Raw genomic sequence first — 72089 nt, forward strand, 5'->3', positions numbered from 1 at the left:
TGGGACATGGCCACCACGGTTCAGGGACAATGGTGTATGGATAATGCAATATAACTCTATGGCTCTGCTTCCTGTTTCTCAGAACCTGAGGAGCTCTTATGCTTCTGAAGGCAAGGAACAGCTTCTAAAGAAACGCATGGCCCAGCCAGCACCTAGTAGAAGAGCCCCCAGGATGCCAGGACAAAGGGCCAAGAGGAGGAACTCAGCAGTAAACCAGTGCCCCACAGCTCTGAGAAGCCACACAGAGCCATGCCTGCTCAGGAGTGTCCCAGTCCTGACATACCTGAGCAGACATGGCAGGCACATCACTCACGGCATGGAGACTCCATCCAGGGGTACTCTGAAAGATGATATGTATCCCGGGGGTGAATTGTCTCAAGAAATTGTCCTTTAAAAAAAATAGCAATCCAGGTATGACACCCAGTTGAAGGGACTGAATACTTAAATGGGAAAAAGAGTGTCTAGACTAGGAAAAATTAGAATATTGTTTCTTGGCAAATCTCAATTTTCCTGCCTCAGGGGAAGAAATTTATGCGAGCTCAGAGCTGTTTGAAGAAAACAGAAGCTACATTTTCCTCACACATCTTAGCTGTGGTGAGAGAATCTTGTGACTCACGGTATTTATGTTTCCAGAATATCCCTTTGACTCAACTCCCAGTCACTCCTTGAAGGATATTTCAGGAGGCAGCCCTATTATTTTTTTCAATTTTTATTTTTGGGGATCCTATAGCAGCCATTTTAGAGAGAGACAATGTGCTTTAGATCTTGGTTTTTAGTCATTCTGTGGTTTGGGTCCCCCTATTCACTACTTCCATCCTTTCTGGGATGGGTGGCCCAGAGGGGCTTCCCGCTCTGCATGGTCTTGCTCCAGCCTTCAGCTCTGGATTCCCATGCATGGAGCACCGTGCTTAGTTCGCATGGATGTACTCCTTTGTTGTGAGCTGTCAGACTGGCTCCTGATGGGAAAAAACATTAATATGTATATATGTATACCGTGTTAGTCAGCTTCCCATCATTAAAATAAAACAGCAAGATAATCAACTTACAAAAAGAAAAGGGCTATTTTTGCCTCATGGTTTGGAGCCCATGCTCGGCTGGATGCGCTCTGGTGGGGGCATCCAGCAGCAGGGTGGGGAGTGGGTAATGGAGCAAACCCAGGGCCAGGAAGGAAAAGAGAGAAGAAGGAGAAGAAAGAGGAGGAAGTGGCAGTGGCCATGGTCTCACAGAATCCTTCAAGGATACACATCCTAACACCCAAAGACCCCCAGCTAGGCCCCAAAGAAGACCTTGCCTCTAATGTAGGGCTCAGTGGGAGACAGCCAAGATGGAAATTTTGTGTGTGTGTGTGTGTGTGTGTGTGTGTGTGTGTACATTTACAAACAGATTTTGAGATAGAATTTGATCTATATTAAAATAAATACAATAGCGTTGGAATTTAAAATGCTTCTTGAAGCAGACGGTCTGCAAGGAGGTAAAAAAATAAGAGCGAAGTCAAAGTGAATCACTCAGAGCTAAGGCAGAAGTGAATCAAAAACGACGCTAAAATGAATTACCTCAGAGCTGAGACAAAAGCCTTCAGCCTGGCAACTCATGTGATAAGGGACTGGCTCTGAGGTCACGAGAGGTGCTCACAGATTTTCCATCTGCTCATCGGTGAGTGTGAATTTGTTCTAGGGATTGACCTCCTCGAGTTTCAGTTTCCTCACCAGCAAATGGAGAGGGCAGCAGCACGTAGGCCAGCGTCCCACAGAGTCTGCTTGACTGACGCTGCCACTGGGAGCAGCTAGGAGCATTGTTCAGCGGTGATACCGTGCCTGTGGCATCCTGATGCTGATGACGGGTGGAGCCGGTTCCAGGGGCCTCTGGCAAGATCCCTGACTGGTTCCCTTCACTACAGCTCTTCTGTGTCCCTAATCTACGGTGGCACACTGGGAAGACTGAACGATACAGCCAGCCAGTAAAGTACGCGGTTAAGTGGTACTTGGTCAGCAACTTCCATTCTTGCTGCTTACCAACTTGCTTCCTCGTCTCGTTTTCTAAGATGAGCTAGGAAGAGTGGAGACAAATGTGTTAGCTTTTCGTATTTCAGTATTCCTACCTGACAGACATTGTTCCAGTTCAGAGTCACAGTGATTGTGCCAATTAATGTTTGCCGTGAAATGAGTATTGTTATTAGGTCAGATGGCAGAGGTGTGGAGAATAGCTGACACCCATGTGTTTCCTTCTACAACACCGCCTGCCCTGATGCCAAGTGTCTGTCACTCAGGTGAGTCTAGGAAGACTGGGCCAACATGGTTAACTAGACTCTCAGGTGGCTGTCAGCTAGTTTTTCTCACTTCTTTCAACATTAATGTGCAACAAACAATGTCATTGATTTATTTCCCCTCTCTGTCTTCTCTCGCTTGGACTTCCTCTTGATTCTTGGTGAACAGCTGCCACCAAGACTTGACATGGATGAAAAAGGACAATGGGAAGAGGCCGGGGTCTTTCCTCCTAATGGACAGCAGTTACCAAGTCTCCAAGGGTGATGACATTCTTGCAGGCTGAATCTGAGACTACCCAAGAGCCCCCGCGGCAAGTTGTTTCCAAGCGCGGGGGTGGGGAGGGCGGCTCTTGTTTTCCTCAGAGGAGTGAGGCAAATGGCAGTTACAACTTACTTTCGGTATTTGACAAGCACTGCATCAGAACACTATATAACAGTGAACAGCCAACGTGAATGTCCAAATGACTTTGCTTTGGGTTAGAGTTTAAGACACACTACATGAACTAAGCATCACTTCCTTCAACGTGGTAAAGATTGGAGTGAAATCAATGGTAAGTGTTCACTGGCCGCTTTCCCTGCACTCAGCTCTTTGTGTCCTCCCTCTCCATCCACAAAACAACCCAGCAAGAAAGACAATCCCCTTTCACCAACAAGTAAACTGAAGCACAGAGTTCCAATCTGAGAGGGCTGACATAGAGCGAAGAGCTGGGGACTAACTATGGTGTGCTTCAAGCAGTCTCGGCAAGCTGGAAGGTCTATCTATGCCTGGTAGCTATTAACATTGTGGATGTCCATGGAAATGGTAAAGAAGCCATTATCTGACCTGTGAACCAAGGGAAAATGGTAAAAAAAAACTAGGGAAATGGAAGGGCTTATTGTTGGAAAATTCTAGAACTGCTAACATTTTGTTTCTTCATCTGGATGGAGAATGTACAGATGTTCATGTCATTAAAAAAATGTACTGGGCTTTGCAGCGGATTTGAGCACATTAGAAAAAGGTAAAGTAAAGAAGCCAGGAGGGGTTTAGAGAGAGGAGAACAAGGAGAAGTGACTGACAGTGTGACTTCCCTGTGGCCAAGCTCTTTTGGAGCATAGGGGACTATGTTTTCAAGATCCAGGGCAAAGTCTGCAATTTCTGTTTGTCATGTGAGCAAAGTCTCCAATTAAGAGCGATTAAATGGCTGGGTATGGTGGCGCATGCCTGGAGAAGCAGAGACAAGCTGTGCCTCAAACTGTGAGTTCAAGACCAGCCTGGTCTATAGGACAAGTTCCAGGACAGCACGGGCTGTTACACAGAGAAACCCTGTCTTTAAAAAAACAAACAAACAAACAAAAAAACAGTAATTAAACAGTATCATATTTAAAGCAAAACCCAGGGGAGTGACCACGTGCTTCTTGCTCGTCTGCCAATGGGTAGGCCCACAGATCCCATTAGGCCTCCATAGGGCCAAGATTAGCTAAAAGAGTTAAGCCCCACCCCAAACCAGGCAGTTGCCACCCTTGCAGGTCCAGTAATGGTGAGGTGGTCCAGACTGATAGCACTTGATGACATCCGAGAAGGTGACCAGTCTGGAGACAGCTGAGGTTCCTGCTTGTAGGCCAGAACATCTAAGGGCGTAGCAGGTCGGGAAAACTGCCCCACAGCCTGCATATCACTGAAAGCGGCAGATGAAGAGCTTCTTGGATAGGTGGTTCTTCCCTTGAAGCCATGGGAAGCCAGCTACATTTCCGGTAGGCAAAGGTGCCCCGTGATGGCTGCAAAAGAGGGAGTGTCGGCTCGGGTGTTCACAGTAACCGTGGTGAAATGCTGCCAGGCATGTACTAAGCTGGTGATGATGAGCAGGACCAGGAAACACAAGAGAAAGATAAGCGACACGCACACACATCAAGTAAAGTATTGGTCAGAGAAGGCACATGATGCTAAGAGCTTCTAGCAGGCAGGAAGTTTGGAGTGTGGCTTCCTGGTGGAGAGCCTGCTTAACGTGGACAAGGCCCTCGGCGGTGATGCAGGAATTGTCAGTCATGCCTGGATCTAACAAACCTGACTCGTCTATAATAAGTCTAACTCGGTGTCTTTTTATGTAGACTATTACTACACTAAGCTACAGGATGAAGCAGTTGCCTCCTTCCCCACCCTAGCAGAACTTCCATGTGCAGAACCTTGCCTTTCACCCAAACTATGGTCTCTGAGAATATCACACTTTAGAAGCCAGAGAGTGACTGCATCTTCAGGGTGAGACTCACAGGCTGTCTCTTACAGGTCTTAGGAAAAACTCAGACCCTTTTCAAGGCCAGCTCTCCCAAGCAACCTAAATCTGTGGTTCATCTTAACGGGAGCCCACTACCTGAGAAAATGTGTCTCACAGGGAGCATGACACAGCTCCTTTGATACAAATGTCAGGACACGCCTGGGACACAGGTCAGTCTGGGTTTTGACTGTTCTGCTTGCCTCTCGTCCTGGGAAATCTGGTACCTATGTGTGCAAGCATCGCTTCCCAGGTGAACCAACCTCTATAATTTCTCTATTGTATCTAAATGGAAAATGTCAACAAAGTAAGGAATGCCAGGACTTCTTTGCAGAGGGACAAAAGAGTCAGAGGGAGTTGAACATCTCGAATTTGCTGAACCATCTTGAGAGAGCCAGATTGTTGAATTTGCTGAACAATCTCTGAAAGTCCCAGAAGGAACAGAATAATCGAATAGAATTTATATGGTGGAAGTGGGAAGGAATTTTAGAGGAATTAAAGCCTGTGCAGAGTTTTGAGGGATAATAGAAGTTTTTAAATAAGACCAGAAAAAAAAAAAGATTACTCCCAGAAAGGGAAAAACCATGAACGAACCGGAAACACCCTGTGGGGACTTCACAGCTTAGCAAGACAGGCCTGATACATCTCGAAGGCCAGTAAACAGATTAACAGGACCGGAGCCCCAAAGAACTAACCAGCTAGGCTCTCCTTAATGGGAGGGGGGTTCCTCTCCACATGGAGAAGGAGACTTTCCCAACCCCTAACTCCAAGTACAGAGGAGCAGACTGTAGGAACAGCCAGGTTCTCTCCCTGTCTTTGAAAGTCTGAGCAGTGTGTGTTCACAGGGGACCTGCCTTCTCTCTGAGCGAGGCTCTGGCCCACCTTTCTCTCCACACGGTTCCTCTGAGGCAGTTGAATTGGTTTCTGTGTTGAACCAGAGCTCTCCAGTCCCCTGGCCTGGGAGAAACTAGGTCAGTTTAATGACACTGACGTCACACAGTTGGCTTCCCTAATGGGAGCCTTGATGGAGGGTGGAGTAGGGCGAGGCGGGGCAGGGAGTGGAGCTGAGGTCACCGGGCAGATCTGCAGGCCACTCACAGAGTTCAGAAGAAAGGTGGGCCTGTAGCCAGCGGCTGCCCTAAGGCCTTTGAAGTTTTATTTGCTGCTGTTTTTTATGTTACAGAGGGCAGTAAACTGTACCTGGAGGCTGTTGTTCTTTGCTCAGCCAAGGGTGGTGGCATTCACACTAATGGTGTCACAGTAGGTGAATTTAGGGAGCAGAGAGCAAAGGGAGCTGGTGTGTGGCCCACCCCTGACCTTACCGTCATCAGGTCTGGAGCACTAGCGCTTCACCTTCAGGGTTCTCAGCTGCCTTAACACTCGTCTCTCTGGAGCCAAGTCAGTCTCTTTGGAGTGACCGGTCAGGCTGTGGCATGCCATAGATCTTAACCATGGCGAAGAAGAGAGAGAGGTGGTCAGAGGATGAGCTTATCATGTTCTCAACAATGGCACCTGGTCCACACAGCACTGGTACTGAGGTGGCTGTAACTTGCTGAGGAGCTGGTGGTTTTTGTGTTCTCAAGAGTTTGTTGCTAAACAGTTGTTCATGGATCAGCTACCTTTGGAATGGGGGTGTCAGATGCTGCTCTGGTTCCACAGGTCTTGGGTGGAGCCAGCCCTTTGTGGAAATACGTTCAGTCAAGGCTGATAAACTCTCTGGTGTTGCCTGAAGGTCTACACCCAGAAGGGAGTTGAATGAGGACTGGGCACCCACAGCTTGCTACTCATTGTCCTTGGTCACCTGATGGGAGCTTGTTGGAAAAGAAAGCCATCAGGCCTTGAGAAGCAGGGCCTGCATTTTAATCAGCACTACAGAGAATTTGCATATTCCTTCTATCTGCCTTAGGGTTATTATTGTTGTGCTGAAACTCAGGGAGGAAAGGGTTTACGTGGCTTACACTTCCACATCACTGTTCATCCTCGAAGGAACTTAGGACAGGAATTGAAACAGGGCAGGAAACAGGAGGCAGGAGCTTGGTATAGAAGGTCCTGTTGTTTATGTGTTGCTTTCATTGGTTAATGAATAAAGAAACTGCCTTGGCCTGATAGGCCAGAACTTAGATAGGTGGAGAAGACAGAACTGAATTCTGGGAGGAAGAAAGCAGAGTCAGAGAGCCGCCATGGAGCCGCCAGAGTCAGACATGCTGAATCTTTCCCGGTAAGCCACTGCCACATGGCAATACACAGATTAATAGAAATGGGTTAAATTAAGATGTAAGAATTAGCCAACAAGAGGCTAGAGCTAATGGTCCAAGCGGTAATTTAATTAATACAGTTTCTGTGTGGTTATTTCGGGGTTAAGCTAGCCAGGTGGCCAGGACAAACAAGCGGGTCCTCTCCTTACAACAGGAGCTGCTATGGAGGAGTGCTGCTTACTGGCTTTGCTTAGCATGGCTTGCTCAACCCACTTTCTTATAGAAGCCAGGGCCACCAGCCTAGGAATAGTGCCAACCACAATGGGCTGGGCCCTCACCCATCCATCACTAAGAAAATGCTCTACAGCTGGATATTATGGAGACATTTTCTCAGCTGAGGGTCCCTCCTTTGAGATGACTCTGGCTTGAGTCAAGTTGATACAAAACTGGCCAGGACAACCCTGCAGGAGCTCTGTTCTCTACAGTGCTTCATTTGACCTTCATCACTGATCCTCTGCCTTGTTGGGAAGGCTGCCTTGGCATCAGCAGGCTGTGGACTGGCTATCTTGCTGATTCTGCAGCCTCCAGGTCTGGGTCTGGTAACAAGGCTGGGTTTCCTCTTTTACAACTTGACCTTGGGCCTATGTATAGATCAAAGCACGTTAAGGATTTTCCTAAAGATGCCTGTTGGATCAGCTTCCTTCTGCTATTAAGTGTTATCGATTAGAATGATTCCTTTATTATCTTACTCTGGGAGAACAGGAGACTGAAACGTTCTCCACAGAGAATCCGTTTCTTAGCCTTTCTGATTTCCAGAGGCCATCTGCATTGCTTGGCTTGGAGCCTCTTCCACTCTCTTCAAAGCCACCAGTTTAACACCTTCCCACTCTGCGGACAACCTTTCAGAACACCTTTCTCTCCTAGGTAGACACCAAAGACCCCAGAGATTACACCAGGGTCCCCAGAAAACAGAACAACCTTCCTGTCTCATGATTCTTTTTCTCCTTCTCCTTTTTCAAGATAGGGTCTCATGGAGCTCAGGCTAGGCTGGAACTCACTATGTAGCTGAAGATCACCTTGACCTTCTGATCCTCTTGTCTCCACCGTCCCCCATGTTGAGATAATGGATGTATGCTACCATGCTTTTATGGAGTTCTGGGAATGGAACCCAGTGTTTCCTGTACAATAGGCAAGGAAGTCCTCTATCATCTGAGCATCATCCCCAACAACCCTCTCCCTGCCATGATTACAGCTACAGTCTCCCCCTCTTGCCCCCTTAGATAATGGTTCTAGAGATTTCGACTTGGATATTTTTGGGGAGCTATGATTCTGTTTCCCAGCCATTCCCAGTTTAAACAAAAACAGCAGTCTCCCGCCTTCATGTAAGCACCCAGTAAACATGGTCATCTTCCCACCTGTTTTGTTGGACCAGTGCAAAGGTTCTAGAATTTTCTCTGTATCAAAAAGATCCCTGACTGAGGTTGTAGCAGGTTTTCTGAGTGGGCAAGGCCTGTGAGTTTGCATTTATGAGTCGCCTGTTGGTTCTGATGTTTTAGCTCTAGGACAACCGTATGAGAACTGCTAGCCCAGGGGAAAGAGGCTGGAATTCAAAATTAGGCAGACCAAGGCTTGGAAACTGCTCTATTATTGAGAAATAAGAGACTCTGGGGCTCAGTTTTGTGTTTTGTGAAAGGTCCTTGTGAGGATGAAATGGTTCAGGACTGAGCACAGCACCTCAGGCACAGCAGTTTCAGCACATTGATCCATGTGTGGCAGGAGATTGGCTTCTCGTGGCCTTTGACTGTTATGTGGTTGGGTGGATGGTCTTGTGCCAGGCGATTGGCTTCTCATGGTTCTCAGAATGTTATGTGGTTGGATGGTCTTGTGCCAGGCGATTGGCTGCTCATGGTTCTCAGACTGTTATGTGGTTGGGTGAACAGTCTTGCAGAAAGAGCCCCTGTGTGGGTTCAGTTGCATCCTCTCATATATTTAAGTACTGGCCCCCAGTATTTTAGAAGATGGCCTTATTTGAAAATATAGCCCCACACATACATTTGGTTACAATAAAGCCCTGAAAACCAGTTTAATTCAATGACTGTGTCAGTAGAAAATGGGAAATTCAGACAGAGAACCACTCCAAGGGAAGGAAATTTGAAGACACGAGGACATCAACAAGCCAAGAAGTTTCCAGAAACTATAAGTAAGGGCTGGCCCACATCCCTCCCAAGCACCTTTGGGGAAGTACAGTCTTGACAGTAAGTACATTTACTTTGGACTTTTGACTCCACAGCTGTGAGAATATATTTTGTTGCTTTAAGGCCAGTCAGTTTGTGTGGTAATTTGTTGTGGTATCCCCTAGAAATTAATACAGCCACTTTCGAAGTCATTTCCTCGTTTCTTTATTAGTTACTGGAATACCTCTCACACTGAACCCTGAGAGGGTCAGCGGCAGGGAATGGCTTCTCTGAGCGCTAAGAGAAGATGGATACAGCAAGACCATCCCTGCAAGAGCCCAAAGTCTCCAGCCACCTCCAGGAGAAGGTTGGGTGTGTGAGGAATTCTCTTTCTTGCTCTACTGACTCCCAGCCCCTACCACACACCTTCACCAGCCCCTCCTGGAGAAGGCTAGGCTGTATGAGCAGACTACATGCCTAGGAGGGCATTCATCTAAATGAAGGAGGCGGCACAGCTGCCCACATTGTTGGCACCGGCTATGGGCACTGCATTCCTTAAAGCTTTTATTGACTGTGTAAGTCAAGCTTTACCCCTCCTTAAAGTAATGCCTCACAGGTTCTAAGTGTTTGAAATCAGAGCTTAGAGAAAGGGAGGCCCAAGGGCTGGGTCTTGCGGGGCCTGAGGCACAGCTGGCCAATGGAGACACGTTCTCATCCTTCTGTTCCTGCCTGCTAGATGTAGTCTTCAAGCATAAAAGGTGGAATATAGGGAGATATCATATTATGTTCTTCATTATATATTATAGATACTGTAATGTATTATGTCATTGTCTTGGTTTAACCCTGTAAGACAGTGCTATTCTCCCATTTTACATAGGAAGGGACTGATGCTCAGGGAGTGACTTGATGTTAGGCGGTGACAGAAACAATGCTAGAATCCAGCTGTCTTATTGCTCAGGGCACAATCCCTGTGGCTGGACCAGCAGGAGACGATTTCCACTCTCATCTGGATCAGCTCATAAGCAACTGGAGAAGCTGGAGGGAACATGGTTGGGGGGCGTTGGCCTTTCTCCTGAGTAATATGTTGGTATCCAAATCAAATCCAAGGGTGCACCACCCTGACATGAATCTGGTCTGGTGGTCTCTCAGGCTGAGCTTGTTGAAGAAGGGTCTGGGTGAGGCACATCCAGGGCAGGTTCATCTATTGTATCCACCGCACTGTTGTGATGGGAGAGACCCATGGATGGACATGATTTTGTTGCACAGGACTGGGAGGTAAGCAGGCTCCTAGTATATATGTCCCCCTAATTTTACTCACTGTTTCAAGGTGCCTAAACCCAGATAGAAATGGGGGCAGTGCGTTGACACAGATTGAAACGCAGTCAAATGGGAAAAATTTGGTGTGCACTATGATCTACATATATATAATGATCTACATTCTTTGAACCAAAGTCATAAGATAACAGGTTTTATCCCTGCCCCTATAATAGGTTTCTCCACCAATGCAATAAGCCAAATTAAGTTGAATTGAAAAAAATATAACAGCAGGTATAATAAGTAAAGCAATTCCCAGGTGGGTTCTCTGGTCCCAGAGATCAAGTTCAGAGAAATCACACGCCCAAACTAAAGCAGGGAGATTTTATAGATTGTAGGCCAGGGGTAATGATGTGTCTGTCACAGGCTGGGTTTGTGCCCAAGTATGTTCAAAAGCTTAATGCTTAGGTGGGGACTTGGGTGACTGGTGGCATCGGGGAGGAAGCTACAATAACCTCTAGGGATGTGGAACTGGGCTCTTTGGCACCTTTTCTTTGTTCAGAGACTCTGAGTGGGCAGGATTTGGAGAGAGAGAAAGCGGGGAGCCGGAGGCTCCAACGGAATAGATGCTTGCACAACTTGCCCCAGTTCTCAGTGCCTTCAGGTACCCAAGTCCTTTGCAATGTGATTTTCTACCTCAGCAAAGGTAGAGTCGTCTGCTCCCTCATTTGTCTAATTTCAACTGGACTGTGATTTTCTTTAGCCAATAGAACATACCAGAAATGATGACATGCAAATTGTTACAAGATTTTCATACGTCTGCTCTTCTCTCTCTCTCTCTCTCTCTCTCTCTCTCTCTCTCTCTCTCTCTCTCCCTCCCTCCCTCCCTCCCTCCCTCCCTCCCTCCCCCCCCCCTCTCTCTCTCGGCAAGGACAGGATTGCAAGACTCTGAATTTGTTATACTAGATGCAAAGGAAGAAGACTCACGTGGCTGGAAAGGGTAGAGAGCACAGACAAAATCTGGCATGAACTGGACTAGGGTTTTACTTTTATTCTTTTTCTTTCTTTGTTTCATTGAGGTTTAATTTTCTTTGTTTGTTTGAGGTATTTTGTTTTGGGCTTCTTTTTCCTACTGAGGCTGGCCTCAAACACATCAATCCTCCTGTTTCAACTTTTCAAGTGCTGAGGTTACAGGTTCATGCCACCATGCCCAGGCAAAGCAGAACCTCTCTAAATAGAACACGATCAGAGCTTTGATTTAGAGATTATGTGACTGTGTTGTGCAATTATGTGATTGAAATTTTGGGGGGTGAGGAGGGAGGGAGGAAAGGAGGGAGGGAGAAGAAGAGAGATTGTGTAGAAGTGTATGATATGTATCCATTTGTGTGGCTGTACATACATGTGTATGTGGAGGCCAGAAGTCATCTCAGGTATCGTTCCTCAGATACCACCCACCTTGTTTTTTGAGGCAGTGTCTCTCTCTCTGGGATTAGGGATTGCAGGTGTGTGCTACTGCACGTACCTCTGGCTCAGATCTTAAATGACATTTCTTCCTCTCACATTTCATAGCCAGTGCAGTGGGAAATACATTCATTCAGGCACTAAAATACCAAGTTTCTAGATCCAGGTTTGCCAAGTAACCTCGGCTACATCACCTCCCTCCTTGAGTCTTGGTTGCTGTACTGGTAGAGTCCCATATTGACGTTTCACAGTACATATGGAAGACACATGAAGGCTTTATGAGTGGTAATAGTCCACGGAGGCTTGTGAGCATCAGCAACCAGAAAACCATCATTTCCATAGTCAGAGATTCCCTCGGCAGAGCACGTGGTAGGTTGTATAGGTAAGCTTGTTGGTAGGTTGGCTGATTGTCTTATTGGCTGGTTGTCTTGTGGGTTGGTTGGTTGGTTGGTTGGTTGGTTGGTTGGCTGGTTGTCTTTGGGTTGGTTGATTGGTTGGTTGTTTTGTGGGTTGGTTGTTCTTCCTACACTGCCTCACAGAGCTGAGTGACAGACTGGACTAACAAAATGGTCAGTTTATCTGGTGTGAGAGTCAGGAGCAGCCAGGCCACCCATATATACAGGATGACAAGCATATCAGTGGGTGGTCTTCAAAGGCAGCTGGCATTTTTCACCGTTTTAGAGAGGGTAGATCCACATGTGGGGTAATAGCATAGGAGCCAGGCTGGCTTTCTTCCCATAAGGTCCCTCTTTCCTTCATAGCCAAGCCAATCACAGTCTAACAAAATATAAGGTGGTCTTCCTTCCTGGGCATTTTTATTGACTGATGGAAAATATATTTTTTGTCTCTGACCTAGCAATAGTCATCCCCAAGATTTATGATTCTCCATCATATCACTGCAGTCTGTATTTTTGGAATAACTGAGTAGTCACCCTGCCAGGCCCTGGAACCAGCCCTTCAGCCACAGTGGCACCTGTTCCCTAGTGTCGCTAACCCCATGTTCTTGCTCTATCCCTGCTTAACCCCCCTGAGACCCTCCGCCACCTTGCAAAGCCATTCCTTTAGAAACAGTTGCTCTATCATGTAGTCCTCCCCACAAAGCCGTGTTCTCTGAGGAGTTTGACTAATGCATTGCCTTAAACCCAATTGAGGACAGAAAAAAAAAAGCCTAACCAGAGGTCAGTTGCAGTTAGGACACTGTAACACGGGCATCACAGAGCAGAGTGCCAAGGCAATATTTAGATTCTTTCCATGGCTCAGCCTGATGTCACTGGGCCGTTCATTCCTGCCCCAATTCATCATGCATTGTGGTCTCACAGCCTCACAAGGAACTTTGAGGAGGCCAGGCCCACAAACCCCAGTCATCACCCTGGCTGTTGATGAAGATTTTCTTTTATGATATTCCAAACTGTAAGTGAGAACAAGGGATGGAGAAACTTAATTTTGAAAAGAGTACTTTTGGTGCCAAATGCCAGTCTAACGGAAGCATCTACAGTGGGTTTAAATGAGGCACTGTCTTTAGGGATCTCTTTCCAGGGTTTCTGGAGACTGAAGAATAGTCTCACTCAATGGCTAGGACCCTTGTCCTTGGGTGGTGACATGTACTGGTGTCTATTGAAGCTTCAGCCCTGTGTGTGGTTGAGTCAGGAGTGCAGTAGGAGTTCAGTCAAAGTGCTTGCCACACAAGCAGGAGGACTTGAAGTTGATCCACTGTTGAAATAGGAGCAGAAGGCTGCTTTCCGCCACCTGGCTAGCTTTACCCGAAATAATTACACAGAAACTGTATTCTTTTAAACACTGCCTGGCCCATTAGTTCCAGCCTCTTATTGGCTAGCTCTAACCCATTTCTAATAATCTGTGTAGCCCACGAGGTGGCTTACCAGGGAAGGTCTTAACCTGCGTCTTTCTGGAGTGGGAGAATAATGGCGATGGCCTGATTCGGCTTCTTTCTCCCAGCATTCTGTTCTGTTTACTCCGCCTACCTAATTTTCTGTCATATTAAAGGGCAAGGCAGTCTCTTTATTTAACCAATAAAATTCACACAAAACAGAAGACTCTCCCCCTTCAATCCACAGCACCCAGTAAGAATCTAGGCATGAAGGCAGACACAGCTATAATCTCAGTGCTGGGGAGATGGAGACAGGGCGGGCTGAGTTTTGCTGACCAGACAGCCTGTCCCTGCTCAGAAAGTCCCAGGTCCCAGAGAGACTGGGAAAGCAAGCTGGCTGGCACCTGAAGGATGACATTTAAAGTTGACCTCTGGCCTTCGCAGTCAAGTATGGACAAAGCATTTATACCTCACACACATGAACAAGCACACACACACATGCACAAAGCAAAAAAAAAAAAAAAGAAACAAAAAATGATCCCTTTTGGTTAGCAAGCTTGGAGGTCATTGGGGGTCATTGGCAATGACCTCCCCCTACCCTTCACTCTCCACCCCTGCTAGCAGGCTTTGGACCTCACCTCCTATGTCACTAGTAACACAACAATCTGAAGGAAGGGAAGGGACACAACTGCCTTTCTTAGAACTTCAAAGCCTTGTGAAAGGGGACTAGGATAATTCCAGCTGCCACCAAGACAGAAAGGCCACGTTAAAGTGGGTAGCTGGGCTTTGCTGAGGCCCATGAAGGCACAGTGTAGCTGCTTTATGCATGTTATAGATTTATTTTTATTTTTTTCTTTGTTTCTAACCTACCCTCTTCCATGATTTTGGTCAAAGGAATGGGGAGTGAGTTAATAATGTCTCTGGGCCTGGATGCAGAGAGGCATTCTGAACTGCTCAAAAGACCTTAAGGTGCAAGGATGTACTATTGATTGCTCTCTCATCTAAAAGGTAATGAGATGGGGCTGTCACTCACCTGGACAGGCAACCACCCCTCAGGAAAGCTGGGTACAGAAACCTGACATTGGCCTCTGGCTTCCACATGCATTCACATGCACACATCTGAACATGCATTCTCACAAAAATGTACACTGCATGCGTGTGCCCGTGCGCACACACACACACACACACACACACACACACACACACACAAACTAAAAGGAAAAAGCTCCACTGAAACTGTCCTTGAGCATCCTTTTGAGTCCATTTAAAATTCTTTTATCTATGAGATCTACAAAAAGGGGGCTGGAGAGATGACTCAGCGGTTAAAAGCCCTTGCTGCTCTTGCAGAGGACCTGAGTTCCAAGTTCACAACTTACCGTAACTGCAGCTTCAAGTGGTCCGAAGCCCTGAGCATAGACATGTAGCAAAGCATTCACACACATAAGATAAATAAATCTATAAAACACAGAATCTACAAAAGGAGGTCTGAGTTCTCTAGTAACAATCCCTTGAGAAATCGGCAGGGTCATCCAAAAATATAAGCTGCCACTACTTGAGCCGTTCATATAAAGCATAAGAATAGTCGTTAGGAACTGTTTAGATACTAATAGAGATACAATTAAAGCATCTATATCCTTTGTGTCTGCGTGTCTATGTACCTGCAAAACAGAGAACTTTGCAAACAGCATAGAATAAGGGAAAGAGAGTATGTTTTAGGTTTATTAGCCACCCAACTGTAGGCAAGTTCCTTGTTTTCTTTTCTAAGACTTTCTCATCTGGAAAAAGAGAACAAACAAGTGGACAAGACTGAAATAGTAAGTGGAGAAGCAAGCTGGGTTCTCAGGAAAGTCCGCTGGGCCTGGGACAGAGCAGGCTCCCTGGAAGAACGCAGCACACGGCAGCTCCGGCTTCCATCAGACAAGGGGCTCTGCGGTCTATTTCTGGTTTGTTTGCAGAGGTTTCAAGGGAAAAGCAAGACCTTTAAAGCCTTCCATTAATAAAAGGGAGGCGCCCACAGAGGTCATGGACCCTCTGGGTACTACCCAGGGCTGCAAACCAGAAACATAAAACCAGAACATTGCTGTCTGATAAAGGTCACACAGTCTGTTCTGTGGTCTCTACACAGAAGAAAGCAGCCTTGAGACACTGTTTCTAAAGGAATCCAGAAACATCTTCCTAGGTGTCCTCTCGAGACATTCAAAGTTCATCTCCAAACTGTATGAGGCAGGGTCTCACTATACTGCCCAGGCCGCTCTTGCACACACCAAATTCTTCCGTTGGAGCACATCTCTTTCACTCACCGCCCATGGCTCTCGCCTGCAGTTTTAGCTTAGCTGCCCAGCTCCTATTGCCCAGCTCTCTGAGAGCGTATATGCTTACCTAAACTTCACCTCCCAGCATTCTCTGTTTCCATTCAGGACTTCATTTATGTCCCTTCTTTTCAGTTTCATTGAAGAACGTAGGTCCCAGATTAATGTGAGCGGGGGCTTTGGAAATAAATTCAATTTAGGTTAAGTTGCTTGAACTGGGGACACCTTAAACGTCACCTGGAAAAGAACTGACCACTTGGTCCAAGAGTTGGAAAGCTCCCAAAGTCAGCTCCTACCCACTGCAGAACCACGGATGTGTGCATGTGGTTGCTTCTTCAAGGAATGCTCCGCTCTGCATGAGTCTCGCCCATTGGTGAGGTAGCATCTGTCCATGGCAATCCTGTCATATCCAGAGACTCAAAACCTCACTTTCGAAGAGGTGGCAATTCATCCCCAATCCACAAGACAGTGTGTTTGTCAGGAAGGGACAGTGCCACTCTGCAAATTGGCAGAAGCCTAAGGAAGCCTTGTTTGTTTCCTAGGGCTGTGCCCTGCGGACAGTGGTAATTAGGGGACAGGGTGGGGCCCCCCTGGGCTGAAAATGATAGGACAGGTACTGCCCTAATTATGGGAGTTTATTGGGATGATACTTGGGGTGTGGTTATTACCATCTTGTTGGGGTTCACAAACCAGACTCATAAATGGTAGGCTCAAAGGGGAAGTGAGGATATTACAGACTGCCCTGCAGCCTCGAAGACCCAATATGGTCAGGTTAAATACAGAGATGAGTTTGATGATTATCTCAGTGAAACTGTTTGAATGTGTGGCCATTCGTGGTCCATCCAGTGAGCCCCGAGCCTCAGGATGCAACATGTACCACACTGGGTGGTTGTATTAAGTTGTCTGCCCTGTTGAGCTGCAAATGGATGAGCTGCTCGGAGCAGAAAGGAGTGGGAACCTCTGAGAGGGGATGGCAAAGACAAGTCCTGGAATCAAGGAAGACAGGGAAGCCTCTCTGCAGGAGTGCATCTCAGCCAAGACCCTTGGTGGTGGTGGCAGTCCGCCGACACCAAAAAGACAAGAATGGTAACCCCCTTCCAGTGCGGCTCAGCTGCTCTGTGCTTTTGAAGCTTGGCTATACATCTGAACACCCGAGGACATTGTTTAATTGTAGATTCCAATTCAGTGACTTGGGGGCCCAGAGGGTCAGCATGTCTATACAGCTCCCAGTAATGCTCCAGATCCCTGGGAAATGATGGGAGAGCCAATCCAAGAGGCGAGGTACCTACTGACCTTCTGATGAGCTCAGCTTCCTCTGGCCTGGGTTTCCCAGTCCATACCATGGGTTTTTCACTATCTGAGTGTTCATATGTAACGTATTTGGAGCAGTTTATACTTTCTGATTAATTGATATATTTTGAGGCAGAATTTCTAGGGCTCTAATCAACTTTCTTCTTGTTGTTTGTCTGCTTTTATTTCATCCGATTAAGTAAGGACTCCTTTAAGCTCAAAATCATTTTTCTCCCTTGGGTTATACTAGTATTCATTCAATGACAACTCCTGCAGCAGAATTTCTTGATCAAGAATGTGAGTTGTTTAAAATATTGAAGTTCTTCGGCTACTAACTCAAAAGCTGTAGTTATCGTCTTATTTTGAAGGTTAATCTATGACCTAAAAGACGGGAAAACCACGGCCTAAGCTAGAAAGTGTATATGCTGCTTTTATAACTAGGAAGTAGGAAGAGCACATGACGCAGCCTCTTTACTCGAGTCATCTCTGGGTTCCACAGCCAGACATTCACCTCAGAGTCTCGCAGTTTGGACTAGGAATCACACGTTAGGTGCAGCTTCCTGACTGCCCATGCATCCATCGGCTGCATTTTTGTCTTCTCTAGCAACGCATCAAAAGCCCCAACAGTTGGTGTGGACGAGTCTTTCAGAGAGTGTTCAAGACTTAGGCAAACTTTAACGTAACTTTACATGGAAATGTGATAATAAAACACAAGCTAAATCCAGGACCAGAGACTTGGTCTTTTATTCTTCTTTGAGGAGAATTCAAACTGGAGCTTTCTGCTCATCGAGCAAGTGATGTTCCAGCTGAGATCAACCCACAACCTCTTTCCAAATCAAGGAAAATGGATAGTTAGACAAAAGAGGCAGACAGAACCCAAACAAACATGACCAAGGAGGAAGACCTCCATGACATATTTTGTAGTTTTGTGATGTTAAAATACAAAGCGAAGAAACCACACAAAAAGATGGCAGGGAGGCATGGTTGACAACCACACTCTGGTGAATGGCCCCATAAATATATAGGCAACACAAATTGGACTCAGAAAGTTATTTTTCAAAACAGAGAAAGGACATGAAGTTGGGAAGGGGGGAGGATGCAGGGGGTGGATCTTGGAGGAGTTTAGGGAAATGTCAGGATAAACGCGATCAGAATACATTATGTGAAATCCTTAATACTAAAAAAATATATTTTTAAATTATGGAAAGAAAATTTTTATCTGGACTAGGTAATAAAAACGGAATTCTGACTAGCGTGGGAGAGGGGAGACACAGGAAAAAGGAGCTGGAGATGGAGAGATGGCTCAATTGGATGCAAGCACAAGGGCCTTATGCCCCTTCCCCACCATGAAGTCACAAAAACAATAAAAAAAAGTAACAAAAAAATTACATGCACCAAATACTGGGAATCATAGTTTTATAAAGTAAACACTGATGGATATAAAGGGCCAGTTAAGCCCTGATACAATAATAATGAAATAATAATAAAAATAAAAACTTTTACCTTTTATTTATTGTGTGCGTATATGGCAGTGGGGTGTTGTGTGTGGAGGTCAGAGCGCAACGCGTGAGAGTCGTTTTTCTACTACCAAATGGATTCTACCAGGCTTGGTGGCAGGTGCCTTTACCTCTTAAGCCATCTTCCCAGACCATAGCAAAGGATTTTATAACCTGCTCTCCTCTTTGCTAAAACCAGCAAATAAATCTTAAGAATTAAACTACACCATAGATCAAATGGGCTTCACAGATGTCTACTGATTACTGTGTCCGGCAGAAACACTGCAGACACTTTTCTCGGCAGCCCCTGGAACCTTCTCTAATCTAGACCACATTCTAGGCCACAAATCACATGTTCCCAAATACAAAGGAATCAAAATAGTCTCTTGTATCTTATCAGATCACAGAGCAATAAACTAGAAATAAACAGCAATAAAAGCTATAGAAACCATACAAACAGACGGATACTGGATGCTCTTTAATGACAAGGGACTCACTTGGGGAGGGAATGAAAAGGCCTCATGACTAAATTAAAATGAAAGCACAACGAGCAGAGCCTCCCAAGGTGGCTGTAAGAGGAAGATTTAAATCTGTGCGTGCTCACATTAAACAGTCAAAAAGATCTGATAACTAACCCAGTCATGCTCCCCACCGTCTGAGGAGTAATCCAGACCTGAAGCAGTGTGTGGCAAGAAATAATAGAGATCAAGGCAGATGTGAATAAAAGGGAGGCTGGAGGAGCAGCACAGTAAACCTATCAGAATTGATACTTTGAAAACACAGACCAGAGTGCCAGACCTCCAACCAAACCACTGAAGGAGAGACAGACAGACAGAAAGACAGATACACACACACACACACACACACACACACAGAGAGAGAGAGAGAGAGAGAGAGAGAGAGAGAGAGAGAGAGAGAGATCAAAATCAGTAAAATTTGAGGTGAGAAAGAAGAGATTCCAATGCAACACAAAGAGTTACTGGGAAGTACTTTGAAAATGTTATATTCCAAAAATCTGAAAAGTCTAGAAAACAATGATGAATTTCTAGACACATCTGACTTAATAAAATTAGAACAAGAAGATATGAAGAACAAATCAATGATACTCAGATTAAAGTAGTAATAGAAAGTCTCCCCATGAAGAAAAACCAGAACCTAGTGGCTTTACTGTCATATTCTACCAAACCTCTGAAGAAGAGCTAACACCCAGGTTTCTCAAATTGTTGCATAAAATATAATGGGAAGGGCTACTAACAAATATTTCATGAATCCAATGTTACCCTGATCCCCAAACCAGATAAGGACATAACAATAAAAGGAGACTATAAACCAATTTCTCATTGGACGTAAGTACAAAATTAATCAATTAAATTCTTGCCAATCAAATCCAAGAACACATTAAGAAAAGCATGTGTCATTACCAGATTGGTTCATTCCCAGAATACAAGGTTGGTTCAACAGACATCAAATTAAATGTGTGTCATCACATAGACTTAAGAACTGAAATGATCATACGTGATCATTAAAGATAACCATGTATGGTCATCTCAACAGACAGAGGAAATCTTTTAAGGACATTCAAGGGCCTTCATGATCAAAGCTGTGAAGAAACTAGGAATAGAAGGAACATGCCTCGACATTATAAAGGCTATAAACAATATATCTATAACTAACATTGTACTAAATGGGGAAAAACTGAGCAAATTTCCTCTAAAATCTAGAATGAGACAAGAGTGCTTACTCTCTCCTCCTTTATTTAATATAATAATCGAGTCTTTGTTAGAACAATAAGGCAAGGGAAAAAAACATAAAGGATATGAAAGGGAAAGGAAGAAGTCAAATTATTCTTATTTGCAAAAAGATATGTTTCTATTCTTAAAAGACTCTAATGACTCCACCACAAACTTCAAACACATGTTTAAAGCTTTATTTTTATTTTAGGCATGTGGGTGTTTTGTCTGCATGTATGCCTTGCACCATGTGTGTACAGGGCCAGCAGAGGCAAGAAGATAACATTGGAATCCCTGGAACTGGAGTTTCAGACCATTGTGAGCCACCACGTGGGTGTTGGGAACTGAACTCCTGCCCTCTGGAAGAACAGCCAGTGTTCTCAGCTGTTGAGCCATCTCTCCAATCCTGACAAAACCCTTAAACCTGATAATCACTTTCAACAAAGTATCAATATACAAGCTCAACATGTAAAAATCAGTGATTTTATTATATGCCAATAATGAGCTTACTAAGAAAGAAATCAGTGATGAAAAGTCCCATTCACAGTACCTCCCAAAAATACCCGGGAAATCTACCAAGGAGATGAAAGACATCTACAGCGAAAACTTTAAAACACGGAAAACATTGAAAGGGACACGAGGGTATGGGAAGACCTCCTGTGCTCACGGGATGAAATGCTAATATTGTGAAAAAGGGTTTGATGCTGAAAAAGTTTCGAAACTCATTAACTACAGGTTAAATGAGAGCTTGACACCCCCCCCCTCTTTTTCCACAGAATTAAAAAAAAATCTGACCCCAAGTTTTATTGTAGAGTTATAGTAATAAAAGCAGCACAAGGCCGGCCCTAAAACACACCCATTGATCAGCGGGATCAAATGAAGAGCCAGAAATAAACCAACACCATCACAGCTTCCTAGTTATTCAGAGGAGAGCTATCAAAAACAGACATGGGGGAAACCGCCTGCTGCAGTTTGGACGATTATGGGATTCTTTGGCCTCTTGAATTGGTTTATGGGAGGAATGTGTAAGAGTTTAGAACTTTGGGATAGAAAGGTTTCTGCTTCGGTAAGCGTGTGTGTGTGTGTGTGTGTGTGTGTGTGTGTTGATATGTTTGTTTGTAGGTCATAAGAAAGTAGGGATCATCAATAAGAGGATGAAATCTTAAAGGGAGGTGGGAAATACAAAGGATAATGGGTTACTCTGAAGGAAAGCAGAGGAGACAGACTCACTGGAGAAAGCTAGGGAGCCAGGAGGAGGGGAGGAAAGGACAAGGACACAGGGAGGTCAGTGGGGGAGGGGAACAAATGAGAACAGCTATGAGGCACTCCTGTATGAAGATGCTATGATGAAACCTATTAAGTTGTGTGCTCTCCTAACATTTGACTTTAAAAATTACTAGGCTCACAAAAACCTAACGAGGCATGCAATATATGAAAGAGAAGTCGCGCTAGTTAAAGGCGCAATCCGAAATTTGTAGACTTGTCCTTAAGGCTCTACGCTCATCCCCAGTGGTAGCCATAGCAACACACCTTGCTGGATTCCCCACAACCACCAAACTCCATGAATTAATCATGAGAAACAACTGAGCCGGAACAATCCATCTTCATTATTGTATCTTCTCAGGAGCTGAAGAAAACAAATGAGAGAAGCTGTCTAATCGGAAACTGGGAAACAAGAAGACGCCAAACTATCTGAAACGGTAACTGTAACATATCCCATTAGAGTTACAGTTATGCTTACAGTCATACCCATAAATTGTTAACTACGACAATGAGCATCACAGTGGAATGCCACAACCATCTACACATAGCGTATGATTCTATGCCATAAAGGATTAACAAGACAAAAAGAAATTCCCGACCCAGGATTTTATTTATTTACACATTTACTTGAGATGGAGAGTTCACTATTGTAAAAGGAGACTACTTGTTCATTTCCCAGTTGCCCAGACCTGAAGAATCACACAGAATCTAAATTAATTACAACACTGCTTGGCTAACAACGTAGGCGTATTCCTAGCTAGTTTTTACATCTTAAATTAACCCATTTCTATTAATCTGTGTTTTGCTATGAGGCTGTGATTTACCAGTAGGTTCTGGGGTATGTCTTCTTTGGCAGCTACATGGTGTCCCCTTGACTCTGCCTATTCCCTCTTTATATGTCTGTTTGGATTTCCTGCCCGACTTTTCTCTGCTAAGCCATTAGCCAGAGCAGCTTTATTTATTAACCAATTGTAATAAAACATATTCACAGCATACAGAGGGGAATGCCACATCATCTTTCCTTTTCTGTCTAGTTAAACAGGAAGGTTTTGACTTTAACATAATAAAATTACATATAACAAAAATAGATATCAAGCAATAATTACAGTTACAATATTTAGTCATCTATCCTATCTTTGCGAATCTAAAGTTTTATATCTAATTTATATTTTATCATAACTGTGGAAAACTATAGTTTTATCATAACTATGGAAAACTATAGTCTTCAACTCTTCAAAGACCCCAGAAGGACATAATATTATCTAAGTGAACAGGTAAGCAACTTCCAAAACTTTAGAATTGACAGAGACATTTCACTGCCTGTACAGTCACCCAAAGTTCTTCTGTAACATTGGGGTATCCATCTTCAGCCTACAGGCCCATAGTATCTAGCAGACTTTACCATGAATTTGAAGATCTGTTTTGCCTATATGGGCAGTTTGTCAGTTACTTTCTTCTGTGTCCTGCAGAATGTCTGGAAGACTCTTTCATGAAGCAGGAACCTTGAAAAACTGTCTCATCTTTTGGAAAGTTCAGCAGTCACTTTTCTGTGGATCCTGAATGTCCAGTTCATACAGTAGACCATCAAACAGTCCAGACAAGTGCAGTTTCTTGTTCAAACGTCTAGCCTTGTCATATTGAAGGCAAATTTCATAATGAGTTTCTTCAATGCCCATCAACATCTCTGAAGTAATTGCTACTGCCAGAAGCAGATATGACTCACTGTTGAGAAAAGTCTAAATTCTTAAAACATTTTAAGTGACATATTCTGTAGGTCTTTGGAGTGTTGAAGATTATCTATCTAACTGAAATATATCTCTATATGTCTAGAAAACTTAACTGATATGATGAAAAATTTAATTATTATAAATGACTATTAATCTGTAATTTTTAATTATAAATGAACTGTATAAACATAATACCTTAAACAAGAGTAGGAATATGCATACAACAAAATTGACATTAAATTTGTATCAATAAACTAAAGTCCATACCAATGTAAAGTATTCATTTCTATATCATATGTCCCTTTAAATAAAAACAAACATTTATAGACAATCATTTTGGGAATTTGGGCATTGTTTTCTAGACTATTTCCTGCTGATTGTTGGATGATGTATTCTTAGGGTTCACAGAGACCTTTCAGGGGGTCTTGCTCTTTCAAATCACATTAGCCTGGAAGGAATCCTTTGCACTGTGTTACCAGGGCCAGACTGGAGCTGTTGGGCTCAGAACCTTAGTGGTTTTGGAAGGGAAACTGTGTGCCTCCCTGACTGGCTGGCCAGAACCATTCTTTTTGAGAAGATCGTCTCACAAGAGACACCAGAGTTCTGTGCTTTTATAACTAGTGAATACATGAGGAGGCAAAGATAACAGAATGGCAACTTGGGGCCATCCTGGACCCCCAGTGGTCCTTACTCCCAGACAGGCAATTCCACCAGACACGTGCATGGGCCAAAGCATGGGATGTCAACCCCTCCAAAAAAAAATCTGTGAAATTAGGACTAGGTTTGTAAGAGAGGTTTCCAAAGCTCAAAATAATGACCAGAAATTATACATTAAAATAAATGTTAAGTTTGAGTGCTAAATTCAACATGAGGTTGTTCCTTCCCCCTCATCAAACTTAAGTCCACTCTCCTTAAGCAACATCATCAGTGAGAAAAAAATATTCTGGGGATGGGAATGGGAGGGGGAGTAACCTTCGGCTCCTGGGGAGCGATGGCAGGGACAAGGGGAAAGCTGGGAATGTGCACGAGTCTCCTACCTTATTCCACATAGAGAAAGTCCTCTTGCGCTTTGTTTCTCACAGAACTGTTTTTATTAAGAAAGGACAATATAAATTTAGGAGGAAGATTTTGAAAAAGATAAAATTGAGCAAGGAAAGTTTAAAAATAAATGTGAAGTGGTATATATTCTCAGTAGAACAGTCTGACCATATCTATTAATATATAAATGACCCCAATGCCTTCCCTGTGAGCCAATAATGTCATTCTTGGGAATGCTAAGGAAATAAATTATGACTTCCCCCAAATACTTATACATAAAAGTGCTTAGGGCCAAGGAGATGGATCAGTGGATAAAAGCCTGGCATTTGAGTTCCATTGCAGAACCCACGTTAAAAGCTGGGTTTGGTGGCAAGGCACCTGCAATCCCATCTCATTAGTCCTGTGGTAAGAGGAAAAGCAGAGAAAAGAGAATCACTGGGAATCTCTTGGGCCGACTAGCCTGAAGTAAGCGTGCAACACCAAGAACAGAAAAGACTGTGCCTCAACAAGGTGGACGTGAAAACAGACTCCTGAGCGTTATCCTCTGACCTCTGCCTGTGTGCTATGGAGTGGCATTTGCACATCACACACACACACATACTCACACACACACTCACATAAGCATACACTATAAAAATAAAAACAGGGGCTGGAGAGATGGCTCAGAGGTTAAGAGCATTGCCTGCTCTTCCAAAGGTCCTGAGTTCAATTCCCAGCAACCACATGGTGGCTCACAACCATCTGTAGTGGGGTCTGGTGCCCTCTTCTGGCCTGCAGGCATATGCACAGACAGAATATTGTATACATAATAAAAATAAATAAATAAATAAAAACTTTAAAAAATAAAAACAAATAAAAGTTAAAGAAAAAACAAAAAAAATAAAAATCCTCACCGTAGCACAAGCTATGAAAGTGACAAGCTACAGACAACTTAAATATCTAATGATAGAGGATTCCTTGAGAAACTGAGTGCATTCATACAATGGGATTCCACAGGACATGGGAGTGCCATGGAAGAGAGTCACAATGCACACACAACGCTAAAAATCAGACTGGGGTGTAGCTCAGTGGCCGAGCACTTACCTGGCACAGGTGAGGCCCTGGGTCCATGCATAGTTCACCAAAAAAAAAGGTGACAAAATTTAAGCAACCAATGAGACTTCTATTTAAAATATGCCTATCTATGGGGTTGTGAACATTGGCCATCTCCAATCATCTTAATTACGAGTGATTGCACATTGTATTGTTATTTGTTTTCTAAACTCTACTGTGAATTTGATTTGGTTGCCCTTTTCTCTATTTTAATTATTTTAGATTTCTTTATTTGGGTTTCTGTTTATGAATGTTTCACCTGTGTATATGGATGGGCACCATGAGAATGCCTGGTGCCCATGGGAATTAGAAGAGGGTGTCTGATCCCCTGGAGTTAGGGATGCTATGGGATGTGGGCATTAAACCCGGGGCTTTTGTAAAAGCAATGAGTGCTCTCAACCACCAAGCAGTATCTCCAGCCCTTTTTCCAAGTTTTGAATGTATGAAGTAATGTTACAGAAATGCTGGATGATTCTTCTAAGGTATAGTCTGAATATCCAGAAAAGAATTGTCTAGTGTGCTGTTTGGGTTTTAACAACATATGTGCACATATAGAAAACGCCCCTTGAACGGCCTCTGTAGTCAGCGCCCTCTCCCCTCTGTTCAGTCCCTGGCGGTCACTGACCTATATCTGTTCTTCCTGTGGTTCTGACTTTCCCAGAACGTCACAGAAATGAATCATAACAAGTGTGCGGTCTTCTGAATCTGGGTTCCTTAACATAGCATAAGACTTAATTAAAATATTCTTGCATGATTATCTCATAATAGAAACAGATGAAAACTTAAAATATCCACTCATCAATTGATGGATACTTCGGGGGAATTCTTTCAATTTTCATTTTTTGATGGCCATATTCTCTGACTGTGTCCGATGCTGCTCTTCCATGTTTCACACACACTGAGAGGGGTGGTGGCCAGGTTTTGTTTGAAGTACATACCTGACTCTCAGAAGCAGCTTACTGTGCGAAGTTGACTGCAGGATTTTCCATCAATTGCTTTGTAGACCAGTTGGTCTTGGGAGTTTTGCTTCCTTGCGTTTGCATTTTGACATTTATTTGAAACTGTCCTGAGAAGTGTACAGCCACATCCTCTGGTTCAGGTTTGCATTTCCTTTGATGGACCGGACCGTGTAGAGCATCTTTTCATGGGCTTCTTGGCAGCTCTGTCTCTTCTAGGAAAGTCTCTTCTCCCTTTCACCTAGTTCTAGAGGAACTTTGTGTTCCTTTATTGGCTGTGCTCTGGAGATCTCTCACAAAGGAAGGGTGTGTGTGTATGTGTGTGGTGTTTTCTGCCGCTCTGTGGCTTGTCTCTCAACACTGCTTTTTAAAGAACAGGTGTTCTTAATTTTGATGAAGCTAATTTAATAATTTTTAAAAATCAATTGTACTTTTGTGCGGTATCTTCCCCACCCAATGTCACAAAGATCTCTCCTATGTTTATTTCTGGAGTTTATGGTGTTATATTTACATTTATATGTAATTATATTTAATCGATTATATTTAATTGGCTATGTATTTGCAAATAGTTTATTCATCCCATCCATGCTCTTCATTTCACGTTTAAGGTGTTCTTAGAGGGGTTTTGAATTTCAGTGAAGACAAATTTATCTTTCGTTAGTTTATTATGACCCTTTTTACCCTTATATTTAGATAAAAAAACATTCTAATTTTTGTTCTTCTTCATCCTTCCACTTCCCCCCATACTTTTCTCCTTTCTTCCTCCCTTCCTTCCTTACTTTTCCCTCTTCCTCTCTTCCCCCTCTGCTTCCTCTCCCCAACCTTTCCCCCCTTCTCTCTTTGGAGAAAGCCCTCGAGAGTGGTCTCTAAAGGCAACCGTGGTCTCTAAAGGCCAGTTTCTCTGAGGTTTCCGCACCCACCGGTAGCTTCTCAGGACTCAATCAGAAGCACTCTGAAGAAAGAAGAGCAAAGCTGCTGATAAGATCACCAGCAGATACAAAAGACAAGTGTGTGGTTCAGGGGGTCATTAAAGCCACACACTTCCTATTCTCGCTTCAAAAGCAAGAGGAACACAGGCCTGAGTCTCACGGTCTCTATCTGGAAATGGAGTGGAGCAGAAGGAGAATCACTGACTGTCCCCGAGGGGGTCTCCCACAGCTTCTAGCACAGCAATCCACTGTAGGCAGTCCTTGAAACAGTGGCCAGTGGGGTGCATGTTTCAGGAGAGAGGGTTTGCAGTGCCTCCTATTTCCTGGGTCAAATAAGACCAGAGTCACTTCAGACATGTTCTATGACCTGTAAGGATCCTGGGATCTAAGGCTGATCTCTACTTTTCATATTTCATATGCATTAAGAGTCAGTTTAAAAAAGTGTGACATGTCTAAACAAAATTACCTGAAATCAGCGATGAACTGGCTGAGAGAACAAATAGCAAAAATTTAAAAGAAAATTTCCTTAGGTTGTCATTTAGAAAGAAAAATTTGAGACTTTTTTTGTATTTCGTATATCAATCTTGTTTGGGAATTATAATAGTCCTCTCTCTAACCCAGCCTTGGCTCAGACATGGGCTTGGTAGAAACAATAAAGTCATGAACTGAAAACTTGAAAATTCTTTTTTCATTCCCACACAGATGAATCCATCTTAGAACCCTGGGGGAAACAAATCAAAACACCAGAGTGAACAACAGCAACAGCTCCTGGAGCAAGTACATCCCCTCCAAGCAAGCACATCTCCTCCATCCTCTCTGAGCAAGTGCATCCCCTCTGAGTAAGCATCCTCTGCCTTTACTTGGCTGCTCTAAGATGCAAGAGGGAAGGGTTGGTCACAGCCAATGAGTGTCCTGACAGTCACTGGTGAAACATACTTGCTTCCTGCTCTCTGGGAAACCCTTAGACCCCACGGAAGTGACACCACAACTGTGGGCTCACACGTCTTCTTCTGAAAGTCCAGAACAAAGAAACCTCTGGCCAGGAAACAGCTCGTGTGGGATGCCGCCCTGCACTGTAAAAACCCTGCAATGGATAGGACTTGAAATATTTTGTGGGGAAGGACATGAGCCAGGCCTGCCTGGAACTCCTATTGTTCTCAGCCTGCAGTTAGGCCCTTGTTCAAAGGGTCATAATGGCTCACAGGGAAATGGCTTCTCCCTCTAACTAATCCTTCCATTTCCTGAGGGCATGGAAACCCCACGGTACAGCACAGTGCAACACTATATAGGAATGTGAGAAATGATCGCTGATTAATACCCTATGATATAAACTTTCAGAGGCTTAAAAATAGACAACTCTTACAATACTACAAAAGATTTGGACCCATTCCACCATGAGGTGTGTGTTTGAGACAGTGTCTTTCTGTGCAGCCCAGACTAGGGTGAAACTTGCGACCACCTCTCTCCGCCTCCCAACTGCTGGGGTTATAGGAGTGTCCCACTATGCCCAGCCATTAAGGAGGGTGGGTTGGGGTTTTATTTTTTTTTAAACAGAATTGTTGAAAATGAAAATGCACTTTCCATGGATTTCTCATATTATTTCTGTGTAACTTTCCATTCCCTTTCAGCCCTAAAAAAAACTAAGCAAAAATTTCTTGGTGTTTTATGACTTCCATTTATTCTTAAGACTGTCTGAGAAAGCATTATTCAACCCAATGCACTCAGTCTCAAGGCATAATTAACTAGAGAGAAAAGTTTTAAAATGTAGAAAAATCTGAAGAGACATTTTTTTTCACCAAGAGGCACAAAACCCACAAATGAGTGCATGCAAAACTCAAGGGCACTAGTTAGGAGAGATGCTAAGGAAAACCACAGGGAGATGCTATTCAAGGGGAAAATCAAAGGACAGACAACACCAAGTGTTGGTGAGGCAGACAGCCAGAGGAACTGTCACACAGAGTAAGTAAGAATGCAAAGGAGTGAGGTCATTTAGGACAACTGTTGGGCGGACTCTACTATAGATGTGCTGTTGGACCTAGGAAGCTCAGTCTGCGCTTTCCCTCCAGAGAAAACAAAGTATACACATGCAAAGATTACAGACACTTCTTTCTACTAACAACAACAAAATACCCCTTAACTGATATATAAACAAATTGTGATATACCCATACAATGACAAATATATTTATCAATAAAAAGAAACAGTCTTCTGAAAGGGCTGACATGAGATAGGGCCAGAAAATCCATAGCTGCCATAGCTGCAAGGGAAGCAGGGAGGGCGAAGCATGAGGAACATAAAGGTGTGAAAGTATTCTCTGTCCAGATTGTGATGGTCTCTTGAACTTATACACCTGTCAAAATAGATTCACAAAAATAAGCAAAAGAGACTAGTGGTCTGGGCTAGGATTCAAACCTTGTCTCTTACATGGGGAGGACCTGAATGAGTTGCTTGAATATTGTCCCCAGAATGGCTGTGATCTCTGCTTCCTCCATGCCGTTTGCTATAGCACTGCAGTGGAAGCTGTCTCTGGAACCCAGGCGCTGTCTCTGTCCCTGAACTGCTGTGTAGCCACTAGAAAGTAGTCCCCATTCAGTCCTGTTCTCTCTTCTGTAAAATATCTGTCCTAGTCTAACCAGGCAGAAAGAAACAGGAGCAAATGAGATGAAAAAGCCTCAAGGAGGTGCCGTTTGGTTCTTAAAGGGCGTAAAACCTGAGTACAGAGGAGAAAAGAGCACAGTGCTGAGAGCAGGGAAGGAATCTTCCTGCTGTGTCATCTCCATGTCAGCCCAAACATGCAGATGCATACACACACACAGCCAGATGGATACACACAAACAACATAGAAACACACAGAGACAGACACACACAAACACAACATAGAAACACACACAGAGACAGACAGATAGATACACACAAACACAACATAGAAACATACAGACAGACACACAAACACAACATAGAAACACACACAGAGACAGACAGACAGATACACACAAACACAACATAGAAACACACAGACAAACAGACAGACACACGAACACAACATAGAAATACACACACACACACACACACACACACACACACACACACACTACTGCCCAAGATCACTGGTCTCTCTGTTCTTGGCTCTGTTCATTATGTGTTTATTTTAAATAGCTCTGAGGAAGAGGAGTTGGGGGTCCAACTTCTTACCAGAGTTTAGTGATTAGAAAGGAGCCAAGATTAACAAGTGGGAGAAATCAACTCTCTCTATTTCTCTCTTTCTCTCTCCGCCCCCCACTACCTCTAATGCCTCAGGCTTTTCCTGCCATAGCTGCCTTTATGTTGAGTGAGAAACTCTGAAGATAATATCTACAGAGACCTCAAAGAGCAAGTCATTGTGAGAAAATCTCTGATGGTAGAGATTGTGGTATCTTTTGACAATACCTGCACTGAGAGACTGGGACAGAGGCATGCAATCCAGGTGGACAGCAGAGTGGAGAATGCTAAGAAAGCCACCACCACGCCGCTCAGTCCCTCAGATCCCTCATCCAAAAAAACAGCGTCTGCCTTGCCTCCCTGCGGCAGGGCTAAGGGCAAGACATGAGACGCAAGAGTACAAAATTGTTTTTCCGCAAATGCAGGAGGATGATAGACACCTAAGCAAGCTTGTACTGCCTGACAGACACCTGAGTGACAGCTGGTGCCAGAGGACAGCACTTGCCAGCTTTGTTATAATTCCTCAGAAGCTAAGGGATGATGGGGACAGGCTTCAGGGGCAAAGACATCATTACAAACATCACACTGGTTGAACGCTGTGTTCTGACCAGAAAGCCTCCTCGCTCTCCTCTAATGGAATGCCTGTCCCACTTAACGTGATGTGTCTGGTATGGGGCCTCTAATTAAAGACTTGTGAGAAAGATAAAAAGTTATTATGTCTCACCTTAGGAAGCACTTGCCTTACTTAGGGCTTTCAGAGAATGGCCCTAGGGAACATCTGTCTTCTCAGACTTGGCAGATGCACCAGCCTTCTAGACTCTTCTGCACAGCATAACCAAGATACAGATGTTCCTAGGCTCTAAGCGCCCCTGTCAGCAGCACTCTTGGGTGCGCACAGACCTTAATCCAGGGCCCTAAAAAGGACTAAGAGAGGAGGATCAAGAGCCATCAATCTCTAGTCCCTGTGGAAAGAGCAGGCAGGCCACTCCTGCAGCAGGTGACTCAAGACACTGAGCAGGGCGTGGGAAAGACAGAGGGAAAGGAAGCAAAGGGGGACGAAGTAGCAGGGAGAGGAGGAAACCTCACCACCATGTCTGACTTGTCCACAGATGAGTGGAGACTAGAACAGACTTGGACAGCAGGCTGGGAAAGGGAGGAGGGGTAGGACTGGGGAGAAGATGCAGGAAGGTATTGAGGGAGTTCCAGGGAGAAATGAGAAAGATCTGAGCCAGGATCAGCAGGGGACTGAGAACTGGTTGGGTTTTCATTCGCCTTAAAGACCACTCCAAGCTCCATCCCTATGGGGTCTCAATATCTGGTCACACGTGGAAGGGAGTTTGTACTTCCTGTCATGCCAACTATATCCCAGGCCGTGGTTTCTCTGAAATTAGGACTCTGAGGAGCAGGGCGGCCTAGATCCACGAATGCACAGTGCGCTAGAACTCAGTCGCTCTGATGCTATTCACAAATTACACCAAAGAAACTGTAGAGGGATATTCTGGCATCTGCTTGTAATCCAGCACTTTGCAGGTTCATCTTGAGTTTGAGGCTAACCCAGCATATATAACAAAAACCCTACCTCACAACAAAAACCATGTCTCAAATAAATAAACAACCACAAGGTGTTTTAGGAGTGTGTCCAGGGTGGAGCATCCCTTTGGAGCCTTGCTTTTGAGGCTATATGGACAATGCACGCGTTACTCATAAAATACTCTTTGGCTGGGCATTCAGAAATGTGTCATGTTGTGGCTATGATATTGACACTGTGGGAGGCCTCTGGCTGGATAGCCTATGACACTGACTTTGATGGTTCCTTTGAGTCCTTAAGATCAACTATTAGGTACTCCCCAGCTCCATTTCCCCACATCCTGGATTGACTTGGCTATTGTTTTTATTCAAGTAAAAAATAGTTCTTAAGCAAAGCAAATTCCCTTTCTCTTTGAGATCCAGTAATCCATCACGTTCTGTTGGTCACCTGTGTCGCCATAGCACGAACCTCCTTTGTGTTTCCAGGGCATTTCTCTTGGTCATCTGCCCACCTCTCTCTGAATACCTCTGTGTCTCCGTCTTGTTCCCAACTATTGGTTCAGCACAGTGTCTGAGCTTACGATGTTCTGCAGGAGAGATGAGAAAAGACTAGGGATTAGAACAGGTGGTTCCCATGCTATGGAGGATTGTAAAACCAGTGTCGAGATTTAGGGAGTATGGATAAAGAAAAAAAAAAGCAAGGAACAGACACAGTAGCACAATGCCTATAATACCCGCACTTGAGAGATGAAGGCAGGAGGATTAGGGGTTCAAGGCCAGTCTTGGCTAAAGAGAGCACTGGTATTGTTTCTCCATTGGCTTAGTGGCTACACCTGAATTTACCTATCTGATTTTTAACTCCTTTAACTACCGTGGCCTGGTGAGATTTCCGGCCCTACTGGCACCAGCTCTGTTGCTGCCTCCAAATGTAGTTTTTAACTAAGTCTCTATCATTCTATCTACCAAAAAAGACTTGGGAATCAGATGTTGGGCTGAAAAGCAACCAGCTGACCGTCCTTTTGGCCAGAGAGTCAGCCAGAGAAGCATCTCTCCGTTCTTCCCAAACCAAAAAGACCTCAAATTTCTAAGTCCCCCCTCCTCTTTCCTATGTCTCTCTCTATTCTTCTTCCTGGGTCCTTCATACTCTATGGCTAGTTCTATCTCCTAGTTGCTGGCTCTGCCTCATGATTCAAAGATTTTTTTAAACACAGTCTGGGGGCTTCACAGTGCCATCAAATATCCTGCAACACTCCAGTCTGTCCTGGATTACATGACACCATATTTTTTTTTAAAAAAAAAAAGAAAAATGAAAGAATGGAAAGAGATGAGAGGAAGAAAAGAACAAAAGGAAATAAAGAGAGGAAGGGAAGACAGAAAGAAACAAAATGGCACCATTTCTAACATTAACATCTCTGGTTGTCTTTAATGATTTCATGGTGATCTTTCTTGTTTACTTTGGTGTACGTTTGTGCGTGTGTGTCTTTGTGCATGCATGTTTGTGCGTATGTGTGTGTGTACCTGTGTGTAACTAAAGTGAGATGGAAGAGTTGCACAGCCCCCTTTTAAACCACACATTTAAAGCATTTCAGCGCTATTAAAGTCTTTCTAACATTTAGTTTTTAACATTCAGCACTGTTTTTTTGTTTTGTTTTTTAACAACTTTCTTGCAATGAGCATGTGGGCCATTTCTATCTTGGGACCCTTACAACACATACAACAGATTTCTCAAGGAGCATATTTTCCTTCCTTCCTTCCTTCCTTCCCTCCCTTCCTTCCTTCCTTCCTTCCTTCCTTCCTTCCTTCCTTCCTTCCTTCCTTCCTTTATTTTTCTTTCTTTCATTTTTATTTTTTATTTTTAAGACACTATTTCTCTGTGCAGCCTTGGTTGTCCTAGAACTCTGAAGACCAGTCTGGCCTTCAGCTCATCCAGATCTGCCTGCCTCTGTCTCCCCAGTACTGGATTAAAAGGCATGAACCACCACCAACTGGCTAAAAGAGCCTCTTTCCAGCTCAGAGATTCTCCCTGTAGCTTAATGTCTTTGAAGTCAATCCTAGGTCAAAGAGAATGCTAAAGTGAGGGAGAACCAGGTACAGGGGCTCCCTTCAGTCAGCCCAGAGTTTGGGAGCTTGAGACAGGGGAATCACTGGGAGTTCCAAGCCAGCCTAGGCCACACAACAAACTCTGCCTCAACCAATAAACAGAAAGTGAAACGGCTATTCTAGTTTTATTTTAGGAAGTATAAGCATTTACCTTGGGTTTGCTGAGAGATTTTCAATAGGACAGGCTGCTCTACCCATTTAATCCTTTGTGTCCTTGGTTTTCACTAAAGAATGACCTCAGTCAAGGTGGCCAGGCAGACAGGTGCATGGAATGAATCACCCAGCACAGACTTTATTTTCCTGTCAAAATCCCCAGTAGCTTTGTACTTCCTGTGCCCGGTCCCCTCTGTCTCGGCCATGGATGCTCAGACCTTGCCCTTCCTGTTTTCTGCCTCCCGAAAGATGTGTGTGCTTTTGAGTCACACTGCTCTCCACACGGCCAGCTCTCTTCTGTCAGAGGTTGTCTTTTAAGTTCAGGGGCATTTTCCATGGACAAGTCTCTCATCGGTCTCCCTCTCCCAGAGGTTGTAACTCCTTGTCATCTGATCGTCCTGGCCAAGCTCCGAAAGATGATCGCATCGCAGAGATCATTAATAAAGATGAAATGTGTAACATCGAAGTGAGCTCCCAGCCCTACCCAGCGCTCCACCCTGTGTCCGTGTCATCCCTACACTTCTGTGCTTTCTAATTTCAGCCCACGTGACCAACGCCGACTTCACAAGCTGGACTCTGCACCCTGAGTCCTCTGCAGGGTCTGCATCGCTGACCACACTGCCAGCCGGTTTGATTTCTTTCTGCCTAGAAGTGACCTGTAGGACTTGCTGCAACAGAATTCCATGGGATTCTGGTTTCTTTTTGGGTTAGCACAGCAGGAAGCCTTGAGCTAGGAAGGAGGTCAGGGAGAGATCTCTCAGGGCCCTCTGTAAAAGTTGCAGGATAGCCGTTGCCTCTTTACACAGTGGTCCCCCCATCCCAATGGCCTCTACCCTTTATAGCCCTGGGGCTGGTAACAGTCTTTGGAAATCATTCAGTCTTGCTCCCTCCCTCCGTCTGGTGGCTTCACTATGCTCTGGCCATTCTTAACAGACATCCTTTAAACCTCCTAAGCGGAGCCAGCATGAACACGCCAGCTGCTCTTTACTAGGGTTCTGACGAATATGCCACAGAGTGTGACCAGCCCCGGGCTAATGCCACTGCAGGGCTGGGCTAGCCACCACACCTGCCACCTCTGCTCCCAGACATTCAGCAGTTCTGCCAAAACCCTCTGGGGCCCCAGCCCCCCTCCTCTCAAATCCATAAATGTTCAGCGATTTTGGAGTTCTTACATTTGTTAATATAAAAGGGCTTTGAAATTCTCCTGGCAAGAACTGCTTTCGATGTTCCAGCGTTTTCCATGTATTCATTTAACAAATATTTGTTGAGCTCCTCCCATGTGCCAGACATTGAGCTAGACAGCAAGCACACATCCGTGGGCAAAGCAGACTCAATCGGGGCTGTGGGAGGCAGCAGGAAGTGTTGACCAAGGAGCTGGAATATTCTACAGGATGATTGATGGCCGGCCTCCTGCAACACAGGGTCGGGGGGGTGTTTCTAATGGAGAATGTTCCGGTTCTCCAACATATCACGATGTCCTAAGAGAATGTCAGAACAAGATTATATAAAAGTAATACTGCCCCCCCCCGAAAGGGAAGCTTAGGAAGTGGGGATAATCAGCTTCCTTTTCATCAGCTTCGCGTGTTAAGGGGTCTACCAGCTGTGGCAGGGCTGAAAGAGTTGCTGCCTCATGTCATCTGCCCTCGCCTGTCATCTTTCTGTGCCTGCCTGCTCTCACTTCATCTGCCCTACCTGCTAGACAAGATGTGTGTCCCAAGACACCTGCCGCAGCCTTTGCTCCCCTTTCTGCATTCTGGCATGGTCTCCCTCCCACCCGTTTCTGGATGCCGAGCTGCAGACGCAGCTGTCTCCAAGGGTGTGCCTACTGTACCTGCAACGGGGTGCTCTCCTCTTGCCCATTCCCTGAACTCAAGGTTCCTTTTCAACCAGTCCCTTATTACCTTTTCTTCAGAAGCCACGGAAAGTCGCTCCCCTGCCCCCTGCCCCCTGCCCTCTGCTCTCTGTTTTTCCCTTGCCCTCTGCCCCCTGCCCTCTGCCCCCTGCCCTTTGCCCTCTGCCCTGTGCTGCAGCGCCTCTCCTTTCCTACCTTGACAAATTTGCCCCTCGGTCTTCCTAACCAGCTCTAGAGCATTTCTTATTTTGAAAATAGACGTTTAGGCTGGGACGATGGCTCAGTGAGTAGGAGCATTGGCTGTGAAAGGAAGAGGGCTGGAGTTCAAATCCCTAGCATAAAAAGTAGGCGTGGCCATGTGAGCCTATAACCCCAGTGTTAGGAATCAGAGACAGGCAGATTCCAGGAGCTTCCTACTTAGCTAGACTAGTCAAAATAGTTCAGTTCAGTGAGAGACCTGTCTTAAAAATGAGAGAGAGAGAGAGAGAGAGAGAGAGAGAGAGAGAGAGAGAGAGAGAGAGGAAAAAAGGGGGGGAGGCTCACCCAGCAACTGATGGAAACAGATGCAGACCCCAGAGTTGGGGAAATCCTGCAGAAGGGGAGGAAGGATTGTAGGAGCCAGAGGGTTCAAAGACACCGGAAGAACGTGGCCCACAGACTCAACTAACCTGGGCTCCTAGGGCTCATAGACACAGAACTGACAAGCAGGGAACCTGCATGGGATCAGCCTAGGCTCTCTGCATGTGTGTGACAGTTGTGTAGCTTGGTCTCCTTGTGGGACTCCTAACAGTGGGAGCAGGGGGCTGTCTCCGACTATGTTACCTGCTTCTGGGACCCTTTCCTCCTCATTCAGCCTTAATAGGAAAGGAGGTGCCTAGTCTTACTGAAACTTGATATACCATGGCTGGATGATATCCATGGGAGTCCTGTTGCTGGAAGTTCCACCGTCACTATATTATATCTAACTTATTTTCTTTTTAAAAAATTTGTGTGTGTGTGTGTGTGTGTGTGTGTGTGTGTGTGTGTGTGTGTGTGTGTGTGTGATGGTGGAACTTCCAGCAACAGTGTTTTCTCCATGTCAGGCAGGTGCTGTAGTGAGAAGGTTGTACGTGTGTGAGTTGCTTCCCATTACCGCAGCACACTGCCTGAGAAAAATCTCAGATTGGTTTACAGTTTTGAAGGTTTCAATCCGTAGTCAGTGGACCACTGCTTTGGGGTCCGTGGTAAGGCAGCAAACAGTACTCGGAGCAGTGGGGAAGGAAACCCTGACCTCATGACTGGGAACAAAAGCGAAGAAGAAAACTGTGTCCCACCCTCCCCCTCAAGGGCAGCCCCCATGACCTAGAACCTCTCATGAGACCTCACTTCTTAAAGGCTACACCCCAGTCCAGGAGGATTAAAGCCGTTCACACAGGCATTCTGGGAGCCCATTCCAGATGGAAACAGCGCAGCTAAAGTCCATGCTACCATTATGCCAAGTTTCCAGCTGACGAAACTGAGAGAGATGCTGTGCTTCGCCATGGTCAGAGCCTAGAGCCGACTCCATCCCAGATTCCAGCTTTTCTGCACTGTGAGTGTCGCTCGTTCTAGCGTCCCTTGAAGGAGGGGCGCCGGCAGTGGAAATCCCCCACCAGCTGCCCACCTTGGAAGGTTAACGTCTCACACAAGGGGCATCCTCAGTAGGCAAAACCATCCTCCATTTTGGTGGCAGAATACCTTCTGGGTTATTCTCCTTCTTCTGCTGGTCCTGTACTGGGTGTGGCAGGGGGTGGGGAGCTACCAAGCCACCTCTTCTCTCTTCACCCACAGCTCCTCCTCTCTGGCTAGTGAGATGACTCCCCTGTCAGCTCCGCCCCAGGAACAGCAGGAAATATGTACACACGTGTGATCAGGATTCTATCTGACCGAGCCAACCTCCTTATAGCCTGTGTTTCTAAAAGGAAAAACTTCATAGAGAGCAGATGCAGACAGGAAGTTGTATACCTACTAAAATAGGCCACGAGTGATGAATTATTCATTCAACAAAACATGTATAGATCACTATTAGTGTGTCAGATAAGGAACAAGGCATAGGGAAGTTTTTTTGAGGAAGAAAGAACATCCCACGTGTCCCTGGGGTAGACTGTATGATCACCTAGCAAATATCTATCACCCCTTCTCACCCTGTTTTCCTGCCCCACTGACATGGGATGTGACTACATAGATTGTGTTGGTGATCTGTGATGGCTTATCTCAGTCATTAACTTGATGAGATCCACAGTCAGGGGGAAGATGGCCTTCTAGAGGATCCCATGGGGGTTATCTTGATTAGGGTTAGTGGAGGTGGGAAGACACGCCTCCTGTTGGTGATGCTATTCCCTGGGCTGAAATCCTGGGCTATAAGAAAAGGAGAAAGTGAGCTGATAACAATCATCACTAGCTGCTTCCTGATTGTGTATGTGATGTGATATATATATAAAATTCCAGTTATGAAGTAGCAACAAAAATAATTTTATGGTTGGGTATCACTACAACCTGAGAAATGTATTAAAGGGTCACAGCATTAGGAAGGTTGAGAACCACTGCTCTAAGCCAAGACCAAGTCAGGAAGACTACGTACGACCCCTAGTCCCCCAACTCTGATACCATCTGGTACACTGAGGAAGGCCAATTGTCACCATTCCCTCAGTCTAACTAATAGATTGTGTCCTCCCATCCAGCAAACTCTGGGAATCGCAAAGTGACTAGGGCAGCTTCAGGTCACATCAACTCACTGGACTGCCATCTCCTGGACAAGTTTGAGTATCAAGATGTCCTGGTCCTGGGAGGCAGCTCTGGGGCTGAGCACTTCCCAAGCGTGCAGAAGCCCTGGGTATCAGCACAAACATTGGGAGTCTGAGGGGACAACAAAGGTAAACCCTGTAAGAGAGCAGCCAGTGTTAGCCAGAGGAGGCCAGGTCCAGCAGGGGTGGGGCGTGCAGAGAACACAAAGCGGAAGGCAAACTGCAGAGGCTGAACCGGAAGGAGTAAGAAATATGGAGATTCATAAGACAGGTTGGACAAGAACCCCATGTGGACAACTTTTGATGTCAGGTTGCTGTATCCAACTGCAGAATGATTGAAACATTATTTTACAGCCATGCCCTTGACCTGCTTCAAAGTCACGTTCATGAACCCCTTCATGTCCCTGTCCACAAATGCGTCCATACCCGCGTCGTGAACTCTTGCCCATCTATACCCATGAACTGTATCATCCACAAGCACATACTCTATCCATCCATATTCACAAATTATTGTTCTTTCTGTGTTCCAAACCTGCATCCATGCATGCCAACTCCACCCCATGAATGTTCATGGACTCTATACCACCCGTGTTCACGTGCTTTCTAACCCACCGTGCCCATGAACCCTGTCCCATCCAAGTCCACCATCCCTTCACTGGGCCCAAAGTCTGAAGTTGTCTGAGAATTTAAGTCATAAAAGCATTAACCCCTGTAGAAACACAAAATAAAAGCTACCAGTGGGAAATGTATATGACAAGATGGTTGCCATGATGGCAAGCAAGAAAGAGCACTCTACGCAGCCTGAGAACAGCAAGGAAGAACTGCTCAGGTGCTCCACAACTGCCATCTCTCCACGCTGGAGACGAGCTGGAGATGAGTTGCTCCTCCCAGGCCTGGCTGCAGGAGGAGGAAAGACAGCACAAAGGCAGATCCCTGCTCTCCCCTCAGAGCCTGGCAAGGGGTCTTGCCTCCAGGAAGGAGCTCCCAGAGCTGCTTAGGGAAGCCAGGGCCCTGCTCGCCACACCCTCCAACTCCCCCTAGCTCTTAGCCAGGCAGCACCTGGCCTCTGGCTTCACCTGCCCCACCCAGTTACACCCATGTTTCCAACAGCATTATCAGCAATAACAAAACAAAAGGAAGAAATTCAAGTCCCGCCAGGTTCCAGCTGAGTTCCTGCAGAGCTGCCTGGTGCCTTGGGCCCTCTGCTGCTTCCCAAACCCCGGGTGAAGGGCCGGAGCCTATCTGACTTCTCACCGGGCCACAAGGGTGCTGTGTCCTCTCAGTATCTGTGCCCAGTGACCCCACCTGAATGGCACAACAGGTCCAAGAGTAGCTGCAGATTTTATCATCTGCAAATTGTAGTATCTTCTCTCAGTCCACTTGACATAGTATCTTGTTTCATTCTCCCCACAATTCGGTCTTATGGGGTAATTTACTAGCCTAGTTTATTAAAAGAGGAACTTGAAACTCAGACCAGAGTCATCTCTGGCTCACACAGTTAGAAGTAGAGGGATTAACTACCTGATTAGAGTAAGGCCTTTCTTGGAGGATGTGATTTAGATGCCATGAATAAACCTGATTTCCAAAGCAGGTAAAGACTTGAAAGTCCATCCAGATCCTACATTTTGGTTGGTGCCTATCAGGTGGGTTCATCCCAGGCTGGAATGTGGCAGGAATTATTTTACCGTCTCCCTACCTCTGTCTGATGTGCAGCTCTCGGTCTGAGTTACTCAGAATTACCCAGTCTCACTTTGTGATCCCTTCTCCAGGGTCACACACGCTAGACCCGGTGAGAGCTGGGGTAAGAGCCAGGGCAGGGCACGATAGAGCCAGGGCAGGGCGCGATAGAGCCACAGGGACCCAGAGAGCAGTAGACAGGCTGGTGCACACATCCATCCAGATTCCAGTGTAATGAAGAGAGACAAGAGCCGTTTCTGGACAGACTCTCAGAGAGCTCTGGCTGGAGGCTGCTGGGAATTCAGGAATAAACACATCACGTGAGCATCAAAATATCGCTTATCCAAGGACATTTTTTTTTTCCTAATTCTCTGGGGAATGCAGCCACAACTCTTTCAGATTTTTCTAAAAAAGAAAATCATCCATCAGCCACCACTGAACATAGGCCACCATCTACTGGTTCCTTTAGCCCATCAGACAGATACAGCACAAAGTGTGTCTAAAACAAGCTGTTTTATTGACACGCTGACCTCGGGTCAGAATCCAGAGATAAAGTGTGACTCCAGGCTCCTGCCTTGGGGCTTCAGGAACAGCGAGCGAGCCGGGACCCGCCCTGCTCACACCAACTGGCCATTCTCGTTCATCAAGATAAACTTATTTTCGTTTGCAACCACACCCAGTGCTCCACCCGAAGAAGCGTCCAGGCTGGTTTGACCCTTGGACAGGGGCTCCTGCCCAGAGCTGCGTGGAACTCTTGTCTGCAGCCCGGCCAAGAGCAAAACTTCCAGGGAAAGCCATGTGGGTCCCTAGAAGCCACAGTAGAAGAGAGAGGCCTCCGGCCTGGAAGCTTTCTCCTCTACCTGCGGAAGATCAGTCCACAGCCAAGTGAAGCTTTAGCCCCCAGCATCTCTCACCCACAGAGAGGAAGACAAACTCAGCTGAAATGCGAGGTTCCAAAAGGCTTGGGGACGCGTGGAGGAGCAGGTTGCTAACTGTTCCTTTTCCTTTTTTAGACTCTCTTTGCACTCAGGCTCTAAGGAAATCAGCCCTAGTAGATCAAAAGCTGTTTTCTCAGACATGCCTGCTGTTCCTTAACATCAGATGGGAGGTTTAAGTGGTGAAGTGATTAGCCAGGGAAGAGCTGTATGCCTTATATATAATATATAATTATATATTATATCATATATAATATATAATCAGGACCCTGACCCGCCTGGCTCCCTTCTTCCTTTCCCAGCCATCAGGTGAGAACACCCCCAGTCAGGCCACTCCCAAGCTCATGATCTCATTTTTAAGAACCCTTGAGAAATGTTGGAATGCTGAATTTATCAGATGCAGAGGGAAGAAATTGGCATTTGTGAATATGGGTGAATTAAACTCGCTTCAATTAACATTTTTTTTTCCGCAACATTGATCTAGAGACGAGACTGGGCTATTTATTTTTCTTCTCCCACCAGGAACTGTGCCTTGTGATTATTTCATTAACAAGTATGGGTCTAAAATCAATTGAAGTGCTGGTGGAGAGTGGGGTGGGGTGGGATTTTGGAGCTGGGGAGTAGATATTGGAATAACCAGAATCAAAATACACAGCTGTAGGCCTATCCTAGGTGAAATGGTCTGTCCTGTCCCTTTAAGAGACAAGCCCCACCCAGATGGCTGAGGCAAGCAGATCTTCCTTCTGCTTCTAGCCTGAGTTCCTTCCTTTCCATCTTTCTCCCTTCTCCCCATTTCTCCCTTCCCCCCTTTGTTTCTCTCTCTGCCTCTCTTCACTCTTCTTCCTTCTCCCCTTCCCCCCTTTCCTTTTCCCTTTCATAACCCACTAAATAAATACCCACTTTCTCTGCATGGCATGTCTCATATCCAGAAGCTTTCTACTTGGGGGCAGTCATGGGGACACACCTTATGGTGATAAGAGAAAAAGACCATCAGAGGCATGCCTGGATTGGGAGGTGGTGACCTAGAGATCAAAGGTTTCTGATTTTATAAATTTCTCATATTAGATGCCCCTTTGGCCAAAGTTGCAGAAGCACCTAAGCTTTCTGTACCCAAGTCATTTTCTTCACTGCCTCCTTGAGAGGTGACATCTTCCAGGGCTAGAGCTATAGTTGAGTTATAACATGCTTCCAGCACCAGTGACGCCCTTGGTTCAATACCTGGCCCTGAGAGCTGTGGAACCTTCCAATCTGCTCAGGCCCTTGTCATGTATCCTATTGACCAGCTTCCAGAATGTTGTTGTTGTTGTATCTTTCCTGGTCCCTTGTCCTTGTGGGTACATGCTTTCAAAGAGTCTCTTAGGATTTCTATTGCTGTGAAGAGACACTGTGACCATGGTAACTTTTATAGAAAGTATTTAATTGGAATTGGCTTGTAGCTTCAAGATATGGTTCATTATCATCATGGCAGGGAGCATGGTGGCAAGCAGTCAGACATGGTGCTGGAGCAGTAACGAAGAGCTTCATATCCTGATCCACAAGCATCAGACTGAAAACCACTGTATCTGGCATGGACTTTTAAAGTCTCAAAGCCCACTTCCAGTGACACACTTCCTCCAACAAGTCCACACCTCCTAATTTTTCTCAAATAGTTCAGCAACTGGGGACTAACCATGCCAATATATGAGCTATGAGGGTCATTCTCTTGCAAACCAACACAAAGGGGTGTAAGGCTGAATGTCTGTATCCTCAGCACTCAGGAGGCAGAGGCAAGAGAATCACAAGTTAAATTCAGTCTCAAAGAAGAGAGGCCACTGTGTCAGTGGATGGCTTCACATCCATACACATTTGAGTGACACTCATTTTTGATGCAGTGCCTTATGAGGGAGGAGGAAGAGGAAAGAACATGAAATGGAGAGGATAATAGTCAATCTTGGAGGATTTGAGGGAGAGTTGTGGGGGCCCACAGAAGTAGGTTTGTTCCACCTTGACTGAAGGTCAGAGACCTTAAGCCTGCTCTTGCTCTTTCAAAGTTATTGACAAGAAGTCTAACTTAAGGAATGGCTACAAACAAGATATCCTGACCTAGGGTGTGCTTACTTGGTGTTTTGAATATTAAGATGGCCCATAGAGGCGGATCTGCTCCATTTTGACCAAAGGTCAAAGAATTCAAGCCTATTCCTGCTCCTTCAAGGATAAGACAGGAGGTTTGACACAGGCAGCGGCTGCCTACAGGATACTTGAACTAAGGTATAGTTGCCGCATGTCCTTCCTAAAACATCATAGTGCTTAACTCAGGAATTAGTGGTTTGATGTCTCAAGTATTGAAGCGAATAATTATTCTGCTTGTCCTTTGTGTCATATTAAAGCAGTCTTTTGCTTCGCCCCCTTTTGGATTTGGGTATATAAGCATATGGAAAATAAATGTGTGCATATTCAGGCTTCAGGATTCACTGGGTTGCCCTCCCAGTACTATCTATGTCTCTGTATTTCTCTCATATCTCTGCTTCTCTTGCCTGACATTTCTAATCCACACACCCCTACACTGGAACATACGAATCCAAGGCTGAACCCTGACAGAAAGTGGTAGTGGATATGATCAAAATATATTTTATCTGTGTACAAAATTCTCAAAGAATAAATTCTTTTAAAAAACATAGTTTTTATAACTTAAAATTATGAAATATAATTCTTGAAATTTTTAAATTATAAAAGAGCTGTAGTTCAAGTGGACAATTCAAGGTCAAAGGTCGAAGTGTACTGACAGAGACACAATAGAAAGACTAAGATGAAAGGCAAGAGGGTTGGAAAGATGGAGTTACAAAGAAGGCTGGTGTCCTGGTAACATCTTCATGGATGTCCTTTTGGAGATGGCAACTTGGAGCGACTGAAAAAGGAGCATTCTAGAAAGAAGAGTGCAGAACATAAAGCAGGGCTTGGGTTGAGGAGCAGGGTCAACTTGTTTCAGAAACAGCAAGGAATCAGGGAAAAGCAGGACGGCAGGAAATGAGGCCATGAAGGGAGAACAAGCAAAACCTGGAAGGCACTAGACTGTCTGGACATACTGAGGGATTTAGGAAAGCCCTGGAAGGTTCTGAGCAGAGAATGATGGGATTGACTGACCTTTCCACGCCTTCATTCTGAATCCTGAGGGGAGACCATTCGGATCAGTGTAATGACAGGAACTGAAAATCAGACGGGGCTTCCGCTCAACAGTCCCTGTAGAAGAGCCAAGGCCGGAAGCAGAGCGGCAGAGGCAGCGGTGAAGAGAGGGGCTGAGAGGGGCGTAGGCTGACTCTGGCTCTCTTCTGAAGCACAGCTGGTGAATTCGAGGCAGAGCTGGGAAGAAATGGAAGACTGACTTGGCCCTAACTAATCAGAGCACATGGAGGTTGGATCTGTTGCTTGCTGAAGTAGGACAATCAGGGGAGAAGCAGGTTTATCCCAGGCAAAATCGAGAGTTTGGAAGAACGGACAAGGTTTAAGAAGCACACCAGGCACCTGCAGGGAGAGGTCTAGGCAGCTGAGGTGAAATTCCAGGGACAAAGACAAGATGAACACCTGAGCTGCCACCTTAGGAACAGCCGCAGGTGTTCACAAACCCACAGAGCCGGAGAGGCAGACTCAATCCCCCGGGGCCTGGGAAGCACCGCAAGCCAAGCTGATTCTTGAGGCTGAAGCTCAATGTTTTTTTGCGCTACGTGTTTTGGGTCTTTTCTGGGACCTGTCACTCACTTGTCCTTTTCAACCCTCCCCTTTTGGACGTCTAGCCTGTGCTGCTACTGCATTTTAGAAACACATGACTTAGCTAGGTCAGCGGGGTCACAGCTAGAGAGGCACTTCCTGAATCCTCCTTTGAGTCTCCTCTGTATTCCGTTTAGATATTTAGACCTTTGAGAGGACTCCAGGACAGGTTAGGGCTTGAGGTTATTGAAGGAGAGAAGAGCTTTGGGAGAGGGCAGAGACAGAATACAATAGGGTGAATATTCGTTCTTCCATTCATTTTCAGAAATATCCTCTCCCAGTGGGATCAGCTTGGGCAACAGGCTTTGGGCTCTGATTACTCCAGAGGGGTGGAGTCCCCACAAAAAGGATTAATGCCTTTATTTTCTTTTTCTTTTTCCATTTCTTTTGGTGTCTGTATCGTAAGCATGTATGTGTGTGCATGTTGTGTGTGTGGAGACACACATGTATGAGTATGTGCTCACTTGGAAATGCATGTGTGAAGGCTCCAGGTTGATGTTGGAAAAGACCTTCAGTTGCTCTTCTACCTCTTCACTGTGACAGGTGCCCTCTGTCAGACCCGGAGTTTGCAGCTATGACTAGTCTCTCTCGTCAGCTTGCTCTGTGCACCTCCTGTTTCTGTCTTCTGAAGCTAGGATTACAGGTGGGTCCCCACAGCTCTCCAGCATTTATATAGCTCTGGGGATTAGAACTCTCATCCCCAGACTTGCACAGTAAGTACCTTAACCACTGAGCCAACCCCCTCTGCTTCCAAGGAGTGCCCTTCTAAAGAAACCCTGGGTAGCTTGTCCTGTCCACAGCAGCAGCGTGGTGACGAAGATGTCTGTGGAGCCACCAGACACAGGATCTGGGGAGGTCTTGATCTTAGACTTGCAGCCTGACGAACTCTGATGAACGAAGCTGCTGCGCCTGCCCTGCTCAGGCTAAAACACTGTGTTACAGGCAGCCTTTTGGCTGAACTGAGAAGCCTCCTTGTAGTGGACTTTTTAGTAAGCAATGTCCTTACTCAGTGTTAGCTGGAGCACAGAAACCCCTACATTATCAGCCCTGAAAACAAGTGGAAGGAATTAAATGAAGTCCATAAACCAGCCTGCTCCTGTGCACAGAAAGGAGATACTTAATGCAGACACAGAGAACTATGACGTGATGTATCCTCTGGCCCTCTACCCTCCTTCTATGGTGTCAGAACCAGTTTGAACAGGTTTCAAAGAAGGCATTAGGGGGTGGGGGTGGTTTTAACCTCGTTTCTGGCAGGATGGGGAATGCCAACAGTCACTTTGCATTTTCTTGCTTAAATTTGATCTGGTTCCATAAGAGACTAGCAATATGGTAAGGCGCTTCCAGAAACTTCTCGCATACAGAAACAGTTCAAAAGAACAGTAACATACAGATAATGTTTGCTGTAAGCAAAGGAAACATTTTAAGCTGAGCCCAGTGACATCTTCCTGCGATCCCAGCAGCTGAAAGATTGGAACAGGAAGACCTCGGGTTTGAGACTAGTCTGGGCTATAGTGAGACCCTGTAGAAGGGAGGAGTGAAGAGAGGAGGGGGGGAGGAGAAGGGGAAGGCACGGAAAAAAGAAAGAAAGACGCCTGGATTCATGAGGGGTGCGCAGCATCCTATCCTGGATCGACATTGCCCAGTGCTGGGCCTGCAAGCCACCCAGACCTAGCTCAAACAAGGGAGCTGTTATATCAAGCTCTGAAAGGCTCAGGAAAAGCCTCTCTAAGGAGCAAAGGAAGCTGCCAGGCCCCCTTCTTCACACCAGAGGAGGGCAGGCCGGGCCTCAATCCCTGGCTGCTGACAGGGGTCTGCTGATCCCCCAGTTTTCTCACTATCAACCCACACAACAGCCGTAGGACCTCCACCACCCAAATAAACACAGGGCTCAATTATGTGTCTAATAGTTAACACGGGGTGTAAATGCCATGGGTCACATGGGTTAATTCAGAAAGAAAACAAATGCAATCATGCCATTAATCATTGACTGGCGATCCTAACTCCCACGATAGGCTGAACACTGGGACTTTCTTCAGAAGAACAGTAATAAAAGAGGGTGGCCCCCGTGGGGCTCCTGGCAGCCCTCTAATCAGAGGAGATTGCCGGGGCCATAGATTTCACACTGGCAATTAAGCTTCAGGGCTAAGGCAATGCTCAGGCCTGGCATATTTCCCTAACCCCTATGTTCAATAATTCCAGAGATTGGAAGCATACTACACAAAGGCAGCTAGCTGATTCTCGCGGCTGCAGAGCAAGGGCACGGAAGTTCACATTCCCCTTGGCAGGCCGAGGCAGGGCACCTTGGCAACTTTGCTGAGTCTGGTTTCAATTCCCCACATCTGCCCCGAGGACTCTGTTCTCAAGAGGATGGTTGGCAGCAGGAAGGGCCTTCCGTGATTGATTTATTAGCCCCCATACCTTATTTACAACTTTACAGACATTGTAGCAGGGGATGAAATCAGTTCCATGGAAGCGGATCAAGCCTCCTGTGGCCTGGTGTTTTGTTGACCCTTGTAACCCTCGCCCCTAGAGCCCTTAGCTTTTGGAGCTTGTGTGAGGAGATGGGTTGAGTGTGGAAATAACCAAGAAGCAGTGTTTTTGCTTTAAAAACAACAAAATAAAACAGGCAAACAAACAAAAAAGTGAACTAAACTAAAACTACCTTTATTTCCAGACCTCAAAACACATGGGAAGGACTATGTTTTAAAAAGAGGAGGGGGCTGGAGAGATGGCTCACAACCAAAAAGAGGGAAGGAGGGGGCTGGGGGATGTAGCTCGGTTCAGAGCTCTTTCCTAGTATCCATGAAGTACTGAGTTTAATTCCCTGAGCTTCACAAACCTCATAAAAGGCACCGTGGCACACTCTTGTAATCTCAGCATTTGGTTAGTAGAGGCTGGAGGATACCCTCTTCTATCTAACACATTTGAGGCTAACCCATACCACAAAAGAGCCCATCTTTATAAGGGTGGGGGAGACCCCCCAAGGTGTGGCCTTGTCCCTGGCATTGAATAGAGGCTGAATGAGTATTTGAGGAACTAGGCACAAAGCCTGGGCCTTTCCTGGGATCCAAGACATTTGGCTGTTCACTTCCAATAGAGTAAGATCTTTCTTCCTGCCCCCGGCAGACATTCCAACGCAAGCATCACTCAGAAGTACATGCACAGAATCTGCTACAGGTGGAGGATGAGAGCCGACTCACACACACACACACACACACACACACACACACACACTTCAAACATTTGCTACAAACGTTTCATGTGCCAAACAACAGACTCAAATCCTCCAAACAAACCTGTAAACTAACCACAAATACTTTTAATATTCACATATCTGGGTGAAGAATTGTGGAGAAGTGAAGTGGCTTGTTAAGTGGGCGCGTGGCTGTGAGGACGACAGAAATGAAGGTAGACCCTAGAGGTTTTGGCTCTGCCATTCGTTCCTGTACTTCCCCAGGTTCCTGCAGTCTGCCTGCCCAAATGTGGGGTCTTTTCCCCTCTTAAAATATTTTGTTGATTCCACTAAAGGAAAAAGCAATAAAACTTCATAAACCTCTTTCTTTAGTAACTGAACATCTCAACGGAAGGGGAAAATCTAAGGTGATGCTGGGTTTGGGTGTTAGTGGGTGGTTGTTTTGTTGTTTTGGTTTTTTTGTCTTTCTCCACCCCCCCCCCCCCCCGCAAGACAGGGTTTCTCTCTGTAACATTCCTGGCATCTTGAAACTCACTTTGTAGACGAGACTGGCCTCGAACTCACGGAGATCCACCTACCTTTGCCTCTCGAGTGCTGGGTATTTTTAAGAGTGATTTTCGGTCATAGCTATATTGCGCCATCTGTCGTATTCCCGTGTCTGCCTTTTGTCTCCCCACTAGCAGCACCTGCTGTCAGAGCGGGACTTTGGTCACAATAGGCCTGCAGTGGCGCATTATCACCCAAAGTCCACAGTTAGTCCACATTAAGGTTCCGTTTGGCGGCGTTCAGCTGTGGGTGTGGACAAATATGCACCGTCACACATCTGGAAGCTGGCAACATAGTAGGCACCACAAACAACAGCCTCCTGGGTATGCCAGGAGCACAGCAGCCCTGGGCAGACAGTGCGCCATCTTCAGAGGTCTCGCTTTCTTGTCTCTTTCTGAACTGGTCCTTTCAGTCCTGCTGTTTTCCTCCACCAAGAGCACCAGCAGAGTCAGAGAGCTGGGTCAGTGTTCAAGGCGTTGGCTATGCAGGCGGGAGGACATGAGTCCAGGTTCCAAGGACCTGTGTGCTCTATTTTTATTTTGTTGTTATAAATAAACACGTGGACCAAAAGCGAATTAGGGAAGAAGGGGTTTGTTTCACTCACGCTTCCAGGTCACAATCCATGACTGAGGAAAGTCAGGGAAGGAACTTGAGGCTGGAGTCGTGGAGAAACACTGCTTGCTGGTAGTAGGTTTTCTGTCCCTTCTGTCCCCCCTCCCACCGTAATGGTTTTCGCTGCCAACAAAGTAAGTCAGATGAAGCTGAATTGAAAAAGTATAGCAATAGGTTTATTTGAACAAAGCAATTCCCTGGTGGGTTCTCTAGGTCCTGGGATTGAGGCTGGAGAAGCTGCGCCCACAAACAAAAAGCAGGGAACCTTTATAGGTTGTTGGTGAGGGGTGATGATGTGTCCACCACAAGCTGGGTTTGTGTCCAAGTTGAAGGCTTTAGACAGGGTCATGGGCAGCTAGGAACTTCAGGGGAGGAAGCTGTCATAGTCACCAAGAATCCTGAACTGGACTTTTTGGTGCCTTCCCTTTGTTTGCATATTCTCTGAGTGGGTGGGGTTTGGAAAGACAGGAATGGGGGTTTATGGATTACACAGGGGCAAGCTGGAGGTTCCAAATGAGCAACTGACTTTCTTTTTGGCCTGCTGTGGGATTGGTTTAATAAAATGCTGATTGGCTAATAGTCAGGAAGGAAGTATAAGCAGGACAACCAGATGAGGAGAATGCTGTGAAGAGAAAGACGGAGACACAGCAGCCTACCAGACACAGAGGAAGCAAGAGGAGAATGCCTCAGTGAGAAAAGGTACCAAGCATTATGCCTAAACATAGACAAGAATTATGCGTTAATTTAGGTTGTAAGAGCTAGCTAATAATAAACCTGAGCTAATAGGCCAAACAATTTCTAACTAATATAAGCCTCTGTGTGTTTATTCGGGACTTAACGACTGCAGGACCAGGCAGGACAGAAACTTCCATCTACACTGGGCCACTCACATGTTCATCCTTAGCTAACTTTACTACACAGCCCAGGAAGATCTACACAGAAAAGGCAGTGCCCACATTATGCTAGGTCCTCCTGTAACAGCTAAGACAATAAAATCCCTCACGGACATACCAACCACACAGACCAACATGATAAATATACTCAGCTGAGACTCTTCTTTCAGGTGATTCTAGGTCGCGCCAAGTCGGCAAGTTAACACACATAGGACACTCCGCCCCTTGTCAATTGACACACATGTAGAACAGTTTTAAGTTATAACCTTTTGGGGTTTTTTTGTCATCATGATTTCATATTAATATTAAAGTATAAAACACAGTCCAACTTTCAAAGGTTCCACAGTCTTTACATTTTTTCAGATTGTTAAAAGTACACATTTAAAAATTCAAAATCCCTTCATTATTAGTTCTTATAAGATCACACACTTTTTCACTCCAAAAAGGAAGAACCAGGGAATATAAACAATCACATCAAAGCAAAACTAAAATCCAGCAGTTTAAATGCAAATCCTATCTTATAACTCAGTGTCCATCATCTTGGAGGCAGTCATGATCTTCTGGCCCCCAAATGGCTTGGCCAGCCCCGCTTCCCCAACTCTGCTATCCACAGCACACACAGCTTGTCTTGTTTGCTCAAGTTTGCTATACTCTATGTTTCCCACTGCCCTTGATGGATCTCCCAAGGTCCTGGCACTTGCAACATTCTCAAGTCTCTACTGCAACAGAATGAACTTCCACTAATGGCTTCTCCTGGCCTCTTCTGATGGACTTTGACTCTGCCACGTGCTTCCAAGCCTCGGCTGCTCTCTATGACCCTGTCAGTCTTACATCTTTCATGCCTTTAAAATAAGTGCCAAACTGATGACTCTTACACATCGCAAAGTTTGCCTGCAAGTCTGAGATGCAGCCTTTGCTACATGAACCACAGCATCTATGTACTGGCCTTGAGAATACTTTCCAGAAGATTTCCTCTCAGTAATACTGATCTCTTATTAATCACCATTAATTTGTCAGTCCCAGCTAACTAGCAAAACATAAAAGGTTTCACTCCAGAAGTTGCTGGTTCTTCAGCAGAGCGGACCAGCTACTACAAATACTTTGAAAACATATTGTGCAAATGACCCCTGACCCAATTCTTAATGAACTCCTTGCTCCTCTCTGAAACCTCACAAGTCAAACCCCCGCAGTTCACATTTCTCTCTGCATTACTATTGTTCGAGCTCTCACAAGTCATGCCCCCCTCAGTCATGTGAGCTCTCTCTGCTGCTGCTCCTGCCAACATGCCTACTGCTTGCTGTTAGGCTGCCCTGCCAAGATGGACTCTAACCTTCTGAAACTATAAGCCAAATTAAGCTCTTTCTCTTAGAGATTGTTTTGCTCATGCTGTTTTATCACAGCAATGGAAAGATAACTAATGCCGAAGTGGATCTAGCACTAGAAAGTGGACCTGCTGCTGTGAAGAACCTGCTATATGGGGTTCATTGTCCTTCATGGGTTTTGTGGGGGTTTTTTTATGTGGACTTTGAACGATGCAAGCCAGGCTTAGCAGGTGTCTTAGTAGAAGCCTGGGAGACAACTGATGAGAACTATGTGGATCCACTCAAAAGGGTTCCAAGAGAACTACCGGACTTCAGACTGTTTTGTGACATTTTGACAAAGAATATGGCTGCTTTCTGCCCATGTCCTAAGAACTTGCTTGAAGCTAAATTTAAAAGTTATGGACTAAATTCTAGGGTAGGACAGATTTCAAGGCAGCCTACCATTAACTCTACCATGTGACTACTAACAATTACTCTTATGCATGTCAATGGTACAAAAGAGCAAGCGGGGCAGAAAGAAATACTAATGTACAGTTTGAAGAGAACAAGAGCAAGGCTTACGCTGAAAGGGATAAAGAAAGGCTAAATTTACTTTTGAGTAAAGGAAAAGGTGCTCTCAGGACATAACCCCAGGCGGCTAGGCTTCCAACACGTAGAAGGAACCAGCTCAAAGAAATTCCTACTCTTGGAAAACATTAACAAAGGAATGTTGCTATAAATGTAGGGGGGCAGAATCCACCCTAAGAGAGCAGACAAACTTGGCAGTGTTGTCCATGTGGATCTGGCTTTAGAGTCATGAAGAATGCAGGAGAAAAGGGGTTGTGCAATGGTTTTACCCAGCACTGGACTCTGCATGTATCAACCTGCCAGGAAAGGTAAGCAATAGTGGCTTGACTATTATGGGCAACCACGTTCTGATCAGATTTGAAGACTGCCCCACAGAAAGGAATTCATGCTGGTATTGTAAATCTAGTTAAAAGTCTATGGCCAGAGAGGCGTAGACCCTCAGCAGGAGCCTAGTTCTGATAAAGAGACATATTGTCAAACTGCCCTTTAATATTCAAGTTTATACCAGTAGATTAATGCTGCTCTTTGACTTGATCAGAGAATTTGTTTTACAGCAAATATGGAAATGCATAAAAGGTCAAAGGATTGAGAATAAATTACTGTCGCATGTTAGTCTTAAATGAGATATCTACAACATCCTCGCCAAGGTTCAGGGAGCATTAAGAGAAAGTGAGGTGAAAAAAATGTAAGAGCTGGAAAATGGGGCCGACTGCTATGAATTGCTGTGTTCTGGACACGAGTGACTGTTGTCCTAATCAGTAGTGGCTACCTGCACAAGGTTAGGTCTGTCAACACTTCATCCTGGATTGGGGGTGCCTCCACCCTTCTCGCAGGAGCTTCTGGCTATGCTTGAAACTTACGATTAACTGTGTATAGTTTCTGGAAGAGGAGTCACATTCTTCGGTGGTATAGCCACTGGCGAGTTGTTCTTCCTCAAGTGAATAGCCCCCAACTCATGCAAGTAACATTAATGAAATGCAGTGAGTTACCAAACAGAAAGAAGATATGAAAGTGGGAGGGGGTTGGTGTGAATGGAAGGGAGGATGAGAGAATGGAGACAGGGCTGAAGAAATGACTCCATGGTTAAGAGCATTTTCTGAACTTGTAGAAGACCTGAGTGCCATTCCCAGCACCTACACCAGGTAGTTCAGAACCACCTATGACTTCAGCATCAAGGGATCTGATGTCCTCCTCTAACCCCAATGGACACCTATATTCATGTCACCTGCATGCATGTGTGTGCGCATACATACATACACATGTACACACACACAATTAAAAGTAAAAAATAAATGTTAAAGAGACAATAATGGGAGAACATATTCAAAATACAGTGTATGCATAATTTTTAAGAAATAAAAAATTAAATTTAAAAGTAAAAGAGATTCAGAATACAATGTATAGCATAAATAAAAACCAAATATTAATGTCTATAATATAAAAAGAAAATTATTGCATTTGCCCAAGAGAGAGAAAGAGAATCAAATATAACAGAGAATAGAAAGAAAGTTCAGCAGAGTTCATCCAAACAGTAAAATCATTTTATTATGACCAGGAAATACAAATTTTTACCACAGTGAGATTATCAACTGACTCCTGTTACATTGCAAAAAACATTAAAATTGAAAATATCAAGTGACCAGAGATGCCACAAAAGAGGTGTCTTTCCATATACTGATGATAGACACAAGCCACCGTGGCCTTCCTGAAGAGCAGCCTGACAATGTTATTAAAACCCAATAAGTGTCATCTCCCCTTCTGCCTGCTAGTCCCCTCTGCAGAATCCATCCTGTCAACATTAACAACACACTGGAAAGCAGTGTTTACAAGGATCTTTACTGTAGCCTTGTTTGAAAAGACAAAATGTGAAGCAAGGACCATCAATGGGAGAATGGTCAAATAAACTGTGCTTATCCACACAAAAAAGATTTTTATTGCCATTGGGTAAAATAAAGTAGAGCTTTTTCAGTTGGCTTTGAGAGGCCTTCATGAAGCTTTACTGAATGAGACATACAAGTGTGTATAAAATGAACCTATTCTTAAAGGGTGAATAATGCCACAACTTCATTTGTATAGTTACACGGCCATGAATGAAAATTTGTCAGTTATATCCTAGCCTATAAACATGCCAGAGACACATGACCAAAAGAAAGAAGAGAGGAGGAGAATAAGGCACGAAACAACAAGGAAGATAAGACTATGGGATATATGAATACCTACGAAAAAAAAATCACATGTGGACATTTTTCTATAAAGTACCTAATTTTTATTATTTACATTTTAAGTTGGAAAGAAAGGAAAGGTTGTTCACAGAACATTTTGACTTGTTGGGGGAGAAATTGACTTCATAAAGCTGGGACATGATGTGATCCATGACGTGTGTGTGTGTGTGTGTGTGTGTGTGTGTGTTGACATCAGAGCATCTCTAATCTAGTTACACGTAGTGAGTTTTGCTTTATCTCCCCTCTACTTTTTTCCTCTCCCTGAAATCCTCTCTTCAGAGTGAGCCGACCTGTAAACCTGGAAAGTCATCAGAAGCCACCAATACTAACAACACAAAGAGTTCTTAAGGCTTAGAGGCACATTTGGAGTCTACAAAGCCACCTTAAGAAGACACACAAGATGCTGGCATCAGGTGTGAGTCCAAAGGCCTGGAAGCAAAATGCTGGTGAGAACTGGGAAGGAAAAAGAGAAAGAGAGAACCAGAGTGACTGCTGTCCCGTGCAATGCAGTGGAACAAGGTGACCAGAGCAGCTCCCCTACCATCCATAAAACATTTTAAAAATCATTTCTGTAAATCTGTCACCAAGCTGGGGAGCAAGGAAGGCCTCTCTCCAGGCCAAATATAGAAGAAAGTGAGAGCTTAGATGGCTGAGCTGCTTTGTTCGAGGAGCTTAAGACACACCTTGGCGTCCCTGAGCCTCTGTTTGACAAGAGCGTTAAAGCTAGCTTTCAACCCGCATAGGAAGAGTTAGAAATGCCCTGCCCAGGTCTGAGACCTCAGAGACTGGCACTGCCAGCATTGGGGGAGACTATAAATAAATTAACTCCAAAGAAGAGGAAATAATATCAGGGCAGAAATTAATACCTGTAAATATACACGTGAAATAGACGGGATGCATAAATCCCAAGCTATTCTTGAAGTCATGTAAAGCTGACAAACCTCTAGTGATCTCAATCCAAAGAGAAAGGAGTAATAATATTTTTAAAGCCCCATTATGCCAGGCGGTGGTGGTGCACACCTTTAATCTCAGCACTTGGGAGGCAGAGGCAGGCAGATCTCTGTGAATTGGAGGCCAGCCTGGTCTACAAAGCAAGTTCCAGGATAGCCAGGACTGTTAAACAGAGAGACCCTATCTCTAAAAACTAAAAGAAAAAAAGAAAACCAAACCAAACCCCAAAAACCTGCATTATGTGTGACTGGAGTAAATATAACTGTGATTATGTGAATATTAAAAAGATAAAGCGTGGCTTTTAGGTCCTGATTCCCTTTCTTTGCTTGGTAGGGGATCTTCCTCCCTGTATGCTTGCTGTTTCCTCACCCTGAGAGAAACCTTTCTTCACCGGCAAAACAAGTAACAGGTGTGACAACTAGAACTGGATCTACCAAACTGAAGGCAGGAAATTCTAAGAAAATCTAAAACACTAAATGAAATGTTGCCCAAAAGAAAAGGGATAAAAACTGTAATTTCATGAAAGATTCTAAAAATTAAATCCGTAATTTAAAATCTTCTAACAAAGTAAATATATTATCTCTGTCTTAAAGAAATCCTCTACACAATAGGAAAATAGCTGCTCCCACCGTACAAATCTGGAGTACACGCTAGAAACCAGGCTGCTTTGGAAATCGCATGGCAGCTACTGCCTGTCTGCTGCGGTGTCCCCACCATAATGGTTCCGCTGGAACTGAAAACCCAAATAATTCTTTTTTTATTAAATAAATTGACTTGATCAAGGTGTTTTGTACAATAGAAAAGTTACTAATACACATGTTATGTGAATTCAAGTTGCTTAATTCAAGTGAATCCAAGGCATCTGCCATAGCGTGACATTCTTATAGTGACGCATATAGAAGGTCCACAGGCTCTTCCTAATATTGTTGGAAAACTATAGAGTAACTCCTTGGCGATTCTAAATCCTGTCAAATTGACCATGAAGACTAACCATCACATTTACCCTGTCTCTGCAGAACATCAGCTGCCTGGCTCTAAAACCAATCCTATAGACTGATGTTTCCTTTGCTGTTGAGGAAACTGAGACCCACCGAGGGGGTGCTCTTTGCCCAGGATTGGCTACACTGGTACGTATATGAGCTAGAACTTGAACCCAGTTCTTTCCTTCCTAGTCTCGTTCCTTCCACACCCAGAGAGTGACTGTTCCACAATGACTGTAGGCTGAATCTAGTTGGGTGTGCTCTGCGTGAGCATCCCCAGGATGCTGGAAATGTTCAAGGACTCTGGGAAACCCAGGCCCCAGAGGGAACACAAAGGTGAGGCCAGAGTGGGAAGTTATGTTAGTTGCTTTCTATGGCTGAAACAAATACCTGAGATAATAACTCAGAAAAGATTTCTTCCGTTTACAGTTTGGGAACTTTTGGTCCATGACTGATTGGCCCAGCTACTTTGGTACTATGATGAGCTAGCACATCATGGTAGGTGTATGACGGGAGTAAAGACATCCACCCCATGGTCAGGACACAAACAGAGAGACCCAGGTACCATATTCCTCTTCAAGGACAAGCCCACAATAACCAGAATTCCACAGACAAGTTCATACCCCTAGAGCTTCCCCCATCTCTCAGTATCTCCAAGTTTGAAATAAAGCCTTTAATACACTGTGGGGAAGATATTTAAAGTCCAAACTCTAGCAGATAGGCAAGGGTTGTTTTACTTTTAACAGTGATTTTCTTAATGACGACAACAACAACAAACATTTTAACAATGATTCAGATAAAGGAAAAACCTTCCTCAAACACAAAGATCAAGAAAGAGGAAGGAGCCGGGTGTGGTGGTGCTGGTGCACACCTGTAATCCCAGCACACAGGAGGCAGGTCTCTGAGTTTGAGGCCTGTTGGCCTGGTCTACAGGGTGAGTTCCAGGACAGCCAGTGCTACACAGAGAAACCCTGTCTCCAAAAAAAAAAAAAAAAAAAAAAAAAAAAAGAGGAAGGAAATTCAAGCTGTCCCAGAACTCAAGCTCTCAGAAGTCTCAAAATTTCCCTGAATTAGGAACCCAGTCATTACAGAAAGTGTTGCCTTGTCCTGAGTCTGGGGAATGTCAAAATTGAGAAACTGTGGGCTTGGACTTAAGTCTTGAAGTTGCAAGTAAGTCTAGAAACCATGACTTGGTAGGAGAGGGAGCGGTTCTGTGTAGAAGAGGACATGGAGGTGGAGCAATGGTGTGAGAGGTGCTGTAGGGGGCCTGCTTTGACATTCGACCAGCAAAGTGTTTGTGTGTGTCATCTCATTGGTAATCATAAAAGGCTCATGATGGGGACAGTCAAAAGCTTCTTATTTTCCCCCAGTAGGTTGCTGGAAGCATCTTAGGTCCACAAGACTAGATTTGTGACTGGAAAGGGGTTTTATTTTACACAAAGATATTTCTTTTCATTGTTTCTAGAAACTACTGGTGGGAATTAACAGCAGAAGCTGTGTGTGCGGTTAAGATGGGGGGGGGGGTGGTGTGGTTCCTCAAGCAGTCAGTGGAAGGAACCTTTAGGGAGCTCTCAGATGTCTGTACAGCAGTATGTTGAGGCTTGGAAGTGAGGAACAGGAGCTCTGTGGTCTCTTAAATGAGGGACTGTGTTATGCTCATTGTGGTTGGGTAATAATATATGAGATTTCAACAGTATCTGATAACTTTTTGTATGTGTGCAATGTTGCTTATCTTACTTAAGGTTTCTATTGATGAAACACCACGGGCAGACAGGGGAGGAAAGGGTTTACTTGGTTTATATACCTGTTATCACTGTTCATTATCAAAGGAAGGCTGGATAAAAGATCAAACAGGGTAGGAACCTGAAGACAGGAACTGATGTGGAGGACACGGGGGAGTGCTGCTTACAGGCTTGCTCCTCCTGGCTTGTTCAACCCATTTTCTTATAGAACCCAGTCCCACCAGCCATGAGACAAAACCACCTACAATGGACTGGGCCCTCCCCCATCAATCACTAATTAAGAAAATGCCTTACAGCCAGATCTTATGGAGGCATTTTCTCAGCCTGAAAAGGTTCCCTCTTTTCAGATAGCTCTAGTTTGTATGTCAGCTTGATATAAGTTTAGCCAGAACCTTACTCTATAGGAATGTATTTAGAGTATGTTTTTAGAGAGGTCTAACTGAGAAGGGATGACTGTCCCTGAACAGCAGTGGCAGCATTCTTGGGCAAGAGTCTCAGATTAAATAAAACGTGGAAAAGGCACAGTGTCTTTATATATGAAATTCTCAAAGAAAAGTTCTCTTTCAAGAGAGGAAAGGAGAAAGTATGCTGAGCAACAACAATAATCTGTGTTTCCCAAGGATTCAGTATGACAAACTACCCTATATTCCCTCCACATCTTCCCATCACACTTTCCCACCATAAAGGACTGTGTCTCTTTAAACTGTGAGTCCAAACAAACCTTTCCATTTGCTTTCCACTGTCTTTGTCACAGATCTAAGGAACTCATTGCCCCAATTTGATTTCTGCTGCTGTGGCAAAACACTCTGACCAGAAGAAACTTGTGGCAGGAAAGAACTTAATTCACCTTACAGTTCACAGTACATCATCCAGGGAGCTCAGGGCAGGAGCTCAGGGCAGGAGCTCAGGGCAGGCGGGGCAGGAGCACAAGGGAGCATAGGGAAGCTCAGGGCAGGAGCACAGGGCAGTAACTCAGGGCAGGAGCACAAGGGAGCTCAGGGAACCAAGGCAGGAACATAGGACAGGAGCTCAGAACAGATGCACAGGGCAGCCATATGGGACAGGAGCTCAGTACAGGAGCACATGGAAGCCATATGGGGCAAGAGCTCCTTGAAGCCGAAATCGTGGAGGAACACTGCTTGCTGGCTTGTTCTCTGGTTTGCTCACGGGTTCACTCATAGCTACCTTTCTTATGCAGCCCAGGACCTTTTATCTAGGGATGGTGATTTGGTCCCATGCTGTTGGACATTTGCACACCATATAAAGATGTATTACTGTGATCGGTGTCATAAAAGCTGGCAAGATGTATAGGCGGAACTTCTGGACAGAGAGAAAACACTGGGAAGAAAAAAGGTGAAGTTTCCAGCCAGATGTGGAAGAAGCAGGACATGCAGGAGAAGAGGTAACAGTCATTAATCATGTGCAGGACATAGATGAAAAGAAATGGGTTAGCTTAAGTTATAAGAACTAGTTAGGAAAAAGACTAAGCTATAGACCAAGCTTTCATAATAAGACGTCTCCATGTCATTATTTGGGAGCTGGCTGGTGGGACAGAGAAAGACTCATTACATTCCTAACTATATCAATTAACAATCAAGATAATGCCCACTGGCTAGGCTGGTTTTGCAACTCTTTAACTGAGGTTCTCTCTTATCTAGGTTGTATCAAGTTGACAATAAAACTAGTGAGAAACTAACATACTGACTTTAAACTCTAGAAAAGCCTGGCTTCCACTTAACTCTAGCTACTCCATTACTGAGGAAATATGAGCTATGTGTTGCTGATGCTTCTAAAATTCCAAGATGGACCTCCTACATAGACCAATATTTGGACTCTCTTCATTCTGTTATTGATAGTTCAAAGTTTTGTAAACCATTGCGGTCTTTTTTGATGAGATCTTTATGGCCTCCTTTGTGTAGTACATCCTCTGATCCTCAGAGCATGCCTGATCTGCACGCTGCCTGGAACTGTCTACAATTTTCCATCTTGTCCACATCCCAAAACCATTACCACCAAGTCAAAAACCATCACAACATGCACTAAACCTACATCTACAAAGAGGAAGCAAAAGAGAAAGAAACTCTTACAGCGTCTGGCTAACCCTCGGCTGACCTGGATGGGATTCCGACAGCCAAGCTCAGCCTCTATGCCTTCTACAGCCTTCCTCTCTCCAGCACAAACCCACTTTGGGGGAAGATCTGAAGACTCCCTGCCCCTTCCTCCCTGCCCCTCCCCAGCAGGCTGCTTACTGGGAGTGGCAGCTATGGGTTTCTGCACCCATTGTTTTTTGCCTGGACCACGTATGCTTTTACAAACAGATCCTAACTGCTCTGAAGTTGTTCCTGTTCAAGATTCCCATAACAGGCTGCTATATTGTTTTCATTTCCTGTGCTTTTAACTCCCTTGTCATAATATTATCCTATATTCATGGCGCGGCTAGTCCACGGGTCGGAGTGATATACCGTCGCTCGGCACCGCTCAAAACTGTTTCATCCTACTTCAGTCACGACCACACTGAGAGGCACTGCAGAAGGTGTTCAGGATGCAGGGAGAACTGTGCCGGAGAGATGGCACAGCAGTTACAAGCACAACTTTCTTTCTCAGGTTCGATTCCCAATATCCACATGGTGACCCACACCATCTGTCACTCCAGTTCTTGGGGCCTTTTGTCTGACCTCTCTTAAAGTAACCACACACATAAAATAATTTTTTTTAGTGTTTAGAAAAGAGATAGGGAATAAATGTCACACAAATGCAAGGCACGGCTTCCAGCATGCCATATGGTTTCCATAGGGAACTCCATGTTAAAAATGGTTTGGAAGAAGCCAGTGTGCCCAGAAAGCAGCCTGGCAAGTGGGTACCACACACGGATAAAAGGGGTGTAAGTGGCAAGCTGAGCCTCTTTTGCTTGCGTCTCCTAAGTCGGGAACTCAGAGAATACATGGCCATAGGCCTGACCTCTCCCAGACTCCTTCTTTCTCCCGTGGCTAAGCTGTCCACACTGATGCTCCATATAGTGACCAGACAACCCTAGTCCCAGTTACTGTCACAGACCCACACCCTGACTGTGGCACTCAGTACATATAACACCTGACACAGGTGAACTGGACAGTTCATCTTTACCTAACAGCACTCTGAATGTGAGATTTAAAAGGCATCAGAAGCAAGGAAATGGCCAATGGCAGCTGAAAAGCATGAGGTAGTCTTACATCAAAAATGTTAAAGCTAATGCAATATTATGGATTTTTTTTTACTCTAAAATGTTAATATTTTAGTTGTTCAGTTCTTTGGAGTACAAGGCCCCCCATTCCTGACAATCACGATGACTAGGAGAACACTAACATGTTTTATTGTGTTTTGCATCTTAGAATGTGTGTGAGATGAAACCCTCAGGTTCCCCCCCTCTGATCCAGTCTGGGGTTACCACCCTGATCGTCCTCTTCTTTCAGGAAGAATTGTTTCTCCTGGGAGAGAAGCTGCGTGGATTTACAAAATCAGAGGCCGAGGAGAGGGAAAAGCATTGAGGAAAGGAGAGAAATAAGCCACCGGCATTTGGGATTGAGAACTGAGGAGCTGAGGCACGTTGGGGTACTGAGAGAGAACTCTTTATTGGTGGGTGTTGTCTGCCCTCTGTACTGTCCTTCAGGAGACAGAGGGAAGGAGCAAGATGAGACTGAGCCGCTTGGAGCCGGTTTGGGCAAATTACTGGGACATGGGTGCTCTGATGAGGCAATGTAAGCTCATTCTGCCGCATCACTGAAGAGAACGCAGTCTCTGAGGCATTAAGGGATGTTGTCCAAAGGATTTCACAGGTGAGCAACAGAGACTAAAATCAAACCCAATTTTTTTCCCTGATTCCAAACTGAGTCGTCATTGTCTGGGGTTTTCAAATGGGGGCATTTAAAACATAATTTCAAAAGAAATGTTAAGGGTTTGATTTCATTTTTATTTTGTACACGTGCATATATGCGCACGAGTGCAGTTGCTAATGGAGGCCAGAAGAGAGCGTTAGATCTCCTGGTTGTGAGCCACCCAATGTGGGACTGAACTCAGATCCTCGGTAAAAGCAGAACATGCTCATAAATGCTGACCCATCTACCCAGCCCCTAAAACATAATCTTTAAAATGCTTATGGGTCTAGTAGTACAGGCCTGTAATTCCACCCACTATGGTAGCTGATACAAAAGAAAATTTATAAGTTCAAGGTCTACCTTAGGAAGACCTTGTCTCAAAATAAAATAAAGAAGGGGGCTGTGTCTGGGATGTAGCTCAGTGGTAGGAAACTTGGCTAGCATGCATGAATCCCCACATTCAATACTGAGGACTGGGGGCTAGGACCTTTCTTTTAACCAAGAGATAATCTTCATAGAGTCAAACTGATAGAAAGAATAGTCAGATATGTATCAGCACATCCTACGACAGAGAAGATTTCACAACTGAATGGTGACGACTGGATTTGTAAATGTTCCAAAAAGCATGGACGATCATGACACTATGAAAAGTACTGCTAAGAGGAAATGTGCCCATCAAATCTACTACTGAGTGGGTTTCCACAGAAATCAAAATAGGTCCATAGAGTATCATATTAGTCAATGCCATTCACAACAGCCAGGAGGTGGAAGCAGCCCAAGTATCCAGCAACTGGTGCAAGACGACGGAGTGCGAGGCGCATGCTCACACTGGGTGCATTCAGGAGGAAAAAGGAAGGAGCAGCTCCTACGGTCTGCACCTCAAAGAGCTTCACACCTCAGGCTGAGGGAAGAAAGACACCACCCCGTGGGGAGCATACACTGGAGGGCAGTCCTCTGACACACCTGGACAAACCAGTCTCTACTGACAGAAAGCAGACCATGAGACTGTTGAAATGGCCATGAGGTGCAGGGGAAAGAAGGTCTGCAAACTGAACCACATTCAGGGTTGTTCCTCTGTTCCTTTACTGAAAGTCTTTGACCTATCATACAGTTAAACGCATTATGGAATACTGATTGGGCCTTAAAAACCATTAAAAGAAGAAAAGGGTGGGGGAAGGTGAGAAATAAGAAGTGTGCCATTCTAGTGGACCCAAAATAGATTAATAGAGGGAAGAGAACTGGATGAAACTGGCTTTGTGAGCAAAAGCGTTTGTCATCAGGAGGAAGGACCGGCAGTGTGTGGAGGCTGAAGCAGGCAGAAAGCATGCAACTGGTTTGTAAAGGGGGCTAAGAGTGATTGACAGGAAGGTGAAGTTTTGAATGTAAGGCTAGAGGACCAACACCAAGCACCAGTGTCCCGTGCTGAAGAGGCTGGATGGACCTCAGAGGCAGAGCTTAACACAGACTCTGACCGGCATGCTTCGCTGGAGCACTGGGTTAAGTCAACATCGCTTCTGAACAAAAGAAATTAATCACCTCTATAATCTAGCAGCCAAAGGAGTTTATTTCTTCCCATAGGTAAGTCCTTATTCCCTGGATACAGTTTCAAATGATTGCTTTGAAAGTAATTTGTGCTGACTTTTATGATATATAAAATTGTATGTCTTATTTACAGTAGGGTTTTATGGGCCAAATGACTTAACTTCTACCGGTGGAAACTTCAAAAACCAAGAGAAACACCTGGTCCTGATAAGGCTTAAAGCAAACAGAAGAAAGTACCAAAGTCTAGGCAAACAGTAGCTTCCTTGTGCCACCTGGAAGCCAGAGAAGCCAGAAGGACTCAGAAAAAGTCAAAAAGTCAAAAAAAAAAAAAAAACCACTGAGACCTTCACGAGGGTGCTTGTTCCCCACAACTTTTGGAGCTGATTCCTGTCCACCTCTTCTCTGTCCCCTCTCAAGATGCAAAGGAGAGGAGGGTGTTACTCCATCCATCTGCCTGCCTGGTGCCCCTAAAAAGGGTAAGTCTGCATGAAATTACAAAATACCAGAGAATCCTACCATTATCTCCCCTCTCTGCCATACTCTACAGCAGAAGAAAAACGGCCACCCCTGTGCCGGGCATTCCCTCATGCTGTGAGTAAGGAAGGCCGTCTACCAGAATCGACAAAACCTACTCAGGTCTTCAAGATGGCTTCCACCAGGGCGTTGCTCTTATATGGATGGAAGGGTATGCCATGGCGGATGAGAACATGGCAATCGTGTCTCGGCTGTGCAGTAGCCTGGGACTCGCCCGATCTGAAGATGAATTTTGCCATGTTCTTCCTGGGGTTCCCACGTAGTCCTCAGAGCTACCTACTGAGAGGTGTGTCCTCTCCTTTGGCAGAGAAAGAAACTGAGGCTTGGAAAGGCTTGTTCAAGAACATTCAACAGATTACAGGGACTTCTAACTTCATGTGCTTCTTCTCTACTGTGCCGCAGCTTCCCCTGAGCTAGACCAAGAATAAACCAAGGTTGGTTTATGAAAGTGGCGGCCAAAGTAGAATCCTGTTCCTCTCCATCTAGACAAGCCATAGCAGTAACCTGGAGGGCATCAGGCTGGGCAGGAGGATGGCAGCAGCCACAGTGAGGCCAGAAGTTCCATTATAGATCTGTGAGTCAGGTGGCCAATGCTGACAGAATTCCATGGCAGCTGATACTTCAAGTTCCTCCCAACCTTGGCTTGGCTTTGATTGTCATCATCATCATCACCACCACCATCACCATCATCATCTGTTTATATTTCGTTTCTCTTGTGTGTTTTGTTTCATTTTACTTTAATTATTTTGAGAAAGATTTTCATGTAGCCCAGGCTCATCTTGAACTTACTAGGTAGCCAAGAGAAACACTTTGAATTTCTGATCAACTTGCTTTTTCCTCCCATATACTGGGATTATCGGCGGGTGGTATGTAGGTACATGCGACTCCAGGGCTTTCTTCACACATGTGAAGCAAGCACCCTACCACTGAACTACACCATGTGTTTTGGCCCATTTTAAACAGGATAGAATTTGGAATCAGAAGGAAAAGATAAAAGCGTATTTTAAACCGGGGCTTTGCAATATAGTGGTGTGTGATCTTGGGGAAGTTGCGGAAGCTTTAGGCCTCTCTGAAAAGGAGAACATTTGGCTCCACCTCCCTCACGGAGTTGTTTAGAGACTCAAGGAAGATCGAGTTTTCTAGAGACGAACCTTGTAAGCTGTTGTCCTTGTAGTAATGAACAGTTTTAAAGGATTGACCCTCTTATTTTGTTAAATTGGTCTAGTTCCCTGTTGCTTATGCCAGTCCCCAATTTTATAAACGACTGTCTGCTATCTTCATCCAAGTTGTTCAAACAGAGAAGAGAGGGGAGAGAAAGAGAAAGGTGGGGAGGCAGGGAGAGGAAGAAAGCCCAGGCAGGTCCCGGCAGAGGACAGAGTTCTATTGTTTGATACTGGCAGCCGCACTCTTGTTGGGGGAGCACCCGTGATTCCTGACATCAGAAGTCTCTAACCAGCCAGGCACTGGTCTCTTTGTCGGCTTGTGTTTCTCAATGCTTTTCTGAAAGAGATCATGAAAGCCTGTGTCAAAGCCCTTGATGAAAGCCGGGGTTCTCCTTGTGACCCTCCCTTGACCTGACAGTCAGGTTTTAAACAAAGAAATCGGGTCTTCTGGGCCATGTTCGTTCCCCTCCCCCCCCCCCCCCCCCCGCCGCCCAATCTCCTTCAGAAATGATTGTGAGTGGGGGTGGGGAGATGGCTCAGAGGTAGGACCACTTTCTATACAAGCATGAGACCTGAGTCTGAATTCCAACTCCCGCATAATAATTTGGGTGTCACATATATGTCTAGAACCTTAGTTCTGTGTAGGGAAGAGACAGGAGAGACAGGGTTTGATGACCACCAGCCGAGCTCCAGATGCAGTGAGAGACCCTGTCAGTGGAAGAATGTGGAGAAGGATATCTGGTAACCTCTTCTGGCCCTTAGTTACACTTGCATGACCAGTCACCCACACACACATGTGTATAACACACTCACATATAGAGAGCGAGAGAGAGATGCCCATGAGACACTTCTTTCAAACTTGTTCTAGATTGATCCTTGGGAAGTTATCACTCCTCAGGGTGCCAGACATTGAGAAATCTGCCCTCAAAGTAAGGACAATATGTGGTTGACATCAGACTTTGTCTGAACAACATGAATGAGAAACAGGATTTCATGGATATTTGTGAGGGAAGAATCCAACCATCCATGAAGGGGATCAAACCAGAGTTCGGGGTATAAAGACGTTGAGGATTAAAGTCTCTGTACATCAAGACTGGGAGCAGAAGGGGTGGCTGAACATAGCCCACCCTTGCTGAGGATCCCATGGTGAAAGTAGGCTTTCCCCTAGAGTTCTTACAAAGCATCTATCCTTGACACAAGAAGAAACTCAAGTTTGGATAGTTTCCTCTCGCTCACTGAAAACGCATCTAGTTGTGTCTCCTGGTACTTACCTACCAACTCTAGTGCCTGAAAATCATAGCTAACACTATTCTTTCCCATTTTTTCAGTTCATTCAGTGGAGTTGAGTCCAGGTTAAGAACATGGGTCTTGGTGCTACACAGAACTGGGTGTGTGCACCTTAGAGTTCACTAACTCTCTTGAGAGTTAATGTTGAATGTAGATTGCTTCACTGAAAAATGGGGATAACAGTCAGGCAGTGGTGGTGGCGCACGCCTTCAATTCCAGCATTTGGGAGGCAGAGGCAGGTGAATCTGTGAGTTTGAAGCCTGCTGGGTCTACAAGAGCTAGTTCCAGGACATGTTCCAAAGCTACAGAGAAACCCTGTCTCAAAAAAACAAAACAAACCCAAACAACAACAACAGAAAGAAAAATAAGGATGTCAGGTGGTGGTACATGCCTTTAATCCCAGCACTTGGGAGGCAGAGGCAGGCAGATCTTAGTGAATTCAAGGCCAGCCTGGTCTACACAGAGAAACCCTATCTCAAAAAACCAAAAGAAAGAAAAAAAATAGGAATAAGAACAATCAAGCTTCACAGAATGGCTGTGGTGTGGGGGTCATGGAGATGTCTGTAAAGCACATGGTACACTGCCTACATTCTAAGCATGCACCAGTTGCTCATGCCTCCCAGAATCCACATCTGTCACCATGTAACCTTGCAGTCTCCCCCTCATGGAGATGGAGTGTACTTGGTACCCCAGTGGTCATGACGTGGCTTGCCCCATCCGGTAGAATGTAGGCAGCTGGAACAATGAACACCTTCCAAGCAGAGGCCTTGAGTGTTCTGTGTTTCCACTCATCCTATTTGTATTCCTTCCATTGCCAAGAGAAGAGCATGCCCCGCAGGGACACTGGATCCATGATAATGGAAGACTCAGGCAGCTGACTGGATGCAAGCCACAGTACAGAGCTATGCCAAGAAGAACTCAGCATAGATTGGCCAAACCCTTGTTAGACCATGAACATGTGAACAAGAAACAAGGACATATTGTTATAGACCACAGAATTTGAGGGTGTCTTTAAGTGGTGTCATTGGGATGGTTTCTAGTTTCCTTGCAAATAAGACCTATGATTGAAGCTTGTTGAAAGCAGTTAAAATGGGTTCAATTCCCGTCAGCCCTCTACGCAATGAAAAGAGGTATGGCTTTGGGAATCAGAGAGATGTAATTCACACATGACTTCGGCATCTAACTAATTGAGTAAGTAGCTTGGGGAAAGTCTATGTTCTGAGCCTCTGCTATTGTTTGCTCTGAGCCTCTGCTATTGTTTGAATGGTTCCTCCAAAACTCATGTTGAAAAGTAATTGCCAATGTAGTACTGTGATGTAGTGATTTCAAGAGACGATTAGCTGGCTGTGATGGCTCATGCCTGTTAATCCTGTTCTCAGGAGGCTGAGGCAGGGACATTTCTATGAGTTTGAGGCCAGCCTGGGCTCAACAAATGGAGTTGTAAGAACAGAGCAGCCATGAATGGATTCACATCACTAAGTAGTGTGCAGTTGGGGGAGATGTCCTGGTTACTCCTCTGCTGCTGTGGCAATCACAGCTTGGAGAAGAGGGACTTTGAATACAGTTCCAGGGGGATAGAGGCCATAAGGTGCAGAAGGCATGGCAGTAGGAGCTGGAAGCCAGCCTGGCAGTGGGTAAGTAGAGAGATTACTTCCCTCTGCATATGGGAAGCGTGGGGGGGGGGAGAGGAGGAAGGGGAGAGGGAGAGAGACAGAACAGGAAGTGAGGCCAGACTATAAACTTCAAAGCCTGTCCCCAGTGATTACTCCTTCCAGCAAGGTTCCACACCCAAAAGTTCCATAAATTTCCCAAACAGCGCTGCCAATGAGGAACCGAGCACTCAAATATGTGAGACTTTGGGGGACATAGGAGAGCAGGCCTGTGATAAAATCATAGGTTTGTCCCTCCCTCTTCCACAGTTTACTCTCTGTTTCTGTGATAAACAGTATGACCAAAAGCAACTTGAGAAAGGAAATGTTTATTCAGCTTATGTTTCTAGATCACACTTCATCACTGAAGGAAGTCAGGCTGGAGTTCAAGTAGGAACCTTGTGGCAGAAACTGACCTAATATCTTCAGTAATAGGGTCTTGCCATCAAGTTCTGGTGGCCAACCAAGAACAATGGTGGTAGCCTGTAATGTTGAAGGGTCTGCAGGAGGCCTCTGATCAGTTCCTTGAAAAGGTATCTGTGGTGGTTTGAATAAAAATGGCCCCCCTAGGCCCATAGGCGCACTATTAGGCAGTATGGCCATGTTGGAGTTGGTATGGACTTGGAGGAAGTGTGTCACTAGGGGCGGGCTTTGAGGTTTTAAATGCCCAAGCTGCACCCAGTGTGACAGTCTCTTCCTGCTGCCTATGTATCCAGATCTGGAACTCTCAGCTCCTTCTCCATCACCATGTCTACCTGCACATGGCTGTGCTTTCTGCCATGATGATAAAGGACTAAAGCTCTGAAACTGTAAGCCAGCCCCAATTAAATAAAAGTTGTCATGGTCATGGTGCCTCCTCGCTGTACCCTAAGACAGTATCCTACATTACACTACACCTGCTACTGTACTTTTTTGTTTGTTTTTGCAAATTATGGTTTCTGGGAGAATGATTATTTCCTATGTAGGGTAATTCTAATTATATATATATATATATGTAATTGTCTCCCATATAAATTTTCAAATATCCTTAGTATTTGTTATTCCTCTCCCATCTACCCTACCCTTCCATTCCCTGTCCCCTTCATGTCATCTGTGTTCTGTCCCCCCTCCCCTTAAGATCTTTCTTCTTCCTGCACACCAATGGTCCCTTTCTAGTTTCCTGGGTTCTAAGGAACTCTGGATGAGTAACACAAATCTAAAGATTCAATGCTGAGAGTCATATATGGAGCAAGAATGAGCAACAGTTGTCTTTCTGGGTGTGGGGAACTTAAAATCTTAAGACAAGAAGGTAAATCTATAATATGAGGGGTTGAAACTATATTAGCCAGTATTTCCTGAATGCCCATGATTTTCAGGACTGGTAGATAGAAACAGAAGACATGTTATAGAAAAACAAAGGATCTAGTTTGGGACAGGGAGGATCCATCAAGCTCAGCCAGTGGTTTGCTTGAACAGGTATGAACTCTAGAAATGAATTTGGTTTGGAGTGTTAGGGGTGTTGAAGACAACACTGTAGTCTTGCTATGAGCTGGCATTAGACATGGAAGCGGGAGGGGGTTAAACATGGGACATGGAAGCGGGAGGGGGTTAAACGTGATGACACGTTTGCATTGGTGGGTGTAGTCAGGGTCTGAGGAAGAGGAGGGCAGAGCCAAAGAAAACAAACACCCCTAAGAAAAGGCAGGTGGAAAGGAAAAATCACCTTTTTTTTTATCGCACTCACTCCATAGGCATGCCCACAACTCTCGGCCACACGCAGAAATGAGGGCACAGGTTCAAGGACAGCTGCTATGAGGCGACAGACGAGGTGAAATCTGTGCACCCCCTGAGCAGAGGCACCCAGGGAACCCACACAGCCAACACAACTGCCATCCGCTCCGCCAGGCTTAAGGGAGCTAAATCCAACATAGCTGGTCAAGGGGCTACTTTTTTTTTAAAGTGAGTTATTTTATTGAACTCAGTCACTAAAGATTGGAAGATCTGAATGGGAAACAAGGAAACGTTAGATGGAGAATTAGGATTCCTAAATACCCATCCAGACCCGAGTGATACTCAGCAATGGATACAGACTAGTAGGAAGTACTATAGATGACACAAAATGCTTCTCAGCATCTTGGAAGGCGACTTTTCAGGTGACAGTGGTTGACAGAAAGTGGGCCAGATGTCACACTCAAACCCTAACATGACGAGACTAAGGTTTTGAGGTTAACAGGATGAAAGCCTGTCTTCAAGAGAGATAAATGATGGATTGTAGCTGATTAAACAATCAAACCTGCAAACAGTCAGGGAATGGTAGACACGGCAGGTGGAGGAAGAAAAGGAAGAGCCTTGGCTACATTCACAAAAGCACACGGGATAAAAAGAAGGAATTTTCTTATAAACCTATCGCATCGGATAATCGTAAAAACTGTTCATGTTTAGGCTTCACACTCTGCATTTTTTAAAATTGTGTTTTAAATGAAAACTAAGGATAAATAGTGTTAAATTGGTCTTAAGACTACATGTGCCAAAGAAACACCCATGATTGAAGTACTCTAGTACAATGAGAAAATGATTAATCCCAAAATGTATCAACATGATGCTTTATTTTCAGACTTTTCCAAGTCTAAAGTCACAGAATTGGGGCCCCCAAATGCTACTGTAGCTCCTAGAATGTCACTCTGGGTCTAATGCCATTTTCCATGATTTGAGTGTGTGTGTGGGGGGGGTCATTTGTCCTCCCTCAGCAGAGCCTCTTATACATCCTTGGAGAAGTTGCAGGGACCAGGGCTTTGGTCACAAAGGACTTAACTCCTGCATTTTAGTCTTCTGCCTCAGCATGGAGTACACTGGATTACTACTCATTCTTGGTTTAATCAGACACACTTTAAGACTAACTTAGACCTTCTTTCTTCAGTCTCACCTGGCAAGTACGAATCAAAATACACATCAACATCAGTGTCTGAGTTAGGGTTTCTAGTGCTGCACTAGAACACCAGGATCAAAAAGTGAGTTGGGGAGGAGAGGGTTTATTTGGCTTACACTTCCACAGCACAGGTGATCACTGAAGGAAGTCAGGACAGGAACTCAAACAGGGCAGGATCCTGAAGGCAGGAACTGACACAGAGGTCATGGAGGGGTACTGCCTACTGACTTGCTTCCTATGACTTGCTCAGCCTGCTTTCTTATGGAACCCAGGACCAACAGTCCAGAGATGGCACCACCCACAATGGGCTGAGCCCTCACCCATCAATCACTAATTAAGAATATGCCCTACAGTTAGATCTTATGGAGGCATTTTGTCAACTGAGGTTCCCTCCTTTCAGATAACTCTAGTTTGTGGGTCGAGTTGACATAAGACTAGCGGGCACAGACAGTAAAGAACCTTCCAATCAGCCATGGTGTTGTTAGAATCTCAGCACTCAGGAGGGGGAGGCAGAAAGATGAAGAATTCAAGGGTAGCCTGCCCCACAGTTGAGTCAGGGAGGGAGGGGAGAGAGAAGAGAAATGGCTCTGTGGTTAAGAGTGCCCAAGTTCCATTCCCAGACCACAGAAATTCAACAGCCTTTTCTGGCCTTCCTTGGCAACTGTCCTCACAAGTGCACACTCCCACACAGACACTTATGAATACACATAATTAAAAATAAAAATAAAGGAAATAAAAGGGAAGGGACAAGGTTTGCGGGAGAAGAAATAAAAAAAAGAAAAATAAATAAATAAATAAAATTTCACCTTCATTGATTAACCAAATTAAACTTTTAAAATGTTAAAAATAAATAAATAAATAAAGGAAATAGAAAGGGAAGGGAATATGGAAAGAGAAAGAAAGCCTCCTATAACCTTGACACACCAACCTTTTC

The 72089-nt window shown here is 45.0% G+C and overlaps 1 long non-coding RNA gene across 1 annotated transcript; it reads right to left on the minus strand.

Moving 5' to 3' along the window:
* Positions 1-27369: 27369 nt before the first annotated feature.
* On the minus strand, positions 27370-35511 carry LOC142832712 (uncharacterized). Its single transcript, XR_012907258.1, has 3 exons — positions 35402-35511; positions 32446-32563; positions 27370-27972 (listed from the first exon to the last, which is right to left on the minus strand). It is a non-coding gene; the product is annotated as an uncharacterized LOC142832712 (long non-coding RNA).
* Positions 35512-72089: the final 36578 nt, after the last annotated feature.

Source organism: Microtus pennsylvanicus, chromosome 12 (genome assembly GCF_037038515.1).
Source record: "Microtus pennsylvanicus isolate mMicPen1 chromosome 12, mMicPen1.hap1, whole genome shotgun sequence".
Lineage (NCBI taxonomy): Eukaryota > Metazoa > Chordata > Mammalia > Rodentia > Cricetidae > Microtus > Microtus pennsylvanicus.